Here is a 72,089-nt window from a genome sequence, read left to right on the forward strand (position 1 = left end):
TTTGTTCTAGAATTATTGCAACAAATCATTAGTAGCTGGGTTGTGTCTCTTCAGCTCCGTTCTGTATAGATTATTCTTCCTCGTCATCCTCTTTTCCCTCAATTTTGTCAGGGGCAATGAATCCCTCATGTTTTCCATGGTTGTCCATATCAAACAATTTTTTTTAATTGGACTTGCATCAGTTATGCCATCAACAATACTAATGCTTTCTTGATATGCTTCATCTTCAACTGCATTCTTTTCGAGAGCTACATTGTAAGATCCATGTTCTACTTGATCACCATCTGTTAAGGGAATTTGAACATTCTTGGTGATCTGCTCAATTATATCTTCCTCCTTTTGAGGAGTTGAACCATACAACTCATTGAGGTTATAAAACTCATTTCCATTGTCTGAAAAGTTGTCTTGATGCACTTCATCCTCTGAAGCTTGAATGTTCTCATATGTTCCTTGAAGTTCGTTGGACATATCTACCTATTCAGGATTTCTCACTTTCATTCAAACTGCATCAGGAGAGCCATCATTTTGCTTTTGAAATATAGTTTCTTCAACATACTGAGTTTCAGCCATTGAAGCAAGTTCATAATGATCCTTTCTTTGATATACAGAGTCATGAAATCTTTCGCTAGTTTTGGGATCACTCAATTCATCTTCTTGAGCTTCATCATTAACTAGTGAGATGTGACTTTGCTAAACATCATTTAGAACTAAGCTTCTCCTCACTGCATTCCCCAGGTGCTTGACCTTCACTATATGATGCCAGCTGTGACAGATTTTCTAGAGACAAAGCCTAAAGAGCCAACCAGTAACTATGTCTAATGGGAGGCAAAAGGTTCCAAGGTATTTTCCAATGTTAAAGGATACAATAACTGTCTCAGATAATCACAAATTTCTTATGTTAGAAGTGGCTAGCTAACAAAATGTCTACAATTCCTCTGCCCTAGGATAAAATAATGCTAATCTAGCAATAGAGAGTTAGGGCTTATAATAATCCATTCATTAACAATACTGAAAAATAACTCTAAGCACAGAAAGTTTAGGGGATTCCATCAGTTGTTCACATAATGTGTATAAACAACGCAGGCAATTTCAAAGTTGGTGAGGGTAAGTTCAAATGGATCAACTAACCTCTGTGCTGCGTCTTTATAAGCCACACAGATTTGTCCCACTACCTCCCTGACCCGTGCACTTTCCTTCTCTCCTGCCACCAATAGCTTCAATAGCTTCAATCTAACGATGATCTGGTATTGCTGGCCCTTTTTCGTTCCCATCGCGTCCTTTTATGTTTTTGGTAATCCTCCCAAGTCCCCTCCTTCCACCTTTTTTCCTATTCCAAATCAGGGTTTTCCCAGAGCGAATGTTCTATGGTCAGCATATTGAAGATGGAGGAGATCCATAGGTTCCAGCGCTAGCCCTTTTTCGTTCCCACCGCGTTTTTTCTGGTTATCCTCCCAATTCCCCTCCTTCCGCCTTTTTTCCTATTCGAAATCGAGGTTTTCTGGAGCGAATCGAGGTTTCCTGGCACGAATGATCTACGAGGTTTTCTGGAGCGAATCGGGGTTTTCTTGTGCGAATGATCTATGATCAGCACATCAAACATGGGAGTGAGATCCATAGGTTCCAGCACTGGCCTTTTTTTCATTCCCACCGCCTCTTTTTCGGGTTATCCTCCCAATTCCCCTCCTTCCGCCTTCTTTCCTATTCAAAATCGGGGTTTTCTGGAGCGGATCGGGGTTTTCTGGAGTGAACGGTCTATGGTCATCCCATTGAACATGGAAATGAGGGCCATAGGTTCAGGTTCCAGTGTAGTTAGGGCAAGCCAAAAAACAATAATCTATTTATTGACCATCTATATTTATTTCTTGAAATTACAATAATATGTCATAAATACATAAATAAATATATATACATATTCATTATCTCCAATTAACAATTACACATGAAATAAATAAATCAAATAATTAAATATATATATATCTATATATATATATATATATATATATATATATATATATATATATATATATAGATATATATATATATATATATATATATAGATATATATATATATATATATATATATATATATATTCATCATCTCTAATTTTTTTTTAAAGAACTATTAACTTAACAACCAATTTTAAAATTCTTTTATATTCATTTTTTAAAGAACTATTAACTTAACAACTAATTTTATAATTCTTTTTATATTTATATATATACATATAATATATATATATATATATTTATATATTTATATATTTATAATTAGTTAGTTATACTTCTATAACTAGTTAATTATACGTTTTTTCTAATATTTATATTTTCTATGTATTTATTAAATAGTTAATACTTTTAGCTATCTATTAACTCAACAACCAATTAAAGATTTAACATATTATTCATCAACTTTGGATTTGGCGAGGATGAATTCTAGTATATTACCAAGTGTGTTTTTTTTCAATTGTAGTTCTTACTTTCATGATTAATTTGGTTGTAATTTTTACTTCCACGATTAATTTAGTCTAAGTTCTCTAGGTAGTCATTAATGATCTATTCAGTGCTATGTGGGGGTTTTACTTTTCAACAAATATGAAGTATCTATGTTACATTGGGATCTAGTGACCTTGTTGAAAAACCCTAGCAAACATCTTTGAAACCATTTACTAGCACTAGTTGAACTTGAGATTTCTCAAAAACTAAAAGGAACAAATAAGGGTTGCTTTGCTAATCCACTCATAACCTAATCCACTTTGGTGATGAAGGGAAACCAACTATAAGATATCAAACACCTTCCCTCATGCACAGTGCATAAAGGCTCTACCCCTGTAAAGGTTTGAACATGTGTTGTTTACATTGTAGTGCCCATAGTTGTACCATTTATACTTTACTCCTGTCTCTTTGGGAGGAATAGATCACTTAGGCATCATTTTAGGATTTATTTATTTATGCAATAATTCTTTTAGTCATTATTGACTTAGGTTGGAAATGCCATAGTGTTTTTTTTTCCAATAAGAAAAAAATATTATTTGTGTTTTAATATTAATGCAAAGGTTTAATTTAGATCATCTAACATATATTAAATATGCTTCACATGTATGACATGGCAGTATAATATGTTGAACATCTAATGTTCGCTAAATATTGAAATCTCCATAGGATTCAAACAATGCTATGTTCCTAATGTACATTCAAACTAGATAAGCAACTTGATATCCATGTTAAAAACTAGTATCCAAAATTCAATAGATATGACCCTAATAATCAGAAGTGTAGATCTGCATGAAAAGTTAAGACTTCAACTCGGGTTCAATCATTATCATAAGAGTGTCACAACAATGGTGGAGAATTTCATAATTGAAAATGCAAATACCTAACATGAAAAATAGAATGGTTGAAACAATGGAATAAGAAATAAGACTATAACAATTCCATAGATGACTTTAATAAAAATTGTTATCATTGTTGTGTATTGCAGGTGCTAGGAGAGGCCATGGAAACAAATGAATTTATTTCCAATGAAGACACACAACATGATTTAGGGCATCAGGTACTTGAATATTACATTAATTTATGAAATATAATAAAATGAAATTTAATTCCTGATCCTTGTTTTCCTAAACCTAGTAATTTATATAGTTTATTATTCAAACTTGAAAAAAAATAATGCATGTCGTTGATTCTTTTAGGTGGAAAATGTGTTTTCAACAAATACAAAGTTGAACCCTTTTACTGTAAAACAACCAAAATATGCACACAAGGGTGGACACCATACTGTTAAAGCACATCGCATGAGAAAGTGGGTGGAAGAAGATATGACAATTGAGTCTACAAATACAATAGAAATTGGTGGCAATGAACAAGAGGTTAGTCATGATGATAATACATGGAATGAATACTTTGATACAATTGTTATACTTTGTGGGTGTTATAAATAAGTTCAGTTATAAATTAATGGACGATATAAGTACATCATATAGTCTAATCTCTAACCTTGGAAAAAATAATGCATGTATCGATTATTTTAGGTTGGCAACGGAATCAGAACAAATGAGGAGTTTAATCATTTTGATAGACCAATACAAATACCTGCATATGGACGTGGCCTATGCCATACAATTAAATCACGCAAAAAGAAATGGGTGGAAGAGGATATGACAATGGAGTTTGTAAATGAAATAGAAAATCAACATAATGAACAAGAGGTTGGTCATGATGATACTACATGCATAGATGAATAATTTGAGACAATTGTTGTTTTTGGATGTTCCTAAGGTAGAAAATCTAAGAATATGAAATTAATGTGGCTTGTTTTTAAAATAATGTGTTCAAAAATAATATTTTTAATTTATTGTATATATGTATAATGTTGTTTTGTTGAGTAATTTATTGCGTATATCTTTGAAATGGATCCATGTTCTATACAGTAATTGCTATCTAACATTAAATAATGGTTGCATTTAATTATAGGTAAACAATGTTGATGATACACCTATTAATGATCAAGATCCAACTAGACCATTAAGAATTCAGCGAGATGATCCAATTCATCCTTTAAACCATACTAGGAGAAGAAGAGAAGCATTGAAGAGAGCACTACCACGTGAAAAATTTGAGGAATTGATGAAATTAGCATACATTGATGACATGCCATCCACTACTCAGAGTAGAGATGTCGATGAAAATGTAATGCATGAAGAAGGATTGAACGAAATGCTCACAAGTTTCTTTGGGGATGGAAACAATGATGAGGGTGATGATCCTATGCATAATAATGATGATGCTGATATAGAGGGAAACTACCGCCAACATAATTATGATGATATCAACATCAATGCATCAATTAAGCAAGCAACAAATACAGTGGTGTTCAAATCGGGTGCAAGTAGAACATCCAAGCTTTCATGCACATTAATATTATTGGAAATCAAGTCATTATTTGGTTGGTCAGACAAGAGCTTCACTACCTTACTAAAGTAATTATTTGAATTATTTTTCTAGTTTTGCACTGTCAATTTGTGTCCTCAATTAGAATATAAGTACTAACTTCATTTAATTTAATTTGAGGTGGATTTTACATTATGGTATATAAACAACGTTATAAATGACAATTCTAAGGTGTAGGTTTGAAAAAAAAACTTGTAGGGCTCTAAAGGATAAAATATTCCCTGAAGATAATGTGTTGCCATCAACTTGTAGAGAAGCGCGTCAGTTGTTAGTCAAGTTGGGGATTGAAATATATAAGCAAATTCATGCATGTAAAAATGATTGCATCTTATATAGAGATGAATATAAAGACAATGAAGAATGCCATGTTTGCAAAGAGAAAAGATATCATACGGATGTACAAGGTTCTACAGTTCCAAATAAGGTTTTACGACACATGCCAATTATTCCTAGACTACAACGGATGTTTCGTTGTAAATCTCTTGCGCAATTGATGGATTGGCATGCAAAGAATAGGAGTAAAGATGGATTCATGCGAATTCCTATGGACTCCAAAGCAATGAAACATATAGAGGAAAAATGGCCAAGAAAATTCAAGGATGAACCTCGCAGTATTAGGTTAGGACTTGCAATGGATGGAGTGTGCCATTTATATGCTTTTTGCAACTTATTTGAAAGATCAATTTTGTCCCAACAATTAGACTTGTAGCATAAAGAACATGGTTAATACATATGATTAGACCAAAAACTAGTTACTACCAAAATTCAACCAAAAAAAATATTACTGCATAAAAATAGAATTAAAAACAAAAAGTATAAAAACAAAAATTTCCCAAATTAAAAATAAATAAATGATAAACTTTTTTTTACCAAAATTTAGTGATTTTTTTGGTGCTAATACTAACATCACCATTACAACAAGATATTTTCTAGTGCTAATACTGCCATTACAACAAGATATAAGAGGGATATAATGCAAAAAGTTTAATAATAATATGTATGTAGAAGATGGTCTTGAGACTGGTGAATTCATGATAATCAACGGGACTACAGTCAAAATAATTGGATGTTATTTACTTTTTTACATAGATTGTCAAAATAATTGCATAAATTGGTTTTTTTAACCAAAATTTAACAAAAACTTTGCTAGTGCTAACATTAGAACCACCATTACAACAAGATATCTTTCTAGTGTTGACAACACCATTATAGTAAGATACCTCAAGAGAGACAAAAAATCTAAAAAGTATGATAGTAATACGTATCCAGAAGATGGTATTGAAACTAGTAATTGTTCACGAATCCATAAGATTGTAAGGTCATTCTCATTATCATAATCATTGTCATCATCATCACCATCATCCTTGTCATTGTTATTGCCATCATTACATTATCATCATAATCACCATTCATGCCATCATCATCATCATTATGGAGATTGTTTGCAATTGTTCATAATTGTAGATGTTGTAAGAAATATCATCAACCCAAAAAATGTGATCAGTGCTAGAAAAGGGTTGTTTAGGACACATTGATATACGTAAGAGAAATAACAACTCTATTTTTGAGATATGATCGATGATGATCATCATCACCACCATTATCATCGTCATTGTCATTTTTATCATCCCCATCATCATCATTAATGTAATTTCTATCGACATTGTTGTAATCATCATCATCATTCATGCCATTATTGTTTTTGATGATGACCTAGATGAAAATGATGATGATGAAACCAAAGATAATGCTTATGATTATGACAATGACAACATCTAAAATTGGGAAGATTCGCCAACGTCATTAGCATCGTCATCATCATAATCATTTCCATCATCATCATTGTCATTGTAACCACTATCGTCTTTATCATCATAATCACAATTCATGTCATCGCCATCATCTTCATTTTCATCATTGTCAATATTATTGACATTGTCATCAATTGTTCATAATTGTCAATGCCATAAGGAATATCATCAATGCAAAAAATATGATGAGTGTTGGAAAAGGGATGCAAAAGCGAACATAGAAATGGGGGCAACAATAGAAGTAAAATTGGATGAAAAGTGGATACAACATAAGTAGATGCACAATAACATGAAAAACCTGACACAAAAGTGGATGCAAAAGTAGATGCAGTTGTCAATGCAAACTTGGATGCAAACATGAAGGCAAAAGTGGAAGCAAACATGGGTCCAATGGTAGGTGTAAAACTTGGCACAAATTGTGGTGAAACAAATGTGGATGCAACGACGGACACAAAAGCAGATGCAAAAATGGATGAAACAAAAGTGGATGCAATAGGGGATGCAAACGTGGAAGCAAATGTGGTTGCAATGGTAGGCGCAAGATATGGTGCAACAAAAGTGGATGTAACAATAGACAAAAAATATGCAAAATAAGATGCAAAAATGGATGTAAAAGTGGAAGCAAACATTGATGCAACAGGCAAAACAAAATTGGATGCAAAAAATGGATACAATGTAAGTAGATGCAAAAGTAGATACAAAACGAGATGCAAAACCCAATGCATAAACCTGACACAAAAGTGGATGAAAAAATAGATGCAATATTTGATGCAAAATAGGATGTGAACATGGATGCAAAATTGGAAGCAAACGTGGATACAACAGTGAGTGCAAAACATGGTGCAAATTGTGGCATAGCAAAAGTGGATGTAATGATAGATGCAAAAAAAGAATCAAGGTATGATGCAAATGAAGATGTAAAAAGGGATGCAAAAAGTGAAATTTAAAATGGGTGCAACAGTGGATGCAAAATTGTGTGCAAAAGTGGATGCAATAGAAGTCGATGCAAAAGTAGATGCAAAACAAGACACAAAACCCGATGCAAATCCTGGTCCAAAATTGGATACAAAAAGGGATGCAAAAATAGATGTAGTAGTTGATGAAAACCTAGACGCGAATGAGGATGCAAACGTGGATGCAAAATTATAATCAAAAGTGGGTGCAAAAGGAGGTGCCAAACTAGGCGCTAATTGTGGCACAAAAATATTAGATGCAATAGTGGGTACAATAATAGATGCAAAAGAGGATGTAAATATGGATGCCAAACAAGATGGAAAAGTGGATGCAACAAAAGTAGATGCAAAATTATATGCAAAACTAGACACAAAACTCGATGTAAAACTTGGCGCAAAAGGGATGCACAAATGGATGAAAAAATGGATGCAAAAAATGATTTAAAAAAGGATGCAAAAGTCGATGCAAAAGTTGATGCAAGTGTAGGTGCAAAAAGTGGATGCAAATGAGGATGCAAAAGTATGTCAAAAAAAATTAGGTGCCAAACTTGATGCAAAACCCGGAACAAAACCTGGTGTAAAGGATGACACAAAACTTGGCATAAAATTTGGTGCAAAACGTGGTGCAAAACCTATTGCAATACCTGGTGCTAAACTTGGTGTAAGATTTGGTGCAAAACTTGATGCAAATTTTGTGTCAAGTTTTGCACCATATTTGATAAATGGATGCAAATAGCACCAAAAATGGGCTCTAGATGCAAAAAAAGAAGTAAAAAGGGACGCTAATCGCTGGTTTTGTTGTAGTGAAAACTCAATTAGAGATTCATTTTTTAGTTCCACTACTCTATTTTACTTTGTTACTCTGTGTTGTTATTGTGTGCTATTACTGTCTGTGTTTTACAAAGCATGTTCAAAAAGAAAATTTTGGAACTAATTTTTATTGCAAGGAATTTTGGTGTCAAAAGTTGTTTTGTAGGCAGATTTACCAAAATAGATTTGCAAGAAATAAGTTTTTTTTCTTTTAATAGTTAAATATGGAAGCAACATCAGGAAAAATCTTGACCAACCCATAAATATCCTAGTTCAATGGAAAAAATTATGAGCATTGTGCTATCACAATGAAGACTCTGTTTTCTTCTCAAGATATTTGGGATTTGGTGGAGAATGGGTTCCTAGAACTAGTAGATGTAGCAACATATAATTCTTTGACACAAGTATAAAATGATTGGTTGAGAGACAATAGGAAGAAGGATTCAAAATCCCTCTTCTACATCTTTCAAGTTGTGAATGAGAGCATATTTCCAAGGATTGCAACAACAACAAAGTCTAAACAAGCATGAGATATTCTCCAGAGAACCCATCAAGGCATGGAAAAAGTGAAGACAACAAAACTACAAATGCTAAGGAGAGACTTTGGAACAATTTGTATGGAATAGTTTGAGAATATAAACTAATTTCTCACACAAGTAATTAGATTGGTTACTCAAATCAAGTCTCATGGTGAGACACTTGAAGAAAGGAGGATAGTTGAGAAAATTTTAAGAAGTTTGCCATTAAGATTTGACCCTATTGTTTGACCATAAAGGAGACAAAGGATCTCTCACAATTTTTAGTGGATGAGCTTCAAGTATCATTGATTTCTTATGAGCATAGGTTAAATAGAATATCAAATTCTTCATTGGAGGATGCCTTCAAGACACAAGTGTCAATTGGTCAAGGTAGAGGCAGAGGAAAATCAAATGCAAGAGGAAGAGGAAGAAGTCCGCACAGAGGTGGAAGAGGCAACCCTTCAAGCTCAAGTGCAAGAGCCAACAATCAAAATCCAAGTCAAGGTCCAAGCCAAAATAAAGCACATGGTAAGAGTTATGATAAATCTCAAGTTCAATGTCATTATTGTAAGAAGTATAGAGATTATGCTAATGAATGTAGGAAGAAGAAACATGATCTTAGTAACAAACCAAATGAAAATTTCACAAAGGAAAATCAGAACCAAGACAACATGTTTTTATCTTGAAATGTAGCAAAAGAGAAGAAAAAATATGTATGGTTTTTAGATTCAGGGTGCAACAACCACATGACAAGGAACATAGAAATGTTTTCAAATGTAGATGAAAGTGTGAAATATGAAGTGACATCAGGGACTGATAATAAAGTGTCTATTATTGGAAAAGGAAGAGTTAACATTCTAATAAATAAGGGGAAGGAGAAATATATTACAGATGTATATTTTGGCCCTGGTTTGAAGCACAAATTGATAAACATTGGATAAATAATGGAAAAGGGCTACAATGTCTTTTTCAAACATGGTGAATGCACAATATTGGATAAATTTCCATGTAAGAAATTGATTGCAAAAGTGCAAATGACAAGAAATAGAATGTTTCCCTTGAAGATAAAACTAGATTTGAATGAAGAAGGTGTGCAAGAAAAAATGTCAATGGATTCATAAGATGAAAGGAAGATAGCTGCTGTTACACAAACAATTTTTCACACAGAGGTCAAGGATGAAAACTTGTTATGGAATTTGGTTATCTTAATTTTGGAGGTTTAAATTTGTTGCATAAGAAAGGAATGGTGAAGGGATTGCCACTCATAGAAAAACTAGACAGCTTATGTGAAGGATGCATCTTGGGAAAACAACACAGAGAATTATTTCCAAGAGGAAAGTCAAGAAGAGCAAAGACACCCTTGGAGATTGTCCATTCCGATTTATGTGGAACAATGCAAACACCATCAATTAGTGGAAACTTTTATTTCTTGACACTCATAGATGATTATACAAGGAGGAATTGGATCTAATTCTTAAGGCATAAGAATGAAGTGTTTGATCTCTTATGTCAATACAAAGCTCTTGTTGAGAAGCAAAGTGGACACTACATCAATGTTTTGAGAACTAAAAGAGGTGGAGAATACATCTCAAATGACTTCCTACATTTCTATAGGGAGCATGATATTTACAAACAATTTACAACAAGTATACACCTCAAAATAATGGTGTTGTAGAAAGGAAAAATAAGACCATTATAAATGGAAAGGAATATGTTGAACGAAAAACATTTTCAAAATGACTATTGGGCTGAAGTTGTCTCATGCACAACATTTATTATAAACATTTGTCCAACCAAAAGTGTCAAGAATATGATTCTTGAAGAATCATGGAGTGGGAGAAAACACAGTGTCACTCACATGAGAGTGTTTGGATGTGTGGCTTAAGCACATGTATTGGAAAAATTAAGGAAGAAGTTGGAGAGCAAGGGGGATAAATTCATATTTTTTGGATACAATGATGAATCCAAATAATGCAAGCTCTACAATTCATTAACCAAGAAGGCCATAATCAACAGAGATGTGAATTTCATAGAAGAGCAAGCATGGGATGGAAGTTTGGAGAATAAAATGAATGTAAAAGCAATTTTACTACAAGAAGACAAAGAGGAATTGAAAACAACAAGTAGTTCCTCATTAGTGACTCCTACACCTATTAAAGCTCAAAAAATAAGTCATCAAGTGACACCATCAACAAGCAATAATATAGTGTCACACAGTCAAGCAAATACTACTCTAAGTGCATCGCAGAGACCAACAACATCGTCTTCTCCAAGCACAACATCAAGTGACATGTCAAGTTCATCTTTTGCAAGAATGAGAAGAAAAAAATTCAGAAATTTAAGTGAAATTTATGAGCAAAATGAAGTTGATAGCAGTGCAGGCCTTAATTATTTATTTTCACTATTTTGTCATGTAGATGATCCAATTTATTTTTGAGATGTTGTCAAAGAAGAAAATGGGTTGCAATAATGAATGAAGAAATGGAAGCAATAGAAAGGAATGACATATGGGAGTTAGTGGAGCTCTTGGAAGAAAAAGAAGTCATAGGTGTCAAGTGGGTCTATAAGACTAAATACAATGTTATAGGAAATCTAGAAATGCATAAAGAAAGACTAGTTGTCAAAGATACAAGCAATAACAAAAAAGATATTATGTAGAGACAATTGCACCAGTCGTAAGAATGGAGGAATTACATATAGTGTTCTCAATAACTACACAACATAGATAGAAGGTGTACCAAATGGATGTGAAGTCAGAATTCTTGAATGGAGTGCTAAAAGAGGAAGTATATGTGGCACAACCACGAGGTTATGAGGTTCAAGGCCAAGAATAAAAAAATGTATAAACTGAAAAAATCTCTTTATGGGCTAAAGTAACCACCGTGCACATGGTACAACAAAAAAAGACGCATACTTGTTGGAAAATGGGTTTGACAAATGTGATGGTGAGTCTACTCTCTACATCAAAGAGATTGATAATAAGCTTCTTATTATGTAGATGATTTGATTTTCACTAGGAGTAATGACCTCGTCATTGCTGATTTCAAAGAAGTCATGAAACGTGAGTTTGAAATGACAGATTTGGGGTTGTTAAGATATGTTTTAGGCATAGAAGTGAAGAAAACATAAAATGAGATCTTTATTTCTTAAACAAACTATGTTGTAGGCATTTTGAAGAGATTTAATGTGAAAGACAACAAGACTACACCAACTCTAACTATCATGGGGTTGAAATTAAGCAAACAAGATTATAACAACAAAGAAAACTATAACAACAATGTTAATATGACATTATACAAAAGTATGGTTGGAATATTGATCTATTTAACAACAATTAGGCCTGATGTAATGTATGGAGTGAGATTGGTGTCAAGATTCATGGAGACACCAAAAGAAACACATTGACAAGAAACCAAAACAATAGTAAGGTATGTTAATGGGACAAAGCAATATGGAATTTTGTACACCATAGCAAGTGATTTCAAGTTGTTTGGCTACACTGGTAGTGACTAGGAAGGAAGTGTTGATGATAGAAATAGCACATTAGGATATTTTTTTCATATGGGTTTGGAGCCATTTCATGGGCTTACAAGAAGTATCTAATAGTTTCATTGTTGACAACAAAAATTGAATATGTCAGTGTAACAATAACAACATGTCAAGCAGTTTGGATGTGAAGAATGTTGAAGGATTTATGGCAGGAACAAGAGGGAATGACAACTATCTACCGCGACAACAATTCTGCAATAAAGAATTATGTTTTCCACAAAATGAGCAAACACATTGACACTAAGTATCATTTCATTAGAGAGTTGATTAACAATGGAGAAATTGTTTTGCAGTACTACAGGACACATGAATAATTCACAAACATCTTCATAAAGCAATTGGCAAGAGATAATTTTTTCCATCTAAGAGATTGTCTAGGCATTTTGCATATCAGTGGTTGTGACTAAGGGGGAGTGTTGGAAAATTACTACCAACCACCACATTAAACAAGTAACACCAACCATTCTCCTAAGTACACAAATAACTCAAGCATGGATATTTTACAACGCAACAGATGGAAATTCAAAATAATTAAATTCAAAAACATTTCTTCCATACCTTGTTTTAATCTTACTCTTGTCAAATTTATTACATGAATGCATGTTTGAATATTGTGAAAAGATAGTTTAGTTGTTCATAAGTTTTACAGGGGTCAAAGCTTTGGAGGCAGGAGGATAAAATCATGGAGTAAATTGTGTTGGGTTGATGAAAACAAAAATGTACTAGTTGTTACAGTGTGTTACTACACAAAAAAACCAGGGTGTAGTAAAATGTGAAAATTTTCCATCTTTCACTCCAGTGAATTAGATGAAGTCTCAGTTTTTAGCTTTGTAATTATTTGTTTGCCTCCCGTAAAATCTCAATACAAAATATTTTGATTGCACACTTTATTAGAGAGTCATTTTTCAGTTCTACCACACAACTCTGTTTTACGTTGTAACTGTGTGCTTTTACTGTGCATAAATTTATGGGTTTTACCTTCTTCCTAAAAAAACAAGACAATTCATCGTAGGGATGCCTTATGAGGAAGTGAACAACAACACATCTCCTCAAAATATCATCAAATTGCACGCTCCATTATTTGTATAAAAGACAGAAGAAAGACACAATAAATTCATTGAAGATGTTGAATGATGCGATAGATATTGCAAATTACACATATTGGAACAACACCCTATGGGGAAAGGACAAAAAATTACAACTTCCATTGTTAATTCTTAATCATATAAAGTGACCAGATACCAAGAGATTGAATGTTAAAATTACTACTTTCCTTTTGCAGGTTGGCATGATTTATGACTGTGTTGTTGAGGATGCAGTGATAGGCTTTGTTATACAGTGTAGAAGATGAAAATCTATTTACTACAATATAGGGCAAAAGGCATTTTTAGGGTGCACTCCAAATAATTTGATTGATACACTAATTCAATAGAAGAGGTGATTTGTTGACTTCCTTGAACTATTCATGAGCAAGTTTTTCCATTATGTACATGGGATTTGATGAACACCAATATCCCAATGAATCTGTTATAGTTTCTATTGCCTATGGTCTATTTCTGCCACGTATATATTATTCTATAGTTTAATTCCTAGTATTTACATGCTCTGTGGTATACCATTATTTCCAGAGGTATTTTTCATCAAATGCATAAACTTTCGAAATACTATTTTTTAAAGAATCATTCCACATTGATTTTCTTTTCCTATTCACCAAGATGACAAAGTAATATAGCCTTCATCACTTAGTTAGAAGGTAAGGAATGTTCCTCACCGAAACTCAAAGTAATATAACCTTCATTTCTTTCCTACCTTAGTAGGAAGATGAAAGAAAAAATAGATTATTTGTTGATGTTTTCAAGAAATCATAGGTTTCTCTCTTATTTCATAAGATTATATTATGTATTTCATCTTTCCACAAGTTTATTATTGTAATTGATCTAGTTTCATTCAATCATGCTATTGTCTCTCCCAAAGACAACCTTGGATTTCCTACAAGACCAGTGCCTAGGTAGATCTAAATTAGTGTGCCTCAAATGATTCTCAAGCAAGAGGAGACACCGCCCATATTCTATACATAGATATCAGAGAGTTGGTTCTTTCATTCAAAGATACAAGCTGTATGTTTCAGCATTTCCACACACACATAGTTCCCAAAAATATAATAGAAATAGTGGGGGCCAAGCACTTTAAAGACTTACAACTTAATCATATTTATAAGATAAATGAGAGAAGAAAAAGAAAGGGACAATTCAGGATATGGAGATCACAGTACCAAGAATTCTATATATAAAATATAGAGCCTGACACCATAAGATTTAATATAACTATCTGAGTGACAGGAAGATGTAATGGACAGAGAATAAATGAATGACATGCTTCACGCAATACAGTTTTGGAAATATAATTTCAACCCCTCACACAGGCATATCCTTTAACACTTTAACGCAGATGAATCTGTAGACAAGTCTGAAATATTAGAGTATTTATTATCAAATGAATTCAAAGAAGAAAACATACAAGATGAATGAAACAAAGTAATAGACTGTAATAAATCAAAGGAGGAATCACCACTACTCCTATAATATTCCGCAAGATCTATGTGACTGAGTGATACAATTTTCACAAAAATATATGACTTTCGTTTAGATTTCAGAACCCTTTTTCAGTGCTGCGACCCCTTATTTATAAGAAGTGGGGGTGAGTTCAATCATGGTTTCATACATAAAATCATGGGCCGAGTTTGCAGCTGTGAAGTCAGCTTTCTCTCTCGGCCAAGGGAGGTTTTGTATCCAAAAAACATTAGGAACAATAATAATGGCCTCACAGATGAAGGAACATCAGAAAATCGCAGACCAGGTGAGACATGAATGAAAAATCCCAACACCCCATCCTTGCAATCACTTCCATTTCATGGCTACATTTAGTTCATGGCATATGCTCCTGCACTGCTAAGCTAACTCTCGTCATTCTATATTTAAGACCTTCGACACCAACCTTGAGAACGGGTTACGAAGAGCCAATTCTGGGGGTACCCATACTTGGTTCTAAATGCTCCCTCTCCTGATTCACTACTACAACCACTTCTAGGACCTGCTCTATCACTTCAGCCTTAAATGTTCTACTAAATCCCTCGATACTCTACTCTACGTGGTCCCAAAGGCTTGATCTCCTATATCTTCCTTTGCAGCTGCTTTCGGCGTTGACCTCGTCGATTTCTGCCATAAAAACCTTCTGAGCACAGTTGACGTCCTGATCCAACCCCGGGGTGCATTCTTAGTTTAATGGTAGAAGTATCAAGGTGCGTGAGCATTCACCTCTTCATATAGGCGAAAGGGAACAAGCTTATAGCCCTGGAACGAGCGAAAGGACACCTTTGGATTCCTCCCTTCACCTCTCTTTATTATATCCCCTTTATTGAAATTACTTATACAACTGGGCCTGGAACCAAAGGCCCATGTTTTTGGCGCTAAACCTCTCAATAACTGCATGGGGGGCCTTTTTGTTTATATTGTAGAAGTCCCTCATCGGCCGATTTCCCAGACCCGAACTCTTTATAAATCACAGCTCATAACTTATCGCATCCCGAGGAGGAGTCCCACATATCACAATCGCACTGCACTATTGTATTAACCATTTACCCCTTAACTATTGCAATCGCTGATATGAGGGGTGATGTCATTATTGCCACGTGCCACCCTGTGGGTGGTGACATGTGGAACCAGGAAATAGTCCCATGTCACCCCTCGAAAACGCTGAAACCGGGTGACACATTTCTTTTGCCACATCATCAACTGTAATTCCACGTCACTGCTAACATCATCTGTCCTATCATCTCTGAAGACCAATCACGTGCTACCATGTGGCTCTGGGAGGAGAGAGAAATTGGCCTACTAGGCCTTAGTTTTTTCATGAATGCCTTTGTTAGCAAATTTCTGACCTCCCCGAAAATTTTGTATTAAATCGTAGAATCGGCGGTTTCCATTGTTTCGGAGGTGCGACCCTCACCAACTGCCGATCACCGATGCGACATGGAGGAGAGAGAAAGGTGAGGCCCGACCCTTGTTTTTTTGGCCATTTCCTTTGTATTTGAAAATCAGCTCTCCTCGGGACTTTTGACATAGGCATCACAAATTGGTGGTTTTGCAGGTTTTTTTAAGTTGAAACCCCACCGAATTACCAATCATCGATCACTGATCCCCCTGGAGGAGAGAGAAAGGGGAGGCCCTACTGTTGGTTTTTTTCATGATTTCCTTTGTTAATTATTTCTGGCACTTCCCCTATGGTGCGATAATATATCTCAAATCGATAGTCGTGCATGTTTTGGAGTATGTTGTAACTAATGGACTGCTGGATTTGCGGGTTCAGGATGCGATATCAGCGTTCAGGACTACAACGTGTCAATAACCTTAGCTCCCCAAGGATCCTACCGATGGCTGATTGCGATAAATGCTCTGCCTAGACCCGCCAATTGTAGATATGAGATATCAATAATCAACGAATTGTTGTTTCTCATTCCGTCAGTGCTCCATACCCATATGAACGCCAATATGCAATATGCGATGAGCCTCCTAGGTCCTGATTGTGATTTTTTCTCCATACTTAGCCATTTTCCTAAATTACCTCAGATTTTCAGGGGAAATCTTCTATAAGCTCTAACTTTTGATCCGGGAACCCTTTTTTGGACTTCTATATACCACCGAAAAGAGTTTTCTGAGAGTTATGTAACATAGAGGATATCATCAAGATCTGATAACTTATGTGGCTCACAAAATGGCTTAAACTTTACTTTTCTCATGCATCTTGGACCACTGATCATTTGCAAAGCAATGAGTGAGCAGTAAATGATAACATTGGATCCATCTAGGGATAATGCCTTACCAACAAGGTGCTGAGAACCTGCACACTAGGAACTACTCCTGTGGGCATGGAGTCACTTCTCAATCAAAAGATAACTTTCACAAAAGCATAAATTTTTACAATAAAGGAAAATTAAAATGAAAATTGCAGTAAACACACTGGATATTTGCAATGAGTGTAAGACAACTAATTCTTAATTTTGAAAATATAACTTGAGGAACTAACCATTCACTGGTAGTTCCAGCAATTCACCATCCATGTTTTCAAGTAGAAATGTGTTGTTCCCTCTCTCTTCTACAATGCTGAAGGTGGTCAAACTATAGTGGATCAAATTTTCCATGTTTTCCTTTGTCCTCCCGTCGGACATCCCACCTGAGAACTAAATCTCCTGGCTGAAGAGGTCTGTCCTTGGCCTTCTTGTCAAACAAAGATTTCATTTTTTGTTGATAATTCGATAGTTTGGCCTCCACCTATTCTTTGTTCGACTGAATATCAACCAACTAATTAATCCTCCTTGTCAAGGGAATTGGATCCTCTTCAGCTTCTTGTAACAAAATTGCTACTGGAATAGCTAGTTGAATTCGAAAGACAACAACTTTTAGATACACTAACTCAAAAGGTGATTTCCCAATGGATCATTTAGGTGTTACTCGGTTGGCCCATAGAGCAAACTTTATTTGGGAATCCTAGTTCCTTTGGTTCTCAGTGATAGTCTTCTTCAACACCCTCACCACAACTTTGTTTGAGGACTCAGCCAAACCATTTCCTTGAAGGTAGTATTTAGTGGAGTGCCCAATAATGATATTTTATTTATGGTAGAAGCTGGTGAACTTGGCAGATTTGAATACCTGAGCATTATCAGTGATGATTTTGAAAGGGAAACCAAAGTGGGACAATATCTTCTCTTGCATGAACTTTATCACCACCGAATCTGTAGCATTTCTAGCTGGGATGGCCTCTACCCACTTGGTGAAATATTCAATGGCTATTAGTATCCATTTGTACTGGCCACTCAATGATCAGTTGATCTCCCCTATGAAGTCTAGTTGATCAGGTGCTTAGCATTTAACTCAAAAATCAAAGTTCCCAAATTGGCTCGAAACTTGAACGATTGCGTCTGTCTTGTCAAGATGATCCAACACAATTTTTTTCACTGAAAAATGAGTCTGGATGAAGGAGAATATGCCCGCTGTTCATTTTCCAAAACAACTAAAAAAATTGAAAAACATGACAAAATGATGACATGGAAGTACAGTCAGCATGATGGGAATCTTCTTCATTTTTTTCCCAATGAAGTTATGACAAGTGTCACTTTAGGATTTGCTAGTTTGGTTGTTTGAAGGTGAAATTGCCCAGTTTCCTCCAAGGTGGAATTATGGGTTCATGGTGAATATTATGTGGAAATTGTATCTATCTATCTATCTATCTATCTATCTATCTCTATATATATATATATATATATGTATATATATATATATATATATATATATATATATATTATATTATATTATTATATTATTTTATATTATATATATATATATATATATATATATATATATATATATATTATTAATTTCGAAAATCCAAATCCACTTATATACTATACCCAAATCTGCATATATATTGAATGACACAATGTTTTATAATGGTTGGAAAAATATATTAAGGGACGGCCAGAGGGCAGGTCGAACTCGTGACCTCCCCCTCCCAAACTCTGTTGCATACCGTTGAGCTAATGGCGGGACTTGTAAATGGTTGCCTCAAACACTATATTTAAGCCTACACTATATGTGATGGTGGGAGCGAAGGGAGCCAACCCTGTGCGCCAGATCCCTCACCATATGACCATACACTATGACCATAGGCCAACGCTAACAGATAAGCACGCTTAGAGCGCCATTAATCATGCTTAAACTTAATTAATCTGAAATTTAAGATGGAAGTAGTTTTGGAGGCATGCCAATTTCGGTAGAATTGCCAACTTTGGCAGTGCTAACTCGAGTCTTCTCTAGTTTTAGCAGGGTTTCCTAGGGAAACATTGAATGAAGCATATCTTGAGCAATTTTTGACCAAATAGAGCTTAGAAAGAGGTGTTCTTGGCTAATTTGGACATTCTGAACACATTGGTGCAGCTAATAGGAGCCATAGATCTTTGTAAACAACATTTTTTCCACATTGAGCTAATACATAGGTCTCAGCCATGGAATTTGGACCAAGGAGATGTGGCCCAGGAGGGGTGAGCTCCTTCATCAAAACACTGTGTTAATGTGTCTCTTTGATGGTTTTCTGCATTGTACATGTTTGTTGTTCAATTTTTGTTTTTGAAGCTATTTTTCTCATGAATGCCACTTTAAACTTAAGGAAATTTACCTGATTGTATGCACAAACAGTGAACAAAACCTCATCACAAGGAGAAATAAGCAAGCACATATTTATAAAGATGTAATTGTTATTAGCACAAAAAACTAATCATACAAAAATAGATTAAGTTGGTATCAGAGCAAAGGTTGAATTGCTTGATTTCTTGAGTTTGTGCAATTAGGGTTTTAATGTTTGCAAAAGTTTGATGCTTACAAGGTTAAAGTTGCAGAAAGGAGAATGGAAGCTACTGGTTGCAACTCCTGAGGTAATTCCTAGAAGAAGGAGAGCCACAAGGCCACAATCTCCACTACCCAAAGTTCCAATTCCAGCTGCACTTGATACTCAAGCTTTGCCTTCAACTCAGATTGAAGAGCTACAAGTAGTACCAATTTCTAAGCTTGAATCCATACCCATTATGTCTGGAGAAAGACATCCTGAAGGTCCCTCTTAAGAAGAGGAAAAATTCAAGAAATATTTCTATACTTTGACTAAGATGGTTAAAGTCCTCTATGAAGAGAGGAACATTAGAATGGTTGGAGAGAGTTCTAAATCTCCACATGCAGAAGGAAGCTCAGATGACAAAAAAGATGAAAAGAAGGATTCCAAAGGGAATGATGGAAAGACACCTCCATCTCCACCATCCTCATCATCTTCCTCATCATATTCACCATCTCACACAGCATCATATTCCACTACCACCTCTAAAACTGCCCATACTCATTCGAAAACCCCAAAAGGAAAAACTCCATTACTGAAATTGGACATAAAATTTGAACTTCCCATGTACAATGGAGAGGTGAATGTAGAAAAGTTGGACAATTGGATTTGACAGTTGGAGGTATACTATAGAATTCATAACCTTCAAGAAGACGACATAAAGATCCAATTGGCTTCATTGAGGCTAGAAGGAGCTGCATTAGTTTGGTGGGAAGCAAATCCTCAAGAGGAAATGAGAATCCATGGTAAGATATCCATCACTTGGGTTGAATTTGTTTCTACAATTAAAATACATCTTTATCCTTTAGCCTATATGAAAAAATCCATTATGAATTGGAAGAATTTAGGCATCTTGAAGGCCAAATAGTCCAAGATTATACCCAGGATTTTAGGAAAAGGGCTTTGTTATTAGGAGTGAATTTGAATTCCCAAGATGCACAACTGAAATACATTGGGGGTTTACATTCCTATCTGAAACATACTATCCTTATGTTTAATCCAAACAATTTATATGAGGTATGTGTGCAAGCCACGCACCTTGAATCTAGAGGAAAGAATATTTAGGAAGAGGTTAGTAAGAGAAATCCATTCAAAGGGTGAGGAGAAATAAAAGGGTGGAAAATGGAAGGGAAAGAAGAATGCAAGTGTGAAGAAAGAAGGAGAGAAAATCACATGAAAACACTATTACAAAGAGGGGCATGATCAAGCCCACAACTGGAAATTGCATCTCGAATTAAGGCCTAAGAAACAAAACAATAAGGGAAAACAAAAGATGACTGCTACCACACAACATGACCTTCATTAAGGTTCTAGGGATGAGACCAAGATTTCAGCCATGGTTACAAAAGGAAAAGAAACTATTGCAAGAACTAGTTCATCACATAGTCAAAAAAACATTCCAAATGAAGAGTCAAGAATAGAGTTGCTTCATGTTAGAGTGATTTGAAATCATACAAAGATTGATGCATTATTTGATAGTGGGTCACAATCAAACTTGATTTTAGAAGACCTAGTTAGAAAACTAAACCTTGAAATTGTACCTCATGATAAGCCATATCCATTACGTTGGATAGTTAACAATGCAAACTTACAGGTTACAAGGAAGTGTTTATTCAAGCTCACCATTACTCAAAAGTTCATTGATGAAGTTGAGTTAGATGTAGTTCCACTTGACATCTCAGGAATCATTTTGGGTAGTCCTTATTTGTATGATAGAAAAGAATTATTTTATTTCCATGACAACAAATACATGTTGCTCAAGAATGGGGTGGAGTACATAGTGAGCACCCATCACAAAAATTTGAACATTTCTTTGGTTAATGCAGGGTAGATGAAGAGACTAGTAAATGCAAGTAAAAATTTTGTACTTCTCATGATTAGGAAACATAATTATATTGATTATGAATATTTTGAAGGTTATGATGATAAATTGAAACTTGATTTGTTTGATGTGGTAAGAAAGCATGGCGAGATGTTTAAGGGACCAAAGGGGTTACCTCCCAATAGGGGAATTCAGCATGAGATTCAGTTACAAAAGGATGTTCCACTTCCATACATTGGCATGTATTGCATGTCTATTATGGAGAGCTTGGAAATCAAAAATAACATTCAAGAATTGGTAAGCAAAGTTACCATATGCCCATCTACTTCGCCATGTGGTTCACCCATTGTCTTTGTGCCAAAGAAGGATGGAACTTGACGCATGTGTGTGGATTTCCATGCACTGAACAAAATCATGGTAAAGAATCGTTATCCACTCCCAAGAATTTATGATTTACTTGATCAGTTGAGGTATGCAAATTATTTCACTAAGTTAGACTTATGAAGTGGTTATCATCAGGTTAGGATAGCTGAAGAAGACATTTGGAAAATTGCATTTAAAACTAAACAAAGATTGTTTGAGTGGCTTGTTATGCCTTTCAGTCTTACAAATGCTCCCGCTACTTTCATGAGGGTAATGAATGATTGTATTGAGACCATTTCTAGATGATTTTTTCATTGTATACTTATATTATATCCTCATATTCAACAAGTCAAGAGATGAACATGCCATGCATGTAAACAAAGTACTTGATGTATTGAGAAAAGAATAGTTGTTTTTAAAGATGTCGAAGTGTGAATTTGACAAGACTTATTTAGTGTATTTGGGACATATTGTTGGAGGAGGTGAACTGAAGATAGAACACTCTAAGGTTGAGGTCATTTTGAATTGGCCCAAGCCTAATACTGTTACAGAGGTAAGAAGCTTTTTAGGGGAAACACAATGTTGGAGAAATTTTATTGCTAACTTTTCTTCCATTGCAACTCCATTACGTGCATTGACAAGTGCCAAGAAAGTCTTCCATTGGGGAAATGTGTAGAAGAAAGAATTTGATTCTTTGAAGCAAAAGATAAGTTCAACACCAGTATTAGCACTTCCAGATCTTAGACAAACATTCGAGATTGAAACAGATGTAAGCGATTATGCCATGGGAGAAATTCTATTGCAACATGGTAAGCCCACTTCATTTCATACTAAAATCTTTAATGGAGATGTAACTAACTATCCCACATATGACAAGGAACTTTATGCATTGGTACAAAGTGTTAAGAAATGGAAGCACTATTTGATGGGGAAGGAGACCATCATCCATACCGACCATCAACCATTGCAGTGTTTATAGTCATAGTTAAAGTTGCAACAGTCACGACATTTCAAATGGATGGGTTTTCTACAACGATTTCATTTGGTTATTGGGTATAAAAAGGGAATCTATAATAAGGTAGCATATATGCTTTCAAGGCCTATTGTAAAATTCATCTGTTATACTCAAGCATAATTCTGTTTTGCATGAAAGTTATATAGAATAATATGCAAATGATAGTGAATTTCAAGAAGTATATGCAAGCTTGAGTCAAGGAAATCAAATTGAATAATTGGATTATCATGTACATAAAAATTTGTTGTATCACTTGGGCAAGTTGTGTATTCCATAGGGAGAAAGAAATAGTATCATAAGGGAGGTGCACACTTCATTGATTGCTGGACACTTTGGTGTAGGCACGAAAATAGCGAATCTTCAAAGGTATTGTTATTTGCAATGCATGTTGGATAATGTTTCTCGTTTCATAAGAGGATGTTCTTTATGTGCTACAGGTAAGCCTAGCAATAGGAATCTTGGTTTATACACTGCACTTCTAGTACCTTCACATCCATGGGAGAGTATCTCAATGGATTTTGTAGGAGGTCATCCATTTTCAAGGAAGGGTCATGATTACTTGTATGTAGTTGTAGATAGGTTCAGCAAGATGTGCATACTAAAACCATGTAAGAAGAAAATTACAGCTAAATAAACAACTCATCTTTTCTTCCAAAACATTTGGGTTCATTTTTGTCTTCCTACTTCTATTGTAAGTGATCGAGATTCTCGATTTGTTTTGAATTTTTGGTCAAATTTGTGGGACATGATGGACACAAAGTTGAAGAAGAGCACAACCTTCCATCCAAAAACTGATGGACAAACCGACGTGGTCAATAGAACAGTTATTCATCTTCTTAGAGGATATTGCAACAAACATCTCAAGTTGTAGGATGAATAGTTTCATTACATACAACATGCATACAACAGGGCAAAGCATTCTTCCACAAACACGTCGCCATTTGAGTCATGTTATGGGTACTTTCCAAGATTGCCATTGGACTTCATCTATGAGAAATATGTTTCCATCGATGGTCATAGTGACATTGATAAGGCAAGGAAGTTCATAGAGCAAATGCATCTGATACATCATACAGTGCAAGAACAACTTGAGAAAAGTCAAAGAAGATGCAAGGAAAGCCATGACAAACACCGGGTTGATCACAAATTTGAAGTTGGTGACAAAGTATGGTTATATATTAGTAAAGAGAGACTTCAAGGGGAAGGTAAAAAGCTTAAACCAATCCGTTATGGTCCTTTTAAAATTCTGGAAATGTTTGGTAACAATGCATGTAAGCTTGATTTGCCTCCTTATATGCAAATATACTTTGTTGTTAATGTTGAGAATTTGAGACTATTTAAGCCTCCTAGGATTGGTGATCAAGGAGAGAATGTTCAACTACCATCAATAGATGATTTATTGCTAGAATATCTAGATGAGCTTCAACAAGATGTCATACTTGACTAGAGAACTAGGACTTCAAAGAAAGGGGATGTTGAATACCTTAGAGTGGGACTCAAGGGACAAAAGCCTTCTCAAGCCAAATGGCTGTAGACCGAGAAGGTGAGGGAGTTGTACCTTCACCTGCTGAACAATTGATAGTATCTTTTAGGGTACAAAAGGCTTCTAGTGACGAAGAGTGATCAGGTGCTCAGTATTTAGATCAAAAATAAAAGTTCTCATATTGGCTCGGAACCTAAATGAATGTGTTTGTCTGGTCAAGATGACCACAACGCAATTTGTTTCACTGAAAACCGAGTCTAGATGAAGGAGAAAATACCTGCTGTTCATTTTCCTAGACAACGAAAAAAATTGCAGAATAAGACAAAATAATGACATGGAAGTACAGTCAACATGATGGGAATCTTCTTCAGTTTTTTCCCAATGAGGCCGTGACAAGTATCACTTTAGGATAATCTAGTTTGGTTGTCTAAAGGTGAAATTTCCCAATGTCCTCCAAGGTGGAAATATGGGTTCATGGTGAATATTATGTAGAAATTGTATTTTTTTTGGAATATATATATATATATATATATATATATATATATATCTATATATATATATATATATATATATATATATATATATATATATATATATATATATATATATATATATATATATATATATATATATATATATATATATATATATATATATATATATATATATATATTTATTTATTATATTATTTTATATGATTTAAATCATATATTATATTATAATTATTATATATATATATATTTATATATTATATACTATATATAAACATTATTAATTTTTAAAACCCAAATCCGGATATATATTATACCCAAATCTGCATATATATTGAATGACGCAATCTTTTATAACGATTGGCAAAATATAAGAAGGGATGGGTGGAGGGCGGTTCGAACCCGTGACCTCCTCCTCCCAAACTCCATTTCATACCGTTGAGCTAATGGCGGGACTTGTAAATGGTGGCCTCAAACACTATATTTAAGCCTATAGTATTAGTGGGCTCTAGTATTGTAGTAATAATGCTGCAATTCCTGGGACTCCCTTCTTTACTTTTATCAACCCGGTAGTTCGTAACAAACTTGGAAGCGACGGTGCTGTATGCACAAGTACTAGCTCTTGCCGCAACTTTCACTTGGTCAGCTGGCACCAGTCCGCTAGGAGCTTAAGCCAACTTCTATGAGCTCTGAGAAGAAGCTTTTTAACTGATGGATGAAAGCTAACTCAAAGAAGGCTGATCTACTTGTAGAAAGAAATTGGAAAGCTGAAAGGAAACGTAAACCCTAGCAAACCCTAATTTTACCAGCTAGCCCTACTGATGCAAGAAAGAGGATGCAAGCTACTGAAAGAGTTGCCATTGACTTCTAGGAAGGTAAAATACATGTGTCTAAGCTACTTCTGCAGTAACATCTAAAAAAAACTTCTTTTTGTATTTTTGAATAACTTGCCAGAATTATCATGCATGCGATTTAACTGTTTTTGACTGTGCAGAGGTGGATTGGCGAGAGGAAATGCTTGGAGGAGGTAGGGAAGGTTCAGAGAGGGCCTAAGGGGTCCCTAACACCCTTCCAGAGAGTTTCACAGAGTTTGGATATCAAGAAACCTCATTCGTGAGCTTCTACAAGAAGTCTGCAGGGGTTCTACACGATGTTCTGGGATTTCTACACGATGTCTATAATTTTCTACAGGATGCTCAGAAATGGGATTTTGGAGGATGGATGGAGAGAAAGGTGAAGGAGTGAGTATGGAGGTAGGATAGGGGTGTGAGGAGGTCCAGAACTTGGTGGATGGAGCTGAGGAGAGATGCAGATGGTTGGATTTTTTCAAAGAGGAGTGAAGCAATGTTGCACAAAAATTAGTGTTATGTGAGAAAATGTGGCAAACATGAGGCAAGAACCCGAGTTAGGGGATGGAGTAGATGGGATTGATGGAGTATGGGTAGATAGAGAAGTGGTACGGGTGCTCTACAAGTTGTTTTTCCAACTGAACCAACGAAGACTTGTAAAATCAGAGACCTAGTTACGTTGATATAATCTGATCTAGCTAACAGTAAAGAGAATGAATAGAAGTTTTAATTGCAATTAAACCATGTATACTAACTATGCAATGAAGCAATCAAGAATCTGAACATGTAACCAACTTCTGCAAATAAAAATCAAACACTAATGGTTGCATGGCGAAGCAAAGATAGTGTTCTTGGTGGCAGCAAGGTCACCTTGATCCCAGCTCCTGATCCCACTGAGGGAGAGGTGAAATCAGAGGCGCTTGATGGCCTTTTTCTGAAGCTTGTCCCTGTTAATAACCTATGAACTCAACCTGAACATCAAAAATCTTTCTAATCATCAATAGTGACCTAGATAACAACAAGATTTTAGTCTACTTAATAGAAATTATTTTGCAAAGACATAAATAGCAAATAACAGTACATAAGGAAGCCTTGGCACTTGCGTTGGGCCGAACCCCAAGAGCTACAGGCTCCTATAAAGAACTCAGAGCTGATGCCAAATAGAGTTGCTTTTCATTATCCAAAAATAATCATGTCACAAGAAAGTTATAGAGCAGCAGCTACAAAAATGAGCTGAGACAATGAGAGCACTATATTACAAAACCCAACAGTTCCAAAAGTAAAATACGAAGGTTGAGGCCTTCCTATTTATACACTACGAGGGGCCTAGCAGCCCTCCTTAATTCAAGGGACTCGGCTGTTCAAACTGCCAGTAAACAGTCACTCTTCCCAAAGCTGCTCGGCTGCCTTTAGGATTCGTTTTGGTGGCCTGTTGAGCTCCGAGTTGAGGGTGGATATTTTGAGGAAGGGCCATTTAATGCAAGAGACAACCTCCCTATGAATCCTCACCTCAAGCTTGGTTGTCACCTGGCTCATAATTGCTTGGCTTTGCTCCAAAATTTGTCCAAAAAACCTGAAATAACCACGTATTAGCCTCCTTGGTAAAGTGACCACCCTTATTCGTTCAAATAACATAAACATACTCAAAAAACATGCATAATCTATGAAAAATGGTGGATTGATCAAGGAAAATTAGGCAAAATGAGCCCAATAAGTTACCCAATTCGGGGCTCATCATCACCCCCCTGCTAAATGGGTTGCTCATCCTCTGAGCAACTAGTCCAGCTCATCATCCTTTATAGATTTGACTGCCTCCCTCATGTCCTAGGCCTCTGCGGTGATATCTTCTTCCCGGTCGTGGAATCCTACTTTCCTTTCCACTTCCTCCCACTGTCTGTCTTCCTCCTCTTCCTTAACTCCTTCTAGTAATCCCAAAAGCAAAGGAGGACTGAATTTCAGGCTAATCCAATTGGCCTACAGATTTTTGCATCAACTGTTTGTGGAGAGGTACCCTTGCCAAGGCCTCCCTCATCCTGGTGGGAGAGTGGTATTCCCTTATTTTCAAGTTCTGAGGCAGTGTGTTCCACCGCCTTGTGCAGGCCTACAGACAGTTTTCTCCCAACAGTCTCTCCATGTCCTCAAAGTGGGAAATAGCTTGAGCTTATTGCTCAATGTATTCTGGTAGATATTGAGGGCTGTTGGCCAAGTGCTGGTGGGCGCTTATCACTGCTGAGGGGTCCTCCGGCTTTGCTCTGATCATTAGTGGCTCATTGAGTTCTATGCCCATAATACTGCGGACCTCTGCTGCTCTCTTTCCCTCATGATTCATCCAAGAGGCCATGGCTGTAAGTTGGACATCCCCTATAACAGTGTTGGGATCCCATGCATTCATGTTTGGAAGGGCTAAGTTGTGAAAGTAAAACTCCGATAATTTGGCGCTGTCCTCTGATGAACTACTGCCACATAGAGCTACAAATTGATGATAATTTTGGAATGGAGTGATGCCCCTTTGGGCCAAGGTGTTGATCTGAAACTGTAACCACTGATCCTTAAGGTATAGGGCGTATGATTTGGTAGGCTGCCTACACTGCAGACCTTATATCGCCCAGCTGGCCATGCAAGCTAGTTGGGCCTCCTTTTCTTGTACTTTCTGTTTCAGATACTGTATCTCTTGGCCTGCTTGCAATTCCTTCTCCTGTAGCGGTCTATTTAGTGTCTCAATTTCAGCTTGCAACCCATCTCTCTTCTTTTGTTCATCAGGGGATTCTTTGTCTGTTGTGGGCTCCACCTGTTGCTGTTGTTCTCCCAAGATGTGAGGCCTGTCTTCCTTCTTTTGTCCTTGTAACTGTAGCTGCTGTTTAAGCAGCTCATTTTCTTCCTGTAGCTTGGCCCGCTAGCTGCTCCCCACATGTCGTACCATAGCCAATTCCCTTCTTGCCTCTTTGAGTTGTTCCTCCAGAGGACCTATATTTGCCACACCCTTGGACTTAGCGATCTTCATCCAAGTGTGGGTCCTCACTCTCTCTTCTTCTAGTGCAAGGAAAAGTGGCACTGTGAATTTTTGGGGAATGATCTTTCCGGCCTCTAAGAAGTTATAGTAGGAGCCCAAGCTGGGCTGTGGGCTAGGTTACACAATGTTCTCCACCTTTTCTTCCTCCTGTGGTGATTTAGCTGCCTCTCCTTCCATTTCTTCAGTCTCCTTTAGCCTATCCAGTGTTTCCTGTAGAACAGTCTCAACATCCTGTAGAGAGGCCTTTGTGTCCAACATTTTCATTCTTTCTCTCTAGGTGGATGTCTTCGGGCTTCCCCGTTCATAAGTGATGTATGCCTTGGAGGGAGACCTCTCCTTTTGTGTAGCTGGGGTGTCTACAATCGTGACTGGATCTTTTGATGGTGGCTGGGGTCTGCCAGTCTTTATCCTCATGCTCCTTCTTGCCTTAAAATACATGGAAGGCTCACTCTTTCGCTTCCCTTTTTGCTTTGGAGATGTGCTTAGGGTAGCCAGCACAGCTGCTGTCTCCCTGGCTAGAATCTTAGGCAATTTTTCCTTCTGTTACCCTATTTCCAGACTTCCTGTAGAAAGTACTGTGTTGACTGTTTTCTGGCTTCCTGTAGAAACGATTTTCTGGCTTCGTGTAGAAACTGTTTTCACTGTTTTGGTCTACTTGGTTGGGGGTGACTTCCCTTTTAATTTTTCTGTGGTTGTCTTGGTTCTGTCCTCACTTGCTTGGACTTTTTTAGTCCTCTCTGCCCTGCTCTGCAATCGTTTCTCCCTTGGTGTTTGTGCCTTTGTTCCGCCCACAGTTTTGGGCTTAGCAACTTGGCCTTTCCCCCGTTTCTCTTCGTATTCTTTCTGTGGTGGTTTGTCCTAGGTTTCCTTACCCCCTGGCTTTCTCTTCTGCCTCAGTGTGCTCCCTTTCCTCACTGATGGATGAAGTGAGTTCCTCGGCCAAAATTTGAATATCATCATCCTTGGACATATTGCGGAAAATCTTCCAGGAGAGAGGGACAGTGTAGGTATGGAGGGCATCTTCCACTAGAAGCTTGATAAGCCCATGATGGGCTAGCTGATCCGGTGTCCCTTCCTTCAATTTTGTGCCACACTCAATTAATGATTGTAGGAGGAAATAGGGGATGCTTAACTTCTGTTCTAGGGGTAAATCCATCCTATGTTTGAGTTCACTTAGCAACCGGAAGTGATAACCGTAGACAATACTGAACCGCCCCTCACAAGTAATGTATTTCATGATCTGAAGGCTGAACTCGCTCCAAAAAGGGTGTAGGCTGGCTCTCCAGACCCCATTCTTATCTTCTGAAAACTGTTCCTCTGGTAGGAAGAATTCTTTCTTGGCTTTTTGGCCCAATGCCCTCTCCTCTTTGCTCCAGGGTATCCCTAATGGCAGATTAGTAACCCGACTAATGAGTTGAGGGGTAAGCTTTAGGGTCAACCCTATGAAATTCACAGTGGCCAGTGTCTTTGATTTAGGCTGTAGGGACATTAAGAATTCTTTTGTTACCTCATCGTCATGACCTTGAATTTTGTCACAGAAGGTCATCCAATTCGCACGGGTGAATAGGCCCACCACCTCGGGAGTTTCATGCAATTTTCTGGAATCCGCGGGTTCCTTCCTGATAAAACTTCCTGGCATGGTGAGAGTGCCCTGTTTCAATGCTCCGAGAAGAAAGGGACTGCTGTTTTATGGTTTCTTCTTTCGATCCTCCGGACAGGATTTCTCAGGTGTTTGTATTTCAACTTTGCACCAATTCCTTGGTTCTAATGCTTTTGCTGCCCGAAACTCAACTGTCACAAGGGAATTAGGCTCCCACAAATAGGGTGCAAAGCTTAATTTTCATCCCCAACATGCATACAATCACATAAAATTCACATTCTTCATGCACAGGTTAACCCTCACAGTGGTTTATCGTTTCTAGTGAAGGAATTTCTTAACAGGAACTGTGGAGGAGAATTTGACGCAGAACCAACTGAAACATTCCGTGTAACACACAGGAAGACTACTATTCTGGACCCATAGGCAAACTTGCCTCTGATTCTTCTACTCCAGACAGTTCAATTCACCACCTTTCAATATATACCATGCAGGGAAGAGTGGTTTTCGAGCCTACCTCTTTCGGGACTCCGAATTTGTCGAAGAAAAATCCAGTTGCTCTGCTCCGGAAGGCTATGTTGTGTTTCCTGTAGAGCCTCTTCCTGTAGAAAGCTTTGCCGGCTTCTGGAGGATGTCACGACACTTCTGAACGAGCCTGGAATGCGGGAGGATTTTGAAACAGGTTGAGAAGCTTGGGCTAACACACTGCGGAGGAGGAGGACGCGTACTTCGCTGAGAATGGTTGCAAGTGTAAATGACAGCGGTTAATGTGAGTCCTTTAGCCGAGCATTTTTGAATTATGGTGCAATTCATGGCGAGGGGGTGAGGTGGCCAGGCCGATCCGTTAGCCAACATCATAGCCATCATTCCTCTGTGTGTCTTTGACCGCCATTACCTTTCCTCTACCATTAATCGCCGCCACCCTACCAATCCCGCTGTCTCCCCGACTGGACACTTCCCACGTGTTGGCTACACGTTTCTTTGGAAAATTTGAACGTAACCAAGCTCGTTCAGATCCCACGAGGCCATTCGACTGACTGTGGGTGGCCAGTTGACTGGCCACTGAAATCGTTCAATCCTAACCATTTCACAGATATGCAGTTTTCGGAATATGGTCTATGCAATTTGACGAATAAGGTTAGACACTTACCTGTGTGGCTGTGGACATGTTCTGTAGGCTTCGGGACTTGGAACGATGGCTTTGCTCGCTACTGCTTCGTGCACAGGTGCTGGAACTCCTTCTTTCATTGGTTGATGTTGTATGAATAGCTTTGGGACCCGATCCTCTGGTTGTAAACGCTGCATGCACAAGCTTTGTCTAATTTCAGTTGTCGAGGAGGTGTTCACGTCCAAGCAGAGTTTTTTCATGTCCCCTGTGTCACTTTCGGCTGCTACTGACTCCAGAGTATGTGCTCCAGATGGATCATCTGCTACAGGATTCTTGTAGGAGATCCTGTAGCTGCTTCTCCTCCTGGGGTGCATGCTGAAACGAGCAAGGTTGTAGTCGCGGATGAAGAGTCCTGATGGAGTTTTGATAGGTAGAGTGTGCGAGCCTTTGTGTGCTTGATTTGTCGCTTGGAAAAAAAAAATTTCAATCTGAAGAAAACAGGACTCTTTGTATGACTGTGCAGGAATACATAACCAGATCATTGCAATGGCGGTGGAAAGAGATGAAACCGGTGATGGATGGAAGAGAGGGGTGGCTGCAGGCCTAATCAATAGAATTCGAGCTTCAAATCCCTTTCCAAAATCGAATTTGGCCTGCCCGAAGGCTCTATAGGATGTTTCCTGTAGAAATGCAGAACTTCCTGTAGAAAGCCCCAAAACTTCTTGTAGAAAGCTCAGAACTTCCTGTAGGAGGTTGAATATCGACCCGAATGTGTTCAAATCCTGGAAAAAGTGAGTGGCTATGGAGGGAGTGTCTGTAAGGATGTCCTGTAGCCTGGTATGGACCCCTGTCCTCGTTTTGCATGACCTTATTTATTTGCACTGTATTCCTTGCAACCTGCAATAATTTTCCAGAGATTAGACCTGTTTTTTTTTTTTTTTTTTTTTCCTTTTTTTTTTTTTTGAGAGATAGCATGGGCGCCTCCATGAGGATTTCACCCCCACTATCTGCCTTGGGCACCTCAGAGAGGTTTTCACCCAAGGATCTTCTTTATTCCATTTCTTTATTTTCTGAGAGACAACTGGGGCGCCTCCATGAGGTTTTCACCCTCACTGTCTGCCCTGGGTGCCTTAGAGAGGTTTTCACCCAGGGATCTTTTTTATTCCTTCTTTATTTTTCTTTTGATGATCAAGGTGTGGGCGGAATAGAGGCAGAACCCTGCTCCACTACCAGCACTGATTTTTCCAAAGTTTCAATGAAATCCTGCCTCGAAAGGGGTTTCCTGTAGATTTTCAATTGATGCCCATTGACAAGCATGGGGATGGCTTCTTCATCAATGGTCCTGATAAGGACTGAACCATTGTCATTGCATTTCTCCACTGTATATGGTCCTAACCATCTTGTCCTCAGCTTCCCTTTGAAATCCTTGTATCTTGAGTCATACAGCAGCGCCCAATCTCTCGGCTGGAATTGCTTTTCATTAAGGTGCCGGTCATGCCATATCTTCCTCTGGAGTTGAACTACTTCTGAGTGGAGGAGGGCCTGCATTCGCTGTTCATCTAATCCATTCAGCTGTAGTAATCTTTCACGTTGAGCATGGCTGAGATCTAAGTCCAGCTGAGCTGCCACCCTCAATGTATTGTACTCGAACTCTATGGACAACAAAGCTTTCTTCCCATAGACCAGCTCATAAGGTGTGAAACCTGTTGTAGTCTTCCAAGTGGTGTTGTAGGCGCAGGTGGCCTAAACTAGGCGATTTTCCCAATCCTTTCTGCTTTTGCTCACCACCTTAGTCAAAATCCCTTCCAATGCTCTATTACTGACTTCCACCCGCCCATTTTCTTGAGGATGATATGGGGTGGAAGTCCTGTGCTTGATCTTGTGATGAGCGAGCAAGTCTTCAATCAGGTTGGAGGTGAACTGGCTTCCTTGATCGATGACTAACTCTCTTGGGTAGCCAAACTTGTAGAAGATATTTTCCCTTAAAAAATCAGCCACCTTTTCTTCTGTCGCTGCTCTGATTGCCTTTGTTTCTTCCCACTTTGTCAGATAGTTGGTGCACACAATGATGTAAGACCTTTTCTTGGAAGGAGGGTTGATAGGACCCACAAAATCCATGCCCCACTTCTCAAATGGATCAAAGGTCACTTGAGGTTGGAGAGGCATTTCATCCCTTGGAGTCGGTTTCCCCATCCTCTGACATCGGTCACACTAGCTGATGTATCTTTTGACATCTTGGTGAAGAGTAGGCCAATAGTAGCCTGCCTGTAGAATTTTGAAGGCAGTCCTTTTTCCTGCAAAGTGGCCTCCACAAGGTCCGTCATGATAGGTTAGGAGGATGTCAAAGACTTCCTCCTCCCTAACACAATGCCTCAAGATCTGATCTGGTCCAAGTTTGAACAGGTTGCCCCCGATCCAAGTGAATGGGGCACTCTTCCTTAAAATTTTGCTCTTCTCCTTTGAGGATAGATGCGGAGGGAACTGTGCTGAGACCAAGTAATTTGCTATATCAGCAAAACATGGAGAGAGTACTGAGATAGCAAACCGGTGTTCATCTGGCATCTGGTCATCCATTGTCCCTTATTCATTTGCAGGCAAATCCAATCTAGAAAAGAAGTCAGCAACAACATTTTCCTTACTTGGCTTGTCGACAATAGTCAAATCAAATTGCTGCAACAAAAGTAACCATCTAATGATACGAGCATTTACATCAGGCTTATTCATTAAATATCTAATCGCAGCATGATCAGGGTGTACAAATGTTTGATAACCAGTGATGTAGTGTCTGAACTTGTTTAGGGAATGGACTACAACTAGGAACTCTTTCTCGGTTACAGTATAGTTCATTTTTGCCTTGGATAGGTTTTTACTGACGAAGTATATGGCATATGGCAGTTTCTCCTCAACTTGTCCTAAGGCTGCCCCTATGGCTTTGTTCGATGCATCAGTGTGGATGTGGAAAGGTAGGGCCCAGTTTGGACCTCTTAAGATCGGGGCAGACACCAGCTTATCTTTCAACTCATCCAGATCCCCTTGACAGTCGTCAGTCCATTTAAACTCAACATCTTTTCCTAAGAGGCCAAACAATGGCGAGGCTAGCTTACTGAAATCTTTAATGAATCTTCTATAATATCCTGCTAAGCCTAGGACACTCCGAACATCTCTCATCTTTTGAGGAGGTGGGACCTTCTCGATGATAGCAATCTTGTTAGGATCCACCTGTAATCCTTGCTGAGAAATGGTATGACCTAGCACGGTCCCTTCAGTCATCAGGAATTCACACTTTTCGAGACTGAGGGACAGGTTCATCTCAATGCACTTAGTTAGAACTTTTCCTAGATTAGTCAATGCTTCTTGGAAGTTGGACCCATAAGGAGTAAAGTCATCCATATAGATTTCTACCAAATCATGGACCAACTCAGAAAATATGCTCAATACTGCTCTCTGGAAAGTGGCAGGAGCGTTGCATAGCCCAAGGGGAAGGACTCGGTAGGCAAAGGTACCCCATGGCCAAGTGAAGGTGGTTTTATCTTGGTCCTCCAGGCTTATTTGGATCTGGTTATACCCGCCGAACCCATCTAGGAAAGAGAAGAACTTCTTCCCTGCCAGTCCATCCAACACTTGATCTATGAAAGGCAAAGGGAAATGGTCATTCTTGGTGGCTTTTTTAAGTTCTCGGTAATCTACACAGATTCTCCACTTCCCGTTCTTTTTGGGCACAAGCACTAGAGGTGAGACCCACTCACTATCGGAGATAGGGTAGATGAATCCCGCATCCAACACTTTTTACAATTCTTCTTTGACAATGTCTTTAAGGGTTGGATTCATTCTCCTCTGAGGCTGCCTGACTGGTTTACAATCTTCTTTAATGTAAATGTGATGGGTACAGACCGAAGGGTGGAATCCTTTCATCTCCTTATAACTCCAAGCGAAAGCATCGAGATGATTGTTCAGTAACCTACACAGCTCGTTCTCCTGGGAGGGAGATAGGGAGGAGCTAATATTCAAGGTTCTTTCGGGGCCAAATTCCACATTCTTAATTCTGGGAGAGGTCGGATCAGTCACACAGAGGTCCACTAAAGTGCTGCCTTGGGTATCTTCCACCAATTCCTCTAAGGATAGTGCACTGGGAGGTGGATTTTGAATCAAAGTCTCAATCAAATCACCCTCGGTTTGAGGACCTCCCCTGGTGGTTTCTACTATGCAAAATGGTGTAGAGTAGACCTCATCCTCATCTCCCTCTTCCAACCAGAGTGGTAATTAATGTTCTAGCAGAGGTTGGGCAAGAGGGTATAGGACTAGCTGCTTCGACATAGGCCCATTCTTGATGGTCATGCTTCCAGCTCGACAACTGATGTAAGCATCCGCAATGGCTAACCAAGGCCTTCCCAAAATGAGGGGGTATCCAGTGAGCTTTGCCTTTGCCTGAAGGACCAAGAAGTCTGCAGGGTACTCCCAAGAGTCAACAGAGATCAAGACATCTTCCACAATCCCTTAGGGAGTCACGGTGGAGCGATATGCCAACTACAGGACTGTCGAGGTCTTCCTTAAGGAACTCTGAAGGTTGAGTTTAAGCATGGTGTCCCTGGTCATCACATTAATGGCAGACCCTAGATCAATCAAGGTATGGGGGATTATGGTGCCATTGATGTGGACATCAACTACAGGACTCCCAGGGTCCAAATACTTTGGACAGATTACTTGCCCCAACATTAGATCGGAAAGTTGTCCTATGACATTGATAGTCGGGGCATCTCTCTTTCACCTTCCTGGGTGCCTGAAACACTTCTCCTTAATCAATTTGTTGTATATTGGTACATCTTTTATGGCCTAGAGAAGTGGTATTTTCACACACAACTGTTTAAGTTCTCGCAGAAGTTCAGTCTCCTCTGGGTTTGGTTGCGTGGTTACTGTTAGTCTCTAGGGAAAGGGTGGAATGGCTTTGGGTTCACTTTCTTGTTTCTCTTCCTCATCCTCTGGGGGAGGAAGTTGGCAATCTGGAAGGGTCTTCCCAGATCACAAGTTGATCTCCTGGATCTCCACAACATAGGTAGGGCATGTTGTCTCCCCAGTGTATACCTGCTGGGTCTGTCGGTTGTTGGGGTTTAGGTTCGGTTGAGCAAGCATCTGGGGTTTTCTTGGAGGAGCAGGAGGTAATGGTTGTGGCTAAGCCGGTGGTGGAGGCAGAATGGCGGGAGGAGAGTTGTATTGGGGCCTCCACCCCGGTTGAGGTGCATCCCACTGAGGTTGTGGCTGGACATGTGAGTGAAACGAATGAGCAGTGGGTTGAGTATGGTATTGAGGTGGATAAGACCACGGAGGAGGTACGAACTAGGAAGGATGAGAAGAGGGGCCCCAAGAAGGTATATGAGTGGATTGGTTGGGGTTGTAATAAGCTTGGGATGTCCCTTGCATCCCCTGCTGGTAAGGTCTGGGTCCATGTGGCCTCCTTTGGTTTAGGAAGTAGAGAGGTTCAGTGGTTGCCTCAGTCCCTTGGTACATGGCTTTAAATCCGAGCAAGGTTGGGCATTGGTTTGTGGGGTGGTTTTCCTCACAAACGAAACATACCTCTACCGAGTGCAATGGACACTCATTCTTAGGATGCTTCCTCGTACATCTGGGACAAAAAATGGCCAAAGCCCTCTCAGGTTCCTCTTTCTTTTGTTGGATTTGGAAAGTATCGAGTTGCATGGCAATGGTCTGTCTCATCTCACTTTTGAGGTCTTCCATTTGATTAGCAAACTCATGCTTGGAGAAGGTAGTACTAGCTGAAAGTGGATTCCCCCTACCTCTTTTCCGGGCTGCCCTAGAGTGGTTTCTAAACACAGTCTTTATGTCCTCATAAGGTAGTTGGTAGGTCTCCTCCAGCTAGCATGTGAAGGGTATCTAGAAGCTATTCAGGGACTCCTCGGAGCAGAACCAGCTTCAGAGATTCAGGGTCAAGTGTGCACCTGGCCCATTTATAGCTAAGTTGGAACCTTTCTTCGTAGTCCTCTAAAGACACATCATTTCCCATGGTCATCCGATAGATTTCTCCCTTTGTTTCCTTTGACCTACAGTAGTCTCCGTATTTGTTGTTAAAGGCTTGCTGCATCTGAGCCCAAGTGGTGATACTGTTTCCAGGTAACCCCATGAACCAATGCAATGCTGCATCCTTGAGGGTAGAGGGAAAGAGTTTCAACTTTTGCTCGTCTCTGCATAGTCATAAGTTCGACAAAGGACAACAGACTCAAACTGGAAGGTATCAGGGTCTTCAGTGTTCAATCCATGGAAATGAGGTAAGGCTGAGGGACTTATGTTCTTCATCTTCATGTCCCCGTTGGTCTCTCGGATAGGGAAGGTACCTTCAATTCTCTCATCATCTTCTCTACCGTTTCTGTTTTCAGCCATGGTCTCAAAAGGAATGTTTTCTTGCTCTTCTTCTGTTATAGGATCTTCGTATATCTCAGGAGGTTCACCTATAGGTTCTTCTGGGTCACTGCCACCAAAGAAGAGAGACGGGTGACTCAGTGAAGTGGTGGGGGTGTTGGGTGGGAATTTTCCGGTATTATCTCTGTTCCTACGAGGCATGAAATTTTTTTGGTTGCTTTTGTTTTTTCTTGCAACTAACTGAAATCTATCTTGCGGAAATGAAAATGCAGAATTGAAATGAAAGCAGGAAAGGACTAATCTATTTTGCTGAAATCAGATTGCGAGAATGAAATGCTAGACTACACTTTCAGAATTGAAATTCTATTCTACGCTTGTAGAATTGAAATTGCGGAATTGAAAGGCTAATTTATGAAAGCAGGAAATGTCTAATTTACTTTTGCAGAAATGAAACTGCAGAATGGAATTGAAATAAACTACTTAGCAGAAGGTTGGAGTAGAAAAAAGAGAAGAAAAGCAGCAATCACGAATAATCTGACGCTTCCCCAGTAATGGTGCCAAAAAGAATGGTGGGCTCCAGTATTGCAGCAATAATGCTGCAACTCCTTGGACTCCCTTCTTTACTTTTATCAACCTGGTAGTTCGTAACAAACTTGGAAGCGACGGTGCTGTATGCACAAGTACTAGCTCTTGTCGCAGCTGTCACCTGGTCAGCTGGAACAAGTCCGCTAGGAGATTAAGCCAACTTCTATGAGCTCTGAGAAGAAGCTTTTTAACTTATGGATGAAAGCTAACTCAAAGAAGGCTGATCTACTTGCAGAAAGAAACTGGAAAGTTGAAAGGAAACGTAAACCCTAGCAAACCCTAATTTTACTAGCTAGCCCTACTAATGCAAGAAAGAGGATGCAAGCTACTGAAAGAGATGCCATTGACTTCTAGGAAGGTAAAATACATGTGTCTAAGCTACTTCTACAGTAACATCTGAAAAAACATCTTTTTGTATTTTTGAATAAGTTGCCAGAATTATCATGCATGTGATTTAACTATTTTTGACTGTGCAGAGGTGGATTGGCGAGAGGAAATGCTTGGAGGAGGTCGGGAAGGTTCAGAGAGGGCCTAAGGGGTCCCTAACACCCTTCCAGAGAGTTTCACAGAGTTTGGCTATCAAGAAACATCATTCGTGAGCTTCTACGGGAAGTCTGTAGGGGTTCTACAAGATGTTCTGGAATTTCTATAGGATGTTTGTAATTTTCTACAGGATGCTCAGAAATGGGATTTTGGAGGATGGATGGAGAGAAAGGTGAAGGAGTGAGTATGGAGGTAGGACAGGGGTGTGAGGAGGTCCAGGACTTGGTGGATGGAGCTGAGGAGAGATGAAGATGGTTGGATTTGTTCAAAGAGGAGTGAAGCAATGTTGCACAAAAATTAGGGTTATGTGAGCCAATGTGGCAAACGTGAGGCAAGAACCCGAGTTAGGGGATGGAGCAAATGGGATTGATGGAGTATGGGCAGATAGAGAAGTGGTACGGGTGATCTGCAAGTTGTTTTTCCAACTGAACCAACGAAGACTTGTAAAATCAGAGACCTAGTTACGTTGACCTAATCTAATCTAGCTAACAGTAAAGAGAAGGAATAGAAGTTTTAATTGCAATGAAACCATGTATACTAACTTGCAACGAGGTAATCAAGAATCTGAACATGTAACCAACTTCTGCAAATAAAAATTGAACACTAATAGTTGCATGGCGAAGCAAAGATAGTGTTTTTGGTGGCAGCAAGGTCACCTTGATCCTAGCTCTTGATCCCCCTGAGGGAGAGGTGAAATCAGAGGTGCTTGATGGCCTTTTTCTGAAGCTTGTCCCTGTTAATAACCTATCAACTCAACCTTAACATCAAAAATATTTCTAATCATCAACAATGACCTAGATAACAACAAGATTTTAATCTACTTAACATAAATTATTTTGCAAAGACATAAAAAGAAAATAACAGTACATGAGGAAGCCCTGGCACTTAGGTTGGGCCCAACCCCAAGAGCTACAGGCTCCTATAAAGAAATCAGAGCTGATGCCAAATAGATTTGCTTTTCATTATCCAAAAATAATCATGTCACAAGAAAGTTATAGAGCAACAGCTACAAAAACGAGCTGAGACAATGAGAGCACTATAGTGAAAAACCCAACAGTTCCAAAAGTAAACTACGAAGGTTGAGGCCTTCCTATTTATAAACTACGAGGGGCCTAGTAGCCCTCCTTAATTCAAGGGACTCGGCTGTTCAAACTGCCAGTAAATAGTCACTCTTCCCAAAGCTGCTCGACTGCCTTTAGGATTTGTTTTGGTGGCTTGTTGAGCTCCGAGTCGACGGTGGAGATTTCGAGGAAGGGCCATTTAATGCGAGAGACAACCTCCCTACGAATCGTCACCTCAAGCTTGGCTGTTACCTGGCTCATAATTGCCTAGCTTTGCTCTAAAATTTGTCCAAAAAACCTGAAATAACCATGTATTAGCCTCCTTGGTAAAGTGACCACGCTTATTTGTTCAAATAACACAAACATACTAAAAAAACATGCATAATCTATGAAAAATGGTGGATTGATCAAGGACAATTAGGCAAAATGAGCCCAATAAGTTACCAATTCGGGGCTCATCAAGTATATGGGATGGTGAGAGTGGAGGGAGCTAGCCCCGTGGGCCAGCTCTCTCACCATACGACCATATGCTATGACCATGGGCCAACGCTAATAGATAAGCGCACTTAGAGCACCAATAATCATGCTTAAATTTAATTAATCTGAAATTTAAGATGGCGACAGTTTTGGAGGCACGCCAATTTCGGTGGAATTACCAACTATGGTAGTGCTAATTGGAGTCTTCTCCAGTTTTAACAGGTTTTCCTAGGGAAACATTTAATGAAGCATATCTTGAGCAATTTCCGACCAAATTGAGCTTAGAAAGAAGTGTTCGTGGCTAATATGGACATTCTGAACACATTGGTGTAGGTATCAAGAGCCATAGAGATTTGTAAAGAATTTTTTTTTCCACATTGAGCTAATACAGAGGCCCAAGCCATGGAAGCTGGACCAAGGAGATGTAGCCCAAGAGGGGTGAACTCCTTCATCAAAACATTGTGTTAATGTGTATCTTTGATGGTTTGCTGTACTATACATGTTTTTTGTTTAGTATTTGTTTTTGAAGATATTTTCCTCATGAATGTCACTTTAAACTTAAGGAAATTTACCTGATTGAAGGCACAAACAGCTAATGACACCTCAACACAAGGAGAAATAAGAAAGCACATATTTATAAATATGTAATTTTTATTAGAAAAACAAAACTAATCATACAAAAACATATCACCAATCCCCACTATCTAAAAGGTTCCTCCACATGCACAAGAATCAGGGGGAGAGGAGAAAACTTATGTCTTTCAGCAAACAACTAGCATTTCTGGCACCTCCTGACTTTGTTATAGACATCCTAGAACAACGTAGGCCAGCAAAATCTAGCCTTGAGGATTTTATGTGCCGTGGTCTTCCAGTTGTAATGCCCTCCACAAAATCCTTCATGAAACTCCCAAATCACTTTATGGGTCTTTCCTTCCATCAAACATAGCAACAATACCCCCCACAGGGTCCTTCCAGTATAGTAGGCCATTGGATATGATATATCTATGGGCTTGCAACCTTAGGGTTCGACATTTGGAGGCATCCAACCCCAACGGGCACCTCAAGAATAATAGGTAAGCAATGATATTCTTATACCACGGTGATCCCTCGTGCTTGGCATAGATTTTCTGCTCAGATGTATTAATAATGCTTTGGTGCTCCTTTGGTTTGTCTTCCTCTATGGTCATATTTATCCCTAGTGCTTAGTAGTTGGATTCAGACAAAATCTTGGCCAGCCCTTGGCCTTTAATGAGATTTGTAGGCTTTATTTGTAGCTCGTATTCCTGTATTTTCGTTATCCACCTGCTCCTCTTTCCTTCACTGTCTCCTTGCACCAGGATGTCCTTCACTGCTGTTGTTGGGACAAATACTGTGATCTTCGAATGCAGCACATATGCATGAAACACCTTTAGAGCCTTGACCATTACATAAGATTTTTCTCCAATATATTATATCTTAGTTCAATTTCCCTTAGTATTTGGATGAAGAAGGCGATGGGCTACTCATGACCCATTTTAATTTTATATAGTAGCACTGCGACAATGTTATGTGGAGAGGGGAAAGAAAAGATGTAGAATGACGTTGCATAGTTGGGACTGAATAACACGGGGTCTTCATCCAAAGCTTCTTTGATTTTTCTAAAAGAATCATGGGGGACAGGGCTCCACTTGACTTCATTTCCCTTCTTGAGCATGTCTGTAATGCCCTTGAAAATCTTGTGTAGTTGGGTATAAATCACCTCAAGAAATTTATTCTCCCCAAGAAGGCTTGGACTTCTTTCTTATTCCCGGGCAAAGGAATGTGGCTGATCACTTAACCCATTTAGGATCAATCTTCACACCCTCCTTTGATACTACATGTCCTAGCAGCTTCCCCTCACTTAGGGCGAATTGATATTTCTTAGGATTCAAGGAGAGACCATATCTCCTACACTTCTCAAAGGTGAGTTCTAAGTGGAGGATGTGTTCCTCCTCAGTCTTGGAAAAGATTGTGATGTCATCCAAGTAAACCACCCTGAACTTTTTTCACTCCTCCAAGAAAGCTATTCCCATGGCTCTCGGAAATGTGGCCCCTACATTTATCAGCCCAAAAGGCATGTAATCATACATAAATGTTCCCCACGGGCTACTGAAAGCAGCCTTTTCCTGATCCTTACGATGAAAATTCACTTGATTATATCCAGAGAATGCATCCACCATAGACATTCTGGTTGAACCAACCGCCTTCTCCAATATATTATCCATCTTGGGCAGCAAGTAGTTGTCTCTCAAGATGCCCTGTTTAGGTTCCGGAAGTCTACACATAGCCTTATCTCTTCGTTCTTCTTACAAACTGGGACCAGATTCGCTGCCCAATCAGAGGATATTAAAGGTACTATAATCTTTGCCTATGGTAGCTTCCTTATCTCGCTTTCAGTGGAGGGGAGTAATAGTGGATTTATTTGTCTGAGTTTCTACTTGCAGGGTTTCAGTCCACCTTTCAAAGGAATCTTATGTTGTATGATGTTAGTATCAAATGTTTTCAAATCATCATAAGACCAAGAGAAAACATATTTTTAGGCTTTTAAAAGATCTAAATACCTTTGTTTATAATGAAAGAGGATTCATTTTGACATCTTGATCATCTGAGGCTCCTCCTTTGATCCAACATTGCAATCTTGTACTTGATCGTCCATCTCAGGAGCTATTTGTTTGGTAGCTATGTTGTCTTTATGAAAAAGCCTCTCTAGTGGGAGTAGTTCGCGAGGGATAGTGTTCCCTTTCAGTTGTAAAATTTTGTGCCCAGCCACTACATCTTTCCATGAAGCGACTTCTTGATCTACTTCTACTTCTTCCTCTTCTTGATTGATGGTGGTGTTAGAAAACTCCCCAACAACCTCTATGAATCGTTCCAATTGTCCATCATCTTCGAACACTTTCCAGTGCTTAACGTTATTAGGTATGGAGGGTTTGTACCTGACTTCCACCTCGTATGTGAGGAGAGGATTTTTATGGGGCCTGAAAGTACTTGTAGTTGTAGCAAGAGAGTCAGTCATCCTATTTTCTTCCCTGGGAAGAAACTGAATGTTGAAGGCCAGGAAGAAATTATCAATTAAGTCCCACACTTCATTTAGGTATGTCCTCAGTCTAGGGTGTTTGGCCTGACATTGGTTCTTGATTTTCCTTACGACCAACTCAAAGTCTCCATAAACTGTTAGACATTCAATATTCAGATTTTTAATAGTCTGTAACCCAAGGAGCAATGCTTCATACTCCGCCACATTGTTGGCTGCTTCAAACTCCAGCTTGAATGAGAGGGGTATCAGGTGACCTTTAGGAGATACCAACAATACTCATGCCCAATTTCCCTCTTTTGAATTAGCTCCATCAAAATATCATTTCCATACTTTTCTTTCACTTGCATGTTGATGTTCTGATGGCCATGCTAGGTGGACTGAAATTTCTTCTGTGATCGCCTCATCTTCTTCTAGAAATAGGCAGGAGAGGTCACTTTATTTTCCATAGAATGGGGAGTTCTTTGAGCTATTAACTAAGGTCACATTTTTTACAAACCTGAATTCTCTATATAGCCTCCTTCTCTCTCCTCTAAAGGTGGGAATGGTGGCGTAAGTTAGATGCAACTTGACAGAGGCCCCTACCTTGGAACCCTAAGATCTAGAGAGTAGAATGCCAAAACGAGGGGTATATCTGTCACTACTATGTCCATTACCACGCTCTTCTCAGGGACCTGAGCTAGGTTCACCACTAGATTATTTATCATACCCAAACAATTGACCCTCTTGGAATCGAAAGAGTAAAGGTCCTTGTAGGGTCTGCTGTTCTGCAAGCCAAGAAGTTCCATTACTTCCAATGGCATGAGGTTGTGGGAGACTCTGAAGTCCAACATGAAATTATGTAAAATAAGATCATGAATTCTTAGAGTTACATATAAAGGCACAGTAGAAGGATAAAGTTCTTCCGCATGCGGCCCAAAGAGCACCATTGGCCTCTCTTCTTAAAGATTTAGAGAATCCTGGGTCGGTGATGAAACTGATGGGAGCATGAATTGAGATACTTGAGCTTTATAGGTAGGCTTCTTCATAATCTCAGTTAGTGGAACAAAAATATTTACCTTTTCAAGCTCCCCTTGAAGGTTGAATGTAGATTGGGTCTTCTCTTTACCTCCTGGCTCAGCTTCTCCCTCACTACCACCAGTGTTTTTCTGCAAGACAGGTGCTTCCTTTTCTATGTGCTCCCTTGAGCCATTTCTTTCATTATTCAAGGGGAATTTTATCCTGGATAGGTCAGAATTCATCTTTCCTTTCCCTTTGTTTGTTACTGGAGGAGTAAAATGGGGAGAAATGTCGTCCTATTTCTCTGGTTCTCTTGACATCTTCTTTGAAGATCTTAGATTATATTTATGTTGTGGCTATGCTAGCATGAAATCTGAAAATTCTTTGCAATAATAATCTATATCTTGCTTCTCTGCTGCTTCTCCATCATGACTAACCTCTTGGTGAACCATATTCTCCTGTTCTTCTTCAGCAAAAGGAGAATATACGTTTCTTTGCATCTCTTGTGTATCTTACCATTACTCATCAGGATCATCTTCTAAATATAGAGGATGAGGGATTTGATCCGAATGTTCCTTTATTTCCCTTGCTAGTATATGTAATGGAGACCTTCTATATTGTGGGTTATATCCTCGATTGTTTCCTTGAGCATTCTGTTTGGAGGGACTCTTGTTTTGAATTTCGAGCTTTCCAACCTTATGTGACAAACTCTCGATGTGTTTATCCAGCTCCTCCAACTTATGGTCTGGCGATTCTTTGGTTTGACGATAGGAGGAAGCTTCTTCTTTACCTCTTCTATTCTGGTGGTTTCCTTCTTTCCACTTGACTTCCTTGTGGAGGCAAAATTTTCTTCTACTTCCAGAGCATCCACCTGGAGTTGATCTAAGGTAGGAGATTTCGATTCTCTTAAATTGAAACAAAAGTCAGATTCAAAGGCTCCCAAGTAAACTACCTGAGTAGTAGCTGGAGGATATTTTATCTCAGCAGGAAAGTTGTTATACTACTTATTGAATCTCTTATTAAAATCTGAGATATTCTCCTCTGGCTTCTTCCTGATGGCATTGAACTCTGTGAGGAGGCACTCATGATCTCTGTTCTCACACCACTTTTGTGTGAAGGAGGTTTCCAGTTCCTCCCAAGTGGTGGTGGAGGCATCAGGGAGGGTTGTAAACCATTTTCTAGCTTCTCCATCAAGGGACTGTACAAAAAGTCTCAGGACAACATCCAACTATTCTACATTCAGGTTCTCAACAAAATCACAAAACGACTGAATGTGTCTTTGAGCAGAATTACCATCTTCCCCATTAAACCTAGGAAGAATCTTCAAGTAGTCCTGGGGCATAGCACCTAAGGGTTGAGGTAAGTCAAGGGGCACATAATTGTTTAGTAAAAATCCTGGAAGAGTCATCTAGATTGGTGCAGGAGGATTAAAATTTACTTGAGGAACTGAGGTCAAGACTGTAGGGTTTTATTACACAAAATTTTGTCACTGTCCTTGTACTCCCTATTCCTTGATCCTGGAGGACCTCTACAGTGAACCCTGCAGGCTTTTACTTCATGGAGAAACTACCATTATGTCCCTCTTCATGAGCAGATCATTTCCCTTTTGCACCATTTCCCCTGAAACTTCTGTTTTGCCCAATTTACAAGACCGATGCTAATGACCTTTGTCTCCCCAACGCTGATGTGTAGAAATTAGCACTATTCCCTATGCCGATTGGTGCGACTGAGATGTGTTCCAGTCACGTCGGTCCTATAATGGAAAGTTTTTTAAATTAGAGCCGAAGCTTCCATCTCTAGAAGCTCCGTAATGGAAGTCCGATAAATGGTTTGGCTGGATGGGGTCGAGGATAAAAGTTTGGGCTCCTTTCCCCTATAATGATGGAACTACCTCAAGGGATAAGTCCTTCTCCCATGAGAATAGGATCCATGTCCCATCCATATTTGCTATATAAACCTCCCTTCTTCCGAAGCACAGACTAGTGTGAAAGTCAGAGTTAGAGTTTTGGTTGAGTGTGAATATACTATTTTAGACAAGCAAGTTATTACTAGTTGTAGCCATCTAGTTGTGTGAGGCAGGATTGTGTTTGGTTTGGAGTGAAGCCTAAAGGGAAGTGTCTTTAAACTATTTTTGTTTGTTCAAAGCCATCATGAAGTGCTAGTAGAAGTGTGTGGGAACCTGGACTTGTCAGAGTAATACTGAGACGTCAAAACGAAAGTTTGTAATCTCGCTTTGATATTAATATATGCAGCTATCAATTGATTTCCTACATGTTTTGTAATATTACATATTTGTGTCTTAATGCTTTTTGACTTATTAAGTAGGTTGAATTGCAATTTGTCCATTATTATATTTGTGTTTTGTTGTTGTTTACTTATTTCAGGAGCTTGAAGAAGGAAGCGAGACACTGTTGGAGCGAGCAAGTGAGGACATCATCAAGTAGGATAAGCGACCAAGAGGTATGCCCTCTTAATTGATCATAACCTAAGGAAATCTTCCATAGAATGTATCTGTTGTGGCTAGACCCATTATCGTGCTAGAGGAATTTGTTCGTGTCCGCACTTATAATTTTACTTCACCACAAATTGGTGACTCCGCTGGGGAGATCCCATCCTTTTGTTTGTTTTCGATTTCATGATTTAGTGAGAACTTTTCTAGTTTCATGTTTTCCCTTTGATTCTGTTTCCTTTTTCCTGCTTACTAGCCTAAGTCTAAAATTCATAGTAGCAGATCTGGTCCCTATTTTGAATTTTTATTTTTATTTTTCCTTATCTACCTGAGCCAACGTGCTTAATCTGGTGACAGTCACACCGACTAGCGTGAATTATTGAGGAACGATCGTACCGACCAGCCTCTGGCACTTTTTGTCAGTTAGGTAGTCACGCTAATGCCTGTAAGTGAAGATTAGGGCTTGACCCCAATCTTGGCCAGTGTGTTCTTCTCTTGTGATTTTGACCATGTAAGCCTTTTGGACCATTTTCTCCCTGACTAGAAAGCTTCATTTAGCTTGCTTTATGTGCTTGCTTGGTTTAACCCACCCTCTAATATGTTAAGTCTAGCCCTATGTGAAGTTTTTTTTTCTTTGAATCCCTCGATCGATGCTATTTTTAGCTAAAAGGTCACGTCGAACAGCCATCAACGCTAGTTGTAGTACTGGTCAGTCGTGTCAATTGACACCACTTTTGGCCCAAAAGTCGCTCTAGTCTCAGGGGTAAGAAAAAATTAGAATTCCTCCCATTCCAGTGCCAATGTGTCTTGACCCTCAAACTCTCTTCTTCCTCCTAGAAGTGACTAGGATTTTTTATTTTCAATTGAATGAGTGAAAGGGTCTTGTTTGTTCTCTCATTTCGAGTGTCTCTTTTCTCTTTCCAAGCATAAATTACATTGCTTGGTTTGTCAATTGAAGCATTTATGTGTTTGGTTTGTTTGATTCAGGAAAGAAGTTGCTTTTAGTTTCATTTATAATGCTTTGGATTTGATTGATGCTTGCTTGTTCGGAATTGTGAAAACTTTCATTTAAAGTGCTTTATGTGAAATATTCATTTTTCATTTTATGAAAAGGAGAACATCATTCTAGTTTACTTAAGCAAAAATATTGCATTAGTAGCATTATTGAGAATCTAAAATTGCATCATCATAAGCATTGGAAATGAAATGAAACTTCTTTTGTTGTTATAGGAAGATTAAGTGCATTTAAGATATTTATTAGAAAAAGATTTCATTTTTTGATTGTTGCATTAATTTTGTGTTCCCTATCTCTGAATTAGTGTTAACTTTCGTCGAAGACAAAGATCTCTTTTCTCATATAGCTGCATATAGGAGTTTTCAGATGACAACGGTAGGGCCTTGTAATTGAAACCTAATTCAAGATCAACCATTAAAATTTATCGAATTAACCTAAGGAAGCATTGAAACTTAATTCTCATATTTAGTGGTCTAGGCTAGAGACGTGTTTCAGCGTCTTTAAACCTAGCAATTGTCGTTCACTTCCGCACTAGACAATGCTAGTCCAGACTTGTGCTCCCCGTACCATTAAGTATATAAAGGGAGACCCCACTAGGTTTTCAATCCTTTATCTGTTGGAAGCCGAGTATGCTACCTTGTAAATGTGATACACTGAACACAGTATTTGAGAGATTTCTTGCCCATGCTTCTCGGTTCGCAGGGGGGTATTCTGCAATTCACGGTTACCTGGTAATCCTTCATGCCTCGAGTACCCTGAGTAGTCATTTTTTATCTTTACTGACTCTTTAAATTTGAAAATATCATCGAGCACTTGTCCTTTTGAGCTTGTTAACTCTAAAAGTGACTAGAGTCATCTTTCGTCCTTTTCTCGACTCTCAAAACATGAAAAGGTAAAGTTTTGTTTCAGTGTTCTAAAATTAACTTCCTAAGAAATATTCTTAGTAAAAGTTATCTTCCTTTGTAATTCTTTAGGGTCGATTCCAATGGCAACATTCCTAGAGTCTACCAGTCAAGGGTTCCCCTTGGATGGGAATCCTAGTCCTTTTCCTTCTTTTGGAAACGCTGGTGTTCCTTATATGGCGACATTGTCCATTCTTGGGTTAACCATTCGTTTACTTGTCTGGTTGTTTTTGACCTTGGTGGTCCTGAGTGTCCCAACTCTTGTCCCGCCATCTCCATCATTTGAATCACGTCACGATGATTCTAAGGTTGACCCGTCGCCTTCTTCCCCCATTTCTTCATCTTCCTCTTCTACTTCGCTTAGTGAAAGTTTGAAATACAGTAACCAGGAGGCTAAGAAGAAGAAGTCAGATAAGCAAGAGGCCAACTGTGTAGCTATTACTATAAATGCACTTCCTATAGATAAACCTTCTGATCCTCCACAGAAGGTTAGATTCCCTTGCAAGCTATGTAAGGGTGACCATCTCCTTCGAGACTGTCCTGACATTCCCAGAGTCTTAGAGGTATGGTTTCAAAATCTGGATCGACCATCCTCATCGACCTCTAGAGATCATGTTGATGCTACATCCTTGGTTAGCGATGGTAAGAAGAAAGGGAAGATTAGATTCCCTTGTAGGTTATGTGAAGGAGAGCATCTTCTTCACCTTTTTCCTCTTATGGATAAAGCTTCCAAAGTTTTGGAAAACCTTGCAGCTCCTCAACCCCAACTTCCTGTTGGTTATCAGAGGCTTATAACCCTCTCTCGGTTGGTAAAGAGATTGACTTGAATTCATCTCTTGCCCATCCTGCTCTTCCTGAGAGAGACTCTCTTGTGTCTATCCCTGACCAATCATTGGTCGAAAAGAGTTACGACTTGTCTCCACCTCCAGTTGTTCACTCTGTTTTGGGAGAGAGTGGTGATCATACTGCTCATGTTCTTCTTGTCTCCTCAGATTCTCATGAATCGAAGAGTGACCCTCCCATCCCAGTTGTTTAGGAGAGTCCTTCTCCTATTCCTGTACAACATGGGGGCAATCATATGATACCCCCACCAAGTAGTTTTGTCGTCTCTTTCGATTGGGCTCCATTGACCGCTTTCCCCCTCACATATTATGTGCCTTTCTAGATCACAGTACAAGCCTATAATATGGTAGTACCTGGCATTATATTAGATGAAGGTGCATCTATTAACATCATGTCTCCTACTACTTGGTGAGCTTTGGGTTCCCCACATCTTGTGCCTGTCACCCAGAATCTGTTGGCTTTGAACGAAGGAACGAGTCAACCCTTAGGGATCCTTATGAAGTTCCCTATTAGTTTGGGTGGAAAGACCTTCTATATAGATGTGATGGTAGTCCAAGGTCCCTTAGATTTCAATCTTCTCCATGGACACGACTATGTTTATGTCATGGGAGCTGTTGTTTCTTCACTTTTTTGTGTGGTTTATTTTCCAAACGAAGGGAGAATAATGGCCATTGATCAATTGTCATTCATTGGTCACCACGCACCTCCTTTACAACCATCATCCCCTGTCGGCTCTTGTTTGCAAGTAGTACCTTCCCTGCCACAGGTGAATTATGTTGTTACCCGTTCTGTCTCCATATCTGTTGATGGTCACACATATGGTATATTACATTATGTACTGGGGGCATTGGAACTCGATCTATCTATGGTACCAAATGACATGTGTTCCTCCCAGAGCATGGTTCTTCCATCTAGTAAAGACCTCTTGGGAGCCACCTTCTTGTATGGTCCATGAAAAAATGTTATGAGCATAGTCCCTTGTCTTCTTTCAAGCTCGTTAAAAAATGAAACAAGGAGTCGTGAGGATAGTTCCTAGTCTTGTGTCAACCTCATTAAAAAATGAAACAAGGAGTCATGAGCATAGTTTTTTGTCTTGTGTCAAGCTTGTTAAAAAATGAAACAAGGTTCTCGAGGATAGTTCTTTTACTGTGTCAACCTCATTAAAAAATGAAGCAACTCCCTTTTCCAAATCGAGTCTTTGATTAAGATCTCATAAAATCCCAGTCTAGTCTTTCCTGGATCTCAAAAGTGAACCTTCATTTCATCTGCTTAGTCGAATAAAATGAAGCTTAGGGGGCATGTACCTCGATTGAGTCATTATGCTGGGGACATGCAAACTTATAGCAAGCATAGTTTTTCATTTCAAGCTTGTGTAAACATGAAACCAAATCTAAGCAGAGTTCTCCATGGTTCAAGCTTGTGTAAAAATGAACCCATGCCCAATTTACATCTTGTGGTTGCCATTTTTATCAGTTGATTTATGCTAGATGAGCCTTGGTTGTTTCATTCCATCACCACCATCTCTTTGGCTGATCATATGCTTTCACTTGGTTGTGTTTCCTTTCCTGAGGGACCGTAGCAATGAGTGGTTTTATTAGCCAACCTCTTGACCATTACATGTTTTGAGCAGTTCCTCCATTGTCAAAACCAGTTGCTACCATTTATATCACCCGTTCGTCCAGGACGAGTCACCTTTAAGCTCTTTTCTGACTTGTAAAAGATGAAAATATTTCCGAGTATTTTTTTCTTTTTTGACTCGTAAAAGAAAATAAAAAGGGGGGGTCCACTTTCAAGCTCTTTTCTGACCATTTGAAAGCGAAAAGATGGCCAAGCCCTTGTTTTTTTGAACTCATTAATGGATGTGAAACATCGTGTGCCCAGTATAAGTTTACCCCTTTTTTGGGCTGGAAGGCATTATTTACAAAAAAGTTATTCCTTGACTGAAATGGTCAAGCGATTCTCTCAAGTATAATTTTCTACCTTTTCAGGCTCGAGAGACACAAATGTATGAAAAGGGACCATGTGGAGTTTTCATTTAGTTGTATTTTTCAAACTCTCTAAACATGAAAAAGATATCGAGTTACACCATTGTCGGACTTGTTAAGCTATTAAACAACATCGGATTCGTCACCATGACAAACACGAGATTCTCCTTCCTAGGGATCATTAAACTTACTAGGTCGGATTTGTCCGAAGGATGAACTTACAGTGCAAGCATATGCTAACCCCTTCAAGCCTGCGATTAAAAAATAATTGGGGTACTTGGCAGAAATGGTGGGGGAAAATTTGGAAATCTATCGAGTCGTGTCGGCGGCTCACTCTTGAATGTGACACTCTTTGCTTCGTGTCGGGTTGGGACATCCTCCGTTGTATCATTGACCTTCCTAGGTTTGGGCCATTCATTTTTTACTTCCATTTGATCTCTACCACATCATTATGACCACAAATCCCATGGATCCAAAATCTACCAAATTTCCAGTTGTGTCGCCGATATGTTCAAGAGTTGTCCTTCTACAGTTACACTTACCTCCGACTCTCTATATCATCAAAAAAACATTTTGCATCCTCTCGTCTCGCGTCGATGATGTGGGATTCATTATGGCCCTCCTTCGATAATATCGCTTTCCATCGAATTCAACTCATTATACGGGAAGTTGATTGAGAGACTCCCTTCCAGTACTGTAGAGCTTGCATGCCTCAATGGAAATTTCTTCACATTCAATGACAAGTTCACATCATTGGCTTTCAACTGAGTGATTTCACAGGTTTTCTACTTCAGTTCCTGTATTCACATTCTGTGAATTGTGCTGATAGTACCTTGAGGGCCATTGTCATTATTGGTGGTTTCTCTTGCGCTTGTTAACAGTTTACATCATGGACTCGTAATCAAGAAACTTTCTAGCATGCTTGAAATCAACACATCTATTCACATGTTAGAATCTATACTTTGATCGGGTCGTGTTGGAGCACAAGACCCTGGACTTAGATCACAAAATTCTAGGTTGCGAAGTGGTGTGAAATGGTTTAAGATGATATGCATGTCTCTTTCAGGTGGCTAGCTGCACCCAAACCATGAGTTATGAAGCCTAAGGGAAGAGTCTTAGGAGGGTACATCAGGGTCTTAGGAGCCAGTCCTGAATTGTGAGCAACAATGGGATGAGAACTAGAGGAGGAAGTGACAAAGGCTGGTGAGATGATAACAGAGGTAGGGGGAGTTTTCTCTCTCCAGCGTTTTCCGAAAATTAATTTTTCAAGGTAAGAAACAAATGGGGCTTTCTGCTGTGAGATGCCTAAGTGAGTGTGGGGCCTCCTAAAATCTAGGGTGATTAATGATAATGAGGGGGGTATGGAGTCACCAAGGTGATGTGAATGCAATCAGAATAAACTTTTCTCACCTACACAAAGGGTGCTCAATTTGTCTTATTCCAGGGGAAAAATCCTTCAATAGGCTCCTCGACAACGACACTAGAAGATGTTTTCGCTCCCAGAGACAACCTTGGATTGCTTACAAGACCAATACTTGGGTAAATCTAAATTGGTGTGCCTCAAATAATTCTCAAGCAGGAGGCGACACCGTCCATATTCTATACATAGATATCAGAGAGTTGGTTCTTTCATTCAAAGATACAAGTTGTATGTTTCAACATTTCCACACACAAATAGTTCCTAGAAATATAACAAAAATAGTGGGTGCCAAAAAATTCAAAGACGTACAATTTAATTAGCTTTATAAGATAAATGAGATAAGACAAATAAAGGGACAACTTGGGATATAGAGTTCATAGTACTAAGAATTCTATAAATAAAATATAGAGCTTGAAACCATAAGATTTACTATAACTATCTGAGTGACAGGAAGATGTGATGGAAAAAGAAGAAATGAATGATATGCTTCATGCAATATAGTTTTGGAAATATAATTTCAACCCATCACATAGGCATATGCATTAAAACTTTAACGTAGATGAATCTGTAGACAAGTCTGAAATAACAGAATATAAATTATCTCATGAATTCAAATAGGAAAGCATACAAGATGAATGAAGAAGAGTAACAGACTGTAATACATCAAAGGAGGAATCACCAATACTACTATAATACTCTACAAGATCTATGTGACTAAATGATACAATTTTCATAAAAATATCCAAATTTGTTTATGATTTTAGAACCCTTTTTTAGTGTTGCGATCCCCTATTTATAAGAAGAGGGGGTGCTTTCAATCATGGTTTTATACATAAAATACTAGGCCGATTTTTCAGCTATCAAGTCAGATTTCTCTCTCGGCCAAAGGAGGTTCTGTATCCAAAAAAACATTAAGAAAAATAATAATGGCCTCATAGAGGAAGGCACATCATGGAATCACAGAACAGGTGAAACATTAATGCAAAATCCCAGTGCCCCATCCCTGTAATCACTTTTGTTTCATGTCTACATTTAGTTTATGGCATATTCTCATGCACTGCTAAGTTAACTCTCATCATTATGTCTTTAAGGCCTTTGGAACCGACCTTGAGAACGGGTTACGAAGAGACATTTCTTGGGGGTGCCCATAATTGGTTCTAAATTCTCCCTCTCTTGATTCACTGCTACATCCACTTCCGAAACTGACACTGTCACTTCAGCCTTAAATTTTCTCATGAATCCCTTGGCGCTCTACTTTACCTGGTGTCAAAGGCTTGATCTCCAATATTTTCCTCTACACCTACTTTCGACACTGACCTTGTCGATTTCTACCATAAAAACCTTCTGAGCATAATCGGTGCCCTGATCTGGCCTCGGGGTGTGTTCTCATTTTAATGATAGAAGTCTCAATGGGCATGAGCATTCATCTCTTCATACGGGAAAAAGGGCACAAGCTTATACCTCTAGAATGGGCGAAAGGACACCTTTGGATTCCTCCCTAGCATCTATTTATTATAGCCCCTTTATTGAAATTCATTATACGACGGAGGCTAGAACCAAAGGCCCATGTGTTTGGCGCTAAAGCTCTCAATCTCTATGCCGGGGACCTTTTCCTTTATATTTCAGAAGTCCCTCATCGGCTGATTTCCCAGACTTGAACTCTTTATAAATCATAGCTCATAACTTATCTTATCCAGGAGAGGAGTCCTACATATTGCAATCACAGTACATCATTGTCTTAATCCTTTACCCCTTAACTGCTGCAATCGCCGATCTATGGGATGATGTCATTATTGCCACATGCCACCCTATGAGTGGTGACACGTGGCACTTGAAAATAGTCCCATGTCATCCCCCGTAAAAACTGAAACTGGGTGACACTTGTCCTCTGCCATGTCATCAATCATATTTCCACATCACTGCTAATGTCAGCGTCCCTGTCAGCTCTGACTACTAATTGTGTGCCACCACGTGGCCTCTCGGAGTTGAGAGAAAGTGGCCCGCCGGTCCTTGGTTTTTTCCTGAATGCCTTTTTTAGCAAATTTTCGGCCTCCCTGATGATTTTGTATCAAATCGTGGAATCAACGGTTTCCTTTGCTTCAGAGCTATGACCCCCAGTGATCACTGATCGCCAATGCCATGTGGAGGAGAGAGAAAGGGGAGGCCCGACCCTTATTTTTTCGGTCATTTCCTTTGTATTTGAAAATCAGCACTCCCTGTAACTTTTGACATAGGCATCACAAATCGGTGGTTACAAAGGTATTTTTAAGTTGAAACCCCACTGATTCGTCGATCGTCGATCTCCAATCCCCCTGGAGGATAGAGAAAGGGGAGGCCCTTCCCTTGGTTTTTTTCATGATTTTCTTTGTTAACTATTTTCGGCCCTTCCCGGACGGTGTGACAATATATCGCAAAACAACGCCTCACATGTTTTGGAGTATGTCATAACTGATGGACTGCTGGATCTGTGGGATACAGGATACGATATTAGCATTTGGGACTGTGACATGCCGATAACCTTAGCTGTGTGCCCCAAGGATCCTACTGATGGACGATTGTGATAAATGCTCGACTTGAACCCATCGACTGACGATATGCGATATCGATGATCGATAGATCAATGTTTCTCATTTTGTCAGTGCTCCATACCTGTCTGAACGTTGATATGCGATATGCGATGAGCCTCCTGGGTTCATATTGCAATTTTTTCTCCATACTTAGCCATTTTCCTCAATCAGTTGGGCTTTTTAGGGGCAATATTCTGTAGGCCCTAAATTTTGACCTAGGAACCCTTTTTTCGACTTCTATATACCACCAGAAAGATTTTTCTGAGATTTATGCAATGGAGAGGATATCATAAAGCTTTGATAAGTTATGTGGCTTAGGAACTCACTTCAAATTAACTATTCTCATGCATCTTGTACCAACGATCATTTGCAAAGCAGTGAGTGACCAGTAAATGACAACATATGCTTCAATAGTCTATCTTATGTTTACGCAAGGAATCTTTCGTACCCCAAATTAACATTATTCATGGAAGGCTAGAAGAGAGCATAACTTTCTGTGTAATCATTACTTGAGAGCCTTTGATGTTTTTGTCTCTGGTGGAATTATTATTTTATGGAATATTGTAATCACTTTGTTTTGATTATTATGCAATTTTATCAAAAAATACCTCAATTTACCAATCAGTAAAAGCTAAATTGACTAGATTCTAAAACTTAACACTAATTTGAATTCAATATTTCAACTTTAATTTAGCTATATTTAATCCAAGTGACATGTACTAGCTACTATGTAGCACTTCAATTTTTCAATCATATCATACAATCGTTTTATTTTGATTTTTTATTTAATATTTCACATTTCATATAAAAATGAAAAAAAAATCATATTTGTTATACATTATATGTCTAGTGGAAAAGGGATGTTTGGAAGGTTGAAGAATTCCAGGACCAAAGTTGAATATAGAAGTTGGACCAAAAGGCTGAACATGGAAGTTGGCACCCAAAGGGTAGAAAACATTACTAGAAATGTTTCTTAGACATTACAAGGAATTTGAGATCTTTTTAAAAAAATTGACTCCCTTAATGTTTGACTTCCCCATGCATTATTTGTTGGAAATAATACTGAGAGGGGGGGGGGGGGGGGTGAATCAGTATTATCTAATTCTTTTAATAAATCTTCCTTATTTTTTCTTTGAATTACATTTGCATGTCAGTACCATAAAATAATGAATATGAACAAAGAAAATAGATAGTCACACCAAAGAACACAAGATGTAAGGTGGAAACCCAATGTGGGTGAAAACCACCTGCTGCAATATGTCTCTATCTTCTTTCAAATTAGAAAATCCTTTTACAATGGTTATGTACTGGTGCAGTCCTTTACCAGTACGCAGGCTGCAACCTGCAGAGAGCTACAACTCTCTCTCTCGTTTTCCAGTCTCTCCTGGAAGGGAGCTACAACCCCCTACTTCTTTTCTTACAAGGACCACTTTTCATAAATTTTCAAACTGGATCCAACAACAACTTTGAAGCTCATAATCAAACAACCTTCTGAATCACCCAATCACCAGATCCATACATATACAATGATATTATGAGAGTTATCAACCAGATCTAGTACATCAGATCACATGAAGATAAGTCATTTTAAACCGATCCATTCATCCAACAAAACTGAAGTTAATCATAATCATTCGCTCAATCACTGCTGTTATCTGAACATAATACCAGAACCAAACATCACTTCAACAACCCAGATCATAAAAATGATAAACAGCGATTTTAAGAGAAGTAAGCAGCTTCACCCATGTACTGCCTGCTTACAGTACGCACTCTGCTCAACTGCTCGCCTGCTTACGTACGCACTGTAGTCAATTGCTCACCTGCTTACGTACGCACTATACTCAACTGCTCACCTGCTTACCTACGCTCTGTGTCCATTGAATTGCCTGCGGACCTCCGCACCTGCAACCCTTCTGTTCCTGCGTACCGGCGCACCTGAAACGCTTCGTGCCAGCGTATATACGCACTTTTCTTTCACTGTACCTACGTACTTTCGGGCATAGATGATTTTAAGACTTCAACAATAACCTAGACAGTCAGATCTACAGATCTGATCATGCGCCGAGGAGATCTCCATCCATCAGTAGATTCGCCTTATTTAGATCTAGACATTACTCCCAAGAGATCATAATATTTCAGATCTAGCTCTCATAAGATGTTCAACCCAAAAAACATGCCCAAGCCAAATGGTCTCCTTTGCTTTATATAGGAAAGCTCTTCCTCAAATCATGGATCAATACCACGGGCCGACACCATAATAACACAAATACCGTCGGCTAAATATCAAAGGTTAAACATAAGAAACCCCACGTGTGCTTTTCTCTCCCTTGAAATGAGTGCACTGGGGGTACGTACCTCCTAAACAGCTGACCTGCGTGTCTGGCCGCAGTCCCTTCACGGTGTACCTGCGGGTACGCACCTTCTGAACTGATCTCCTGTGTACTTCTTAATTTTTCAAGCCTTGCCACGGGAGTTGCCATCAAGTACAACATCTGTAACATATAGCCATACCAGAAACATAATGCCAACATTATTAAATATGCCAGGAATATTTATATATTGTTATCAACATTGCATCTTAAAAATGATAATAAAGTAATAATTAGAGTCTACTCCAAGACAAAAACCTCATTTTTACAATGAATACAATGTAGAAGAAAATATTTGATGACCTTAAGGCTAGGCTTGCTTAGTCTAAATATAAAAGATAAATGAAATAAATATAATGAAATGGTACATTTAAAGGTTTTAGCTCACATAATAATATAATGATATAAATGTAATAACTCAATATATATTTCTTAATAAGGGGTTTTTAGGGTTAACACGAGGCTTATATAGGGCTTAACATGCCACTTCCCTTAAAGTAAGATTTTCCTCAACATTTGACTAATTACAAGTAATTCTCCATGATCAACTCATCTGCCCACATCTCGTCTTTCATTTCTAGGTTCTTCAATTTGAGGAGGTACTCAATAATTGCTTGATTACTCAAGTACTTACTCCTTCTTTGTAGGATTTTTTTTGGTTCTAGTATGATTTTCCCTTCTTTGTCAATATTTTGTAAAATATTTTGGATTGTGATGTTTTCATTAATTACCCTATTTAAGGAAAAAATCATGGAAGACTAGATGTACATGTGAATATTGTAGCAACTTCAATATGTAAGTCATACCTGGAATCCTATACAACACCTTACATGGGCCATAATAAATAAATGTTAATTTATTTTTCTTCTTTTTCTACTTGAGGGACATCTCTTTATATGGTTGTAGTCTCACAAATACCTAATACACACTTCAAATTTCTTTTTTCTATGATATTAATATTTTGTTGTTTCATCCTATTTTGTGCTTGAAGAAAGTCTTTTAATAGTTTGAGAATCTCTCATTTATTCCTTTTGTGTTCCTCTATTGTTTGAGCCTTTGTAGTCCCTTTCAAGGGTGATGTGATGGATGGAGGATGATATCCATGAAGATATTTTTTATGAACTACAGAAGGATTATTTCACCATCATCCTTGTTTATTTATCATAAACAAATAAATGTAAATATACTTCTAAAATTTTATTCACGATCTCATTTTTCCAATCATATCATGGATGGTGAAATGAGATATGAGTTAATTGAGTACCTTGATAAGAATATAATTCAGTCCAAAAATTTCAAGTGCGAATTATATCTCTTTCACATACAATAATATTTGGTATTGCATGTAGATTTTGGAATGTTTGCATGAATATTTATACCATTGTTCTTGCTTTAAAAGGATGAGAAAGAGAGAAAAAATGGGTATACTTTGTCATTCATCTATCATTACAATAATTATATTATTTCCTTCATATTTAGGTAAACTTGTAATAAAATCCATTGAAACCTCTTCCAAACACTAGATTTGTATGGCTAATGGTTGTAGGACCCTAGGGTATTAATTGCCTCTCCCTTATTTTGTTGACATACCACACATTCAATGATAAATTTTTTCACATATACTTCAAAATATTCCCCAAAAATATTTCTTTATCCTATGGTATGCTTTCAAAAACCCTAAATGTTCTCCTACATGATAAGTGTGTAATTCAAAAAATACCTTCTCATTGAGTTGATAATTATTACATAATTGGAAAGGATCTTGATAACATAACAAATTAATTATCCATACAAAAATTTCTATTTAATCAAAATCCTCCTATATTTGTTTAACGATATTGCATACATTCTATTATGTCTTCCATTCCATCCTTACCTCTCGCACCCACTCAAATTTTTGTCTTCCCCTTTCAAATCCTCTTTGTATTCCCCTTTCCTTAAAAGCACATTTGCCACAATGTTTTCTTTTCCCATTTTGTAGATAATTTCAAAGTCATAACCTACCATCATTGTAATTGATTTTTGTTCCTCTTCTAAAGTTAGTCTTTGTTAAAAAAAGTACTTCAAACTATCATGATCTTTTTTTACTTTGAAGTATCTTCTTATCAGGTATGAACATCATTCTTAACTACATGTAGTATGACCAACATTTCATTCTCATAGATGGGTTTGCATAAGTTCTTTCCTTATAGTTCACTATTTTCAATATCAAGGGGCCTTCTTTATTGCATTAAAACCATACCAATGCCATGGATTGATGTATCACACTCCATAATTAATATTTTTGAGAAGTTGGGTATGGCCATGAGGGGAGTTGCACACATAACCTCTTTAATTTCTAAAAATATTTGGTTGCATATTTAGTCCAAGTAAATTCTCCCTTCAATAGTTTTGTTAAGGGGGTTGTTATTTAACCATAATTTTTGAAATTTTTTTTATTATATCCTATCGATCCTAAGAATCATCTAAGTTTTCTCAAGGTATTGGTGATTAGTCGTTCCCTTATAGAATTTATTTTGTTAGATTCCACTTTGACAGCCTCATGAGATGCAATATGACCAAAACATTCTACTTCCTAAACCCCAAAGGCACACTTGGAAGGATTTTCATATAGTTGTTTCTGTTGTAGCTTTCTATATCTCTTGTCACACAATTTCTTTCAGAAGATTATTAAGCCTCCTAGAGACAACCTATGGGTTGATAGGTGACCAGTTCCTAGGGCATCTGAGAGGTGTGATTTTGAAGATTATCTAAAGGCTTTCTACTGCACTCCATATGTCACGTAATTGGTTTAAAATCCCTTTGCAAAGGTAAACTCAAGAAAACACATAGATCGAAATAAACGCTGGTAGATATGGCTAATCTCAAAGAGAAATGCATTGGTTATGGTGGATGAAACACAACAATACACAATTTAACATTGTTATCGTAGTACAGATGAAAAAGAGGAAGGAAATGAGGGAAATTGATGCACAAGGATGGACGTAACACAAAATACTAAGCAACAATCTCTAGCATAAATATAGAAGAGTGAGGAGGTGAAAATGCAGAAAAAGTGGAGCGTGAATTAAGGTCTCAATCTTTATTCCTTATGAATATATTTGTCACCAATTAGCATATGTAAATATGTGATTACATACAGGTACTGTAGGCTATCAAATAACACAAGTAAATCCATGATCACACAAGTACTGTAGGCTATCAAATAACACAAGTAAATCCATTATTACACAAGTACTGTAGGCTATCAAGTAACACAAGTAAATCTGTGTTTACACAGGTACTTATCACTACTTAGCAGCATGCATACAAACATTAGAGAGTGAAAGTGAAAGCTTCATAACACAATTTTAGAAGGGGAAAGACATACATGAAATGATATACAAAGGGGAAAACATACTACGCATTGCTCCAATTGGAATCAATGAATCTACTTCATTAATCTTTGAAGATGGAGTCCAAATCACCAGTCTATTACATTTAACAATTTTATATGCCTAAGCATCTTATGAACAAGAAAATTGAACCAAGGTGGAACCACTCTCTCTTCAAATAGAGACCAGAACTTGAAAAAGCCGAATTTGGGCCTCTAGAATGTAGAAATTGGGAACCTAGTTTAAGTGTTTCTTCCCTCTATTTATAAGGAGAGGGGGAGCTTTGAACAACAATTACAAAATATCTCAGCCCAGCTCTAGCTGTATAATCGACTAGCTTTCTTGGCATGTGAAGGTTTTGCTGCCAAAAATAATTACGATCAGATTTGATTCCATTCTTGAAAATGCAAAAATTACAAAATAATAGACATAAAGAAAACTGAATGATGGTTGAGGAAAATATCTCCTTGCCATTCTTGTGATGGCATCCAATCAGGCCACATCTTTTCCACGATGTTTCTCTTTAGTTATTGGGTTAGTTCACCTATGGATTTCACCTTAACTACTTGAAATCCCCACTCTCTGGAGATGGTAGCGACCAACTATCGGTTTCTTGCCATAGTGCAGAAATAGAGATTGACCTAGCAGTGTTTCATTTCCTGACTGCATGGAGCTCCATTCTGAGAAATTAATTGTGACTTTCACACTGCTTCCTGAGTCCAATACCTCCATTTACTCACTGAAGATGTGCCTTAAAGCACAAATATGGCTTGTATCACCTCAAGGCAGACCCAACACTCTTTCCTGTGGATTGTGGTCCTTGTTGCCTTGACTTAATGATCTTTGAGAGTTGCCATTACTCTTGAGACCAACTCCCCTGTTCCCAAATTCAAAATTTCAATTTCCAACCCATACGCCTTTAACTCTCTATATCATGCTTATTGGAGGAATTTCATATCAAAATAGTCACAGTGGTGAAGTGTTCTAATCTCATGATTGTCGACCTTTAATATGACGAGCTCCTTCCACTTATCCCTTCCCGTATTTATCAGCATACGACCGAAGGTCATGACCTGCTGCTTAGCCTTAAGTGGTCAATTCCCTTGTTTCTTTGAGTCGTTGTGGTTGTGGTGCTGGCCCAATATCAGAGCCCCCTTATTGGAAATTTTTAAAGTTTTAAGAGTTACAAAGTGCCGACATCCTCAACCTTCGATATGATGTCATCTCTCCATGTGGCACCTCATGAGTGGTGACACGTGTCACCCAGATTTGTCCCCTTAAGCCCCCTCAAAATGCCAAAACTTCCTGCCATGTGTCCTTCCATATTGCCACATCATACTTACGTTAAATTCCACTGTAGGTTATCGGGACCAATCATATGGAACCACATGTCCTTCTATAGGAGAGAGAAAAGGGCCCGCCCACCTTTTGTTTTACGACGAAATCCTTTGTCAATACTTTGTCAGCATTCCCAGTGGTTTTTAACACTATCAACACGTTATGCATATCAAAAAATTTTAAATGTTGTCACCTTAAGAATTTTTGATTCTCTGATTAGCTGACCTTCCGATGTGTCGATGCTTTGATATGCGATGTGTCGATATGCCTGACCTTCGATATGCGATCACCGATATGCCCGATGTTCTGATGTTGTGATCATTGATATGACTGATGCTCTGATGTTGTGGTCACCTATATGGTTGATGCTCTGATGTTGCGATCGCCAATATGGTTTATGCTCTGATGTTGCAATTGCTAATATCTATGGACCTCAGATATGCGATCTCCGATATATCGGAGCTCTGATATTCCTTCTTAAGGCTTCAATAATTGAACTTCAATAGACCTTATCATTTGATCCAAGAGTCCATTTTTGGACTTCCACATATCATTGGAAATCTTGTTTAGAACACTTTCCAATGGAAAGGGTATAATTTAGGCTTTGAGTCCTTTTGTACTTGGAAAATGACTGCAAACTTCTCTGCTCATTTACTCTTTGGACAAATGAAAACACATTTTAGAGTAAGTGACAACAATTTATCTTACAATAGTGTTAATATCTTGTCAACATGTTGTACACGCTCTTCCCAAGATTTTTTGTAGATTGGTATGCCATCTAAAAAATTACTAACACATTTTTTCTAAGGAATGGTTTGAAGTATAATTTAACAAGCTTCCAAATGTTACATGTGCATTTGTTTGTCTAAATGGAATAAAAAAACACTCAGAATGACCTTCATCTGTTCTAAAGGATGTTTTATAAATGTCTTATTATCTCATTCTAATTTGATGATATAAAAAACAAAGATCTATCTTAGTAAAGAAACATGCTCCAGGAAATTCATCTAAAAATTCATCAATGATAGGAATAGGGAAATCATTTTTTATTGGTATTTTTTTGAGTTGTTTTCATTTTGAAACATATCCCATGATTCATAATTTTTTATAACCATCACCACTAGTGAAGAGAAATCACTTCGTGTAACACTCTCTCCCACCAACTTGTACTATCTCCGACTATGGGAAGCATTCCTTGATAATTTGAAATGATCTCCATGGCTAGTTATAAATATGGGGTCACATAAATCCTCCCTTTTTAATGTTTTGAAATTTAAATTCCAATGCTACTTCCATATCCTACCTTTTGAGAGCCTTCTGGTGATATAAATCTTATGTCAATCTGACCCTTGGGTGAAAGGTCATGCCCATTTGAAGTTTTTACCTATTATAAGAGGCCATGTCATAATTATATCCATGTGGTGCCTTTGAGGTCTTCATGTAACCCTAACAGGTCAACTTGGAGGAACTGTCAAGCCATGTCCATGTCATGTCGGTTTGTTGCATTACTGCTCACAATGTTTGAACATTACCCAAATGGATAAATAGGAAATAGGGAATGAGTAGTGGGAATAATTCCATTAGGTCAAGATTCCCATCAAACCATAGTTGCTTTCTTCACAGTGGTTTTTTGTTTTATACCCCCCCACCCACATTAACTCACCAAAAACCAAGGGGGTCCCAAGGTGAATTAAGGATGTAGATTGAATACATATGATGTGCACAGTACTATTTCACTACTCAAAAGTAGCACCCTCTTGATGATGACTCGATTGCAGGATTTCAAACATTAGAACCCCACCTTCCTTGTTAACCCATAATAGACCTTTGGCGGGAGGGGGGAAAATTATTTCCGACTATTGATCCACCATGCCTGTGATCATGCTATCAGGAGGAGGTCAATTGATATATATTCCCATCCGATAGTGGTGGGTGGTATCGCTACCTGACAACGTTGATAGATAGCCGTTTTCACCAAAATTTCCATCATTTTTCCATTGCCATTTCCCAATAGCAAATTCACTTATAGAAACAATGAGGATGAGCAATGGGTGGTATCATCACTTTATGGACTCAACAAAAATAATTATTACTTAAAATTTATGATTTTTTCTCTTAGACTAAAGATTATCGAGGTGAACATAAGATTTAAAAAAATCTGAGGTCTTTAGGACCAACTTTGAACAGTGAAAAAAGCAAAACCTTACGTGATCACCTATAAATGTTTATAGTCCAGCAGATCAACACTTTGTTGCTATCCATGCATACTCATAAGATAACATAGTCTACAAATGTAGGCTTGACAACAATGATTATAATACACAACATTTCATATAACCCAAGTCATCATAAGAATGTATCCACTATTAATATACAACGATTTAAGCAGCCTTTCATGAAGTATACAAAGGCATAAACCATCTCATTATCATATGAATCATAAATCATCATTCATAAATCCAATACGAGTAAGTTAATTCAAACAGAAACTAGAGAAGGGACTTCCACTCTCTACTCAACTATAGGGCAACTACATAGTAGTATTTTTTGTAGCTAACCACCCCTAAGTTGGATCCAGAGTCTAAGGGGAAAAGCTTTCATAGGAGTATTTCACACCAATGGGTTGGTCAAACACTTAGGAAATGGAGTCCACTATCTAGGTGGTTAATCAACTACTCTATGGTAAATCAACTATGATTTTAATTAAATTTAGCTAATAACTAACAATTGTTAAATCATAGTTTCGTCCAACTATGATTTTCCCACACTAGAATCATAGTCAAAATTGATGTTACAAAAGGAGTTAAAACAAGGGAATGTTACACTCTGTCTAGGTTGAATGATGTCAACATTTAACATTTATTGAACCATACAGTTAATATCAATACTCTATTCATATAGATATCTATAAGGCCTAATGTTAAGTGGTAATGTTCCATATTGCAAATGAATAACATAGCCTGATCAAAAGCACGTGGAAGAACCTTGAGTAACTTTCCAAATATCTTCGCCAAATGACTAACATAAGTGGATAAACATACTTATAGAAGTTTATTATTACACTACTTTATTTAGACATGAAATTTACTAAAGTAATAAATAAATCATTACAATTTTTTTAACATGGCAACCCAGAAAAACAACTAAAATTGAAAGCCACTAAAATAGAAAAAGGATTCTAAAGAGCATAAATTATATGAAAGAAAGTTAAAAATAAACATATCATGCTTCACCTAGACCTACATACATAATTATAGATTTTATATTTATACAATTGCGATGATTATTGAAAAGAGACGACATAGAACCTTTGACTGAGATGATTATTTATAAAAGACAACAAAGGAGAAAGCACAAAGGGATATTGTCTATGTTCATTGCATTACTGTAGCAAAGTTCCTCCTTGGTTGAAAAAAGCAATGCTTCTCTATTGAGGACTATTTTATACCACATTTAGAAGTATGAATATGTTCTTTTTATGTCAATTGGAGTGGTCTATTTCAAAATAGGCCTTGCTGAATTTATATTTTCAATAAAATGGATGGTTAGGATCTCACACTGAGAGAATATTCTTTGTCATATGTCCAAAAGGGGGATGATGTTCCACATCGATTTTCTTCATTTACAATACACTATTATTTGCTATTTTTTTAATTAACTAAGTGGTTTCCGCTTCATGGATGGTCATGGTCAGGGGAGTTTCTATGCCACATGTTAGGTGGAAATGCAAATCATTTTGGTTTTGTTCACCATCAGTCATTGTTTCAATATACCTTGAGTGTTACCATTTCTCTTTGTGCAGGAATTCAATTCAATGTATGGTATTCATGAGGAGAAAACTCTTCAAAATATTTTTCATGCATAATTCTAATGGTCTAGGTAACTAAGTTGTGGCATTGAGGGTACAGGGAGATCGTTCTGATTTTTATGAATGTATATTTTTGGGGTATCAAGACATTGTTGTACGAGATCAGGAGACATTAATTTAGAAGTTGTTTCATCAAAGGTTCCATCCACTTCATATGTGGTGATGGACAATATGCTTATGAGGTAAACTTGTTGAATACAAATCATGAAAAATATTTTCATTGTCTTTCTCTGTCATATTTAACAAGCTCATAAATAATTATATTGTTTATTTTCTCTTAGAAATTTCATCAACATACGATCCTTGAGCTAAATAACATAATTATAGTTAATATTATATACTCTATGGTTAAAGGCACAAGCTTCACCTATCTAAATTACACCATTATGGGTTGGGACTAATGTACCTTGATAGGGCATGGGGACATTACTCCAAAGTACAAATCATTGGTCTATGTATTAAAATTAAAAGGGCCATAGGTACATGACTGATCTTTGTTAGTCATGTACCTATGGCCCTACTATTTTACAATAGATATCTTAGTACTCCACATCCTAATCTAGGATTTATTCTCATAATTGTATATACACACTATGATTAATACTGCATGTTTAATTTAGTCAATCAATGCTCTTGTGAAATAACATTATATTAATAGGCTTAAGTAAAATGTTTAATGTGAAGGAAATGTTAATTTAAGGGTTTTGAATCTACAAGCCCTCAGGAACCTCGGTGTCGAGATACATAAATGACAACCTATAAATTCAATGTTTTACTTCTAGATAACATTTAATATGGAATTGGAGGAAACAAAGTTATTGATTAGTGGTAGAACTGATGGAAAGGAATTCCATTATATATATATATATATATATATATATATATCTGTGTGTGTGTGTGTGTGAATAATGTTGTTATCGTGATTTCAATTGTATGTTTGAGTTTGAATGGATAATAAAAGTATAAGTAAGGGCTTACATCCTACTATAAAGATGTGTAGATGTGACATAAGAAAGTATGTAATTCCTAGTATAAAGATAGGTAGGTATGATATAAGAAAGTATGTAAAAAAATTTACTCGCTGACTGAATATATTGAATTTGCATTAATATGTTCAATTTATAATACGTAAAGGATTTGTAAACATTTACATGTTGGCTCAATTAAATAATAATAAAAGGTTAAAAGTAAAATAATAATAAAAGGTCAAAATCAATAGAGAGCCTAGTATGGGGGAAATGTTATAATGTAATAAAAATAATAAAATTCAAATTTTTTATGTCATAATTTTGTTTTTATTAATAACATTATGAACAACCTTTTAGATAAAAGAAAATCATAATATGCATATCACATTAAAATATATAGCATATAAGTAGTAGCTATAAGTTAAGATCTATTTTACATTATAAATTAAAATAATGATTATAATTATTTTTGAGATATATCTAAACCCTCTATCACACTAAAATATATAAAATATAAATTGTAGCTATAAATCAAGATCCATTTTTCCATTTTAATTAAAAAAATAATTTTGTAACCATATTTAAATTTCATTAATAATTACAATATAATAATATTTTTAATCATGAATATTCACCCCCACTTTACCATGGATATTATTAACTTGTAATAGGATTTGTTACATACAATGGGCCAATACCATGGATCACCAATACCATATGCCCAAAGACCATCTCTAATTTCACAAATGATTTTATAATTTTTTATAAATTTAATTTTAATACATTTTGCATCCAAGTACTCTCCAACTCAGTATGGAAGAGATCTTGTAATGTCATGTTATGTTATCTAAATATTTTTACTAGGTTAAATTACATAAAACAAATAAAAAATAAAATAAAAATAAAATAATTAATTAAAACATTTTGACTTTGTGAAATTACATAAAAATAAAAATAGAATTAATAATAATCATTATAATAATAATAATAATAATAATAATAATACGATTAATAATTATAATTAATAATTATTAATAATTAAACTAACATGAGCTCCTAGAGGGAAGTCTCTCACGGTTCAAACCTTTTCTCAAATCTTCACTAAAAGAGTGGTTTGCACTTAAAAAAGTTTGATCCCTATGGGGGCTTAATAGATTTGAAGTTAAGATGGATCTACACTTATTTAGTAATAACCAAATTTAAAATCCATATTGTTCTAATTTATGTGTACAAAAAATTATCTATATGCAACAAAAATCCTATAACAATTTCATTGTATATATTACATTCTAACTTACAACATTACATAATGTTGTTCATTTTTATTCATGACTGTAAATAAATTTAATATTACCCAACCAATTCATTGCAATATATATAATACACTTACCAAGTAATTTGATAATTAAACTTTAAGTTCTAGTTGATTTCCATTGAAGACGTATTTATGTTACATGTAGAAATTAGGTTGTAGATTTGCAACAAGTCATGAAGTTTTAATGAAAATCACAAGACACAAACCTACATTACTACTCCGTAGACATTAATTGACAATTTAGAACAAAAATATCAGATATGAAAGAAGAAATAACACACATGCAACACGCATTTTTATCTCGGGAAAGGAATATGCTAAAAACCCCAATCCATTCTTGCATTAATCAAATGAATAGAGATGTATTACAATTTCTTTACTCAACTGAGCTCACCCTTGTCAGGCGGAAAGAGTCGATAGTGCGGACACAACCAACCTCCCTAGGAGCCTAAGACTCTCTAGTGACAAACAAGACAAACAAGAGCAATCCTTCTCTAAACATGCATTTACTATATAAGAAATCAAGTGTTTAGATCCTACCTGTAATCCAATGCTGTTGTAGCAGTCCAGCCTCACTGATCCGGATGAGCTCCTCCTTCACTTTGAAACCTGCATCCACTAACAATCAAACGATTAAATAGCACTTGATAATCTCATAGAATAAAACATATTTAACACATAGACCAAGGAGTACATGAAACAACTCATAAATAACAAGTTATTGAGAAGAATGGACTCATTTGCATTAATAGGAAACAAAAGGAACAATTACAACCTGAGCCTTGGTGTTGTGCAAGTCCCTCCCAGGGTCCATCAAGAGTTCTCCTTTACTTTGACAAAGCTCACCCACTTCCAAATAGAACAAGAAAAGATGGTAATCTCTCCTCACAAGCTTCTAAATGGGAGTCCTAATTCCAGCAACATCTACCCTTAGAAATGTTTACCTTCCAACCTCCCCTCCTTCTGGCCCAATGCCTGTATTTATAGTGGTCTAGAGGAAGTTATTCAGGTCCACCATCAATGGGATAATCCCCTCTTTGGATGGGATAGCTCCCTCATTGATGGGATAAGTTCCTCTTTGGTAGGGGTACATGAACCATCTGGAGGCGCTCAATACACGTCGAACAACCTTCTAGAATGCTCTATAAATGACCACAAGTAACTTTTTAAAGATGAAACTTGCGCATTTTGACCTTTACATGGGGACGCACCTGCCCCTTTACATACAGAGCGTACAAGTACGCAGCTTTTGTGAACATTGGGTGCGTACCCGCAGGTAAGGTTGAGAGAACCTGCGTACCCAGAGATAAATAAATTTATAAAGACTTTCTCTCTTTTTGGAGTTTGACATGGAGAGCAGAGGCATAAGACTTGCCTAAGAGGATAGCATGACTGTTGATAGAGCCATACTAACTGTAAATAGCCATGGTGACATTTTTTAGTGTAACAGATTGCCCCCTAAAGTGCGAAGCCTGTAATAGATTAGGGTTTTGTATTATCTAGGAAGGGTGAAGTGCTTTATCATTTCAAGGATTATCTCGTGGAGAGCCTGGTCAGAACCTGCAATTTTCAACACAAAATACATGTATAAGATTATATCATCACTGAGGTAGGCATTCCCATACTCAGATCAAAACTTTAATTAACAGACTAACTACTCTGATACAGGAATGATCTTGTAGTACATCATAATCATAGACTTTTGTAGACACAGTATGGGCGTAGCCATCTGTTTATGATTAGTCTACTTAGATAATGAATACAAAACTCCTCGCAGCCTGGATGGTGGAAACTAGATCCAGGGTCTTCATTTCTACTTCCCGAATTGGTACGATTCTAGCCATGCGAATAAATGAGTTGATGTCGAACATGGTAGAAACCACTTGATTACTAGTCGATGATGTAAACTGTTAACAAGTGTGAGAGAGACCACCAGTAATGTCAATGGTTCTCAAAGTACCCAGTACAATCCATGAGATGTGAATGAATGAGTTGATGTCGAACATTTCACGGAATCCTTCGATCGAGAGTCAATGATGTAAACTGACGTCAAAGGCGAGAAACCTGCCATTGATGCATGCAGACTTCAAGGTACTGACGATTTCTAAGTCATCTCTCTAGATAATGTGCTGATGCCGATAGAAAGCGACCCGTTGCAGGCAAGCCCACAACACGAAATCATTTGTTCAAGTTGAAGAAATGTTGCTGTAAGGACTGACTCAGGGATGGTCAAATGGGTGACAAGTATTTTGCAGATGAAAGTTTTGCTTGCAGACCTCTTGAACACATAACGACACAACAGATGGTTTGGTGATAAACGACTCAAAGTTAATCCCCGAAACCCGGCTGAAGGCTTTCAAAGTGGTTTGATCAACTGTGAGGTAAAGGATTTCCCAACCCAGGTGAATGAAAAGTGTCGTGTCCAAGAGTGGTAATAAAGTTTCTTCTGAGACAAAATATAACAAATAGGCTCATTCCTCTCTCTTTTCCCCCACCATTTCTGGCAAGTACCTCTTTATTTTTAACAAGCTTGAGGAGGATAACATATGCTTGATTATAAGCTCATCCTTCGGATGAGTCCAACCTAGTTTTGATTCGAACCTTAGGAAGGAGTGGTTCGTTCCTGTTTGTAATTGAACAGGTCCTTTACTGTGAAATTTTAACGAGCCCAGTATAGGAGAAACTCGGCGTTTTTCAATTTTAGAGAGTCTGAAAAACTTAAGAAGACTCCAAGTTGAACTTTTTCGTAGATTTGTGTCCCCCAAGCCTGAAAAAGTATAAAATAATACCTGGGGGAACCGCTTGATCTTGCGACCAAGGAGTACTTT

General features: G+C 37.9%; 1 pseudogene; it reads left to right on the forward strand.

The window, feature by feature from the left end:
* Nucleotides 1-3,815: 3,815 nt before the first annotated feature.
* Nucleotides 3,816-28,906, forward strand: LOC149208680 (cellulose synthase-like protein E1; annotated as a pseudogene).
* Nucleotides 28,907-72,089: the final 43,183 nt, after the last annotated feature.

Source organism: Pinus tabuliformis, chromosome 1_2 (genome assembly GCF_031772625.1).
Source record: "Pinus tabuliformis cultivar Carrire ecotype Pingquan chromosome 1_2, CPIR1, whole genome shotgun sequence".
Classification (NCBI taxonomy): Eukaryota; Viridiplantae; Streptophyta; class Pinopsida; order Pinales; family Pinaceae; genus Pinus; species Pinus tabuliformis.